Below are 69,307 nucleotides of genomic sequence, written 5' to 3' on the forward strand. Positions count from 1 at the left end.
TCAAACAGCAGCAGTAATATCCTGTAATTTAATGTTTTCGTGCTTCAAGCCAGAAAAAACGTTAAAAGTAGAAATCAGCGCTAAACGGTCATCGGCGTCAAATCCCGCTCTGAGGTTCCCGCTCTGAGGTTCCCGCTCTGAGGTTCCCGGTGGTTTTCAGCTGTTAACGTCTTGTTGTCGTTTCCCCGCAGAGTCAGCTGGGGGCGCTGCTGAGCATCCTGAAGGAGCACATCGCTCACATGGAGAAAGACCAGCTCAGCTTCCACCAATCAGAGCTCACCACCTTCTTCCTCACCGCACTCGACTTCCGCTCCGAGCATTGCCAGGTCCGCTCAGCTGGTGATTGAGTAGATGTACTTAGATTACTTTACCTTTCTCACGCGTCTCTTTTGTCTTCAGGGCGATCTGGAGAAGACGGCGCAGGTCGAGGGCTGCGTGATCGACTGCCTGATCGCCATGGTGATGAAGCTGTCAGAGGTCACATTCAGGCCGCTCTTCTTCAAGGTAACGCCGCCGTGCCTAGGATTCAGCCGCCGCCCCAGTTTCCCGCCGTGTGGCGATAACTGTGTGTCTGTGCGTCTGTCTCGCAGCTCTTCGACTGGAGCAAATCGGAGCGTAAAGATCGTCTGCTGACTTTCTACCGGCTGTCCGACCGCATCGCCGACCGCCTCAAAGGACTCTTCGTGCTGTTCGCAGGAAACCTGGTGAAACCATTCGCAGACCTGCTGACACAAACCAACAGCACAGGTCTGACCTCATCCACAACTTTTCTCTTTTTATTGATTTTCAACTGTAAATTGTTACATTTATCTAAATGTTAATATTTAAAGCAGCTGTTTCCCAGCTGTCCAAGCTTGACGGTGCTTTTGCTTCTTGCAGAGTCGCTGCTCTTCGACTCCGAGGACGATGGCGAGGAGAAGAGCTGCCTGCTGCTGCAGTACGTCCTCGACTGCCTCCACAAGACCTTCCTGTACGACTCGCAGCGTTTCCTGAGCCGCGAGCGAGGCGACGCCCTGCTGAGCCCGCTCGTAGACCAGGTGAGGTGCAGACACTTCAGAGGGTGTAATATTTCTCCAAAACTGCATGACTCCACCCGCTGGGCGTGGTTTCATTGGTGACATTGAACTTGAATGGTTTCTGTGTTTGTGTCCAGCTGGAGAATCGAGTCGGTGGCGAGCAGCGATACCAGCAGCGCGTCACCCAGCACCTGGTGCCCTGCGTCGGGCAGTTTGCTGTGGCGATGGGCGACGACTCGCAGTGGAAGACCCTCAACTATCAGATCCTCCTGAAGACCAGGCACTCTGACACCAAGGTAAGGCCACCTGCACAGCTGACCGGCTCCCCTGAGCCCCGAGCGACGCCTGGAAGGCGCAGAGAAGTCGGTCAAGCTTCACTCTGACGCTGTCTGATCTCAGCCAGGCAGAGTTAATTAATGGTAATACAAAGAGTTTTAAATTAGACTCTGTGTTGGTGTTAGTTATTGACTCAGCAGCTTCCTCCTCCTCCTCCACAGGTGCGTTTCTCCTCTCTGCTGATGCTCATGGAGGTGGCGTCCAAACTGAAGGAGAACTACATGGTGCTGCTGCCGGAGACCATCCCCTTCCTGGCTGAGCTCATGGAGGGTGAGGCGCACACACAGACACCGCTCATATTAACTGTTGGCTCTAAGATGTAATGTAGCTGTCGGCCACAAGAGGGCAGCACATCTCTGACAAGAGAAAACCTCTAGATCCAGATGTTTCAGAATAAAAGCATGACAGATGAAACGTATTTTCACCATCATGGAGAAATATCAGTAAAGGTTCAGATAAAATACGACATCAGAGATGATAAGATGCAAACAGAATGCAGTAAAATATCACATTCGTGTTTCAGTGGAGCTTCGCTCCACCTGTGAGGCCAGGTAACGGCGTAGGCTCAAACCTGCCGTTTGTTTTGCAGACGAGTGTGAAGAGGTGGAGCTGCAGGTCCAGAAGGTGATCCAGGAGATGGAGAACATCCTGGGAGAGCCGCTGCAGAGCTACTTCTAACACGCACGCTGGTGTGAAGCTTCAGCACAAACATAAATATTCTGATGTTTTTGATGTAAGAAGTAATAAACATTTGTGTCAAATCTGCTTTTTATTTACTCTGAACCTGTTTAAAGAAGGTGACATGAGTCACGCGTGGACACTGATCGCAAATCATTCCTGCTGGGCAGCGGCATCTATGGAAGCCTGCTGATGCCAACTGAATGAAACAGCTGACAGCCGTCATCAGTAACACCACTTTAAGGTTACCATGGTGATGATGTTTCAACAGGTGTCCACCTGCTTTAAAAATCACGAGTGTCCCAGATGTTTGTCCACAGCTCTGTGGTTTCCAGGTGTTACAGATGTGTCGGTGAAGCGAGGTAAAAAGAAACGCAGCGTTTCTGCTCAAACTCCTGGGTCAAGTTTAAAGGCCGGCTTGAGGACACTCATCTCACTCAGACGATTCTGGATCATAAAGGTTGGATCTGCTGGTTTTGGGGAGACCGCACTGGAAGGAAAGAGTTTTCCTGTGAACACTGTGGCTCTCTGACCATTTAACCCTGTCATGCATGAATTGTGACAAACTCAATCAGGATTCTTAAGTGTTTTTATTCATCTTTTCCTGCCTGTAGTTGAATAAAAACACTTAAGAATCCTGATGTTATTTATTTTTATTCATCTTCAGGAAGGAAAAGATGAATAAAAATACTTAAGAGTTAAATAACAGTAATTACAATGAAACACAACATACAGCTGTAGTAACAATAAACGTCCAGTGGGTGGCAGACTGTGGAGTGACCCATCAGTGTCCAATGCAGTGGTTTATGTGCAGGTATACCATCAACTCTGACACAAATGCAAGCAAACACCAGAACCTCTCGCCATAAGAACAGTTTCTTCCCCTCTGCTGTTGGACACATGAACAATAACCGTATGACTGTTCCCACCACTAACACATGACCCTACGCTGTGTCACTGCATCATTCCATGTTTGCACTGATCACCACCTGCACTCATGTATATATCATGTATATATCTATCTACTTAGCACTTTTAATTCTTATTCTCATTTTAATTTTCATGTCTATTTAAGCTTAATTTATAACAGTATTTATAACAGTATGTTTGCACTGAAGTACCGCAGCAATTTCCTAATGTTGTAAACCTGCTCAACATTTGGCAATAAAACCTTTCTGATTCTGAAACAGCAGCTGTGACTGTAGGGACCACTATGGTGAAAGGGTCAAATGGATCGGGGCGATCGTGGCTCAAGAGTTAGCAGCTCGTCTTGTAACCGGAAGGTTGCCGGTTCGAGCCCCGGCTCGGACAGTCTTGGTCCTTGTGTCCTTGGGCAAGACATTTCACCTTCCACCTACTGGTGTTGGCCAGAGGGGCCGATGATGCGATATGGCAGCCTCGCCTCTGTCAGTCTGCCCCAGCGCAGCTGTGGCTACACCTGTAGCTGCCTCCACCAGTGTGTGAATGAATAGTGGTATTGTAATTTTTCATTTTTAATTAAAACCCAGCCAGGATGCACGCCCCTCCCCTCCCTGCTTCCACTGGAGGTTTCTTCCTGTTCAAAGGGACTTTGTCCTTCCCACTGTCACCCAGTGTTTGCTCATAGTGGTCATCTGACCGTTGAGGTTTTCGCTGTATTATTAGGTGTCTTTATCTTACAGTAAAAAGCACCTTTAGGTGAATTCTGAAGGTGCTAGAATAACAGATAACCAGCTGGTAAAAGAAAACACACGTATAACAGCGTGGTGTGGTTGAGTTTATAACATCAGGTCAGACTCTCCGTGACTTTAACATCCGCTGTTAACGCAGTTCTACAAAGTTTCTTCCTGGAACTGCAGATGTAGGACGAGTGCCGGAAATAGTTTTGTACTTCGGAGAATCCTGACTCACACCAACGACGTTAAGTTCTTAGAGAACAAAGACACTGTTTGCAGTTCTTCAAAACACAGTGTGTTTTCAGGTGAGTTCACCTGCATCCAGCGCTGAGCCCACGTGTTTGTACGACACTTCAAAGGTCATCAGTTTGACTTTCATGTTTTGTTTTTTTACCTTTTTAGCTTCTGACTGCATCTGAAAACTGAATTTTTAAATCATAATTTAAAAAATTATTTTTGAATCCTAATGTTTTCGGTGTGTGTTATCAAAGGTTTACACAATCAGTCGTCACTTTAACTGACTCGTTTAAGTGTTTTACTCAGTTTGGGACAGATTTTCAGATAAACTCCATCATTCATGTTAGATTGGTAAAAAGGATCTGCAGAGTGAGCTGTGAGCTTTCTCTTTGTGAGGCCACAGGAAAGTACAGCTATGAATCAACCATCATAGCCAGCTAGCTGTAAGTTAACTAGCGAGTTTGCTAATGTAACACAGTGGATATGCTAACATTAAAACCAACCACTGAAGGATTTGTACATCTTTAATACTTTCTGGGTATTACAGAGCGTTATTGTAGTTAACTGAACTGAAAGTGGGCTGAACAAATATTCTAGTTAACACAAACACTAAATTTCATGTGCCTGTTATAAACTTATTACCACTGATTAGATTGGCATTGTGACCCATACAGCTCACTGACATATTGCTGATGTATATCTGCTGTAGTGCGAGGCACCATGTAGCAGAGACGTGTGGTTACTCATCAATAAGATGTCGTTTTGCTGTCACAGTTCTGACTACCTGTAACCTTCCTCATAGACGCAGCGAATCCCACTCAGAGGGGGATTCGTTTATGCTACCCAGGTAGAGTCGCACAAAGAGAGAAAGCTTCAGTGAAGCGGAGGCTGGCGACGTTGTCCCAACCTCTTGCAGAGTGAGCAAACTACATTAACACCAGCAAATCCCTCTCTGAGCAGGTCGCGCAGAGTTGGAAAGTCAAAGATAAGCTGCGTAAAAACGACTTTATACCAATGAGCAAACATGGTTCCACTACGTTGGTGCTACCTTCAGCCACACAGCACATATATTTCAGTGATACGTCGCTGCACCATGCTGGATGAAGCACAATTTACTGACTACATTCCTCTGAAACGCTGGAGTCGAGGGACGGAGCGTGCTGTCTGGATTTATGGCTTTATTATAAAGTTAACCTGAAACTGGGCTGAAACATATTTTAGGTAACTGTAAACTTAATATCGCTGCCACACATCACTCACTAATATCACCCACCGCACTCAAACAATAACTGAAACTAAAAAGAACAAAACCTTTTCAAAACATAAAAACAATAAAACTGGAAACTAAAATTTCTAAATAAAATAAAAATCATAAACTTCAGCGTCTTGTTTGTTGTTGGCATGAATGAGCCTCCGTACATCAGCCCACTGTCTGACCTTCATCTCTTCAAAGTGTTTAAACAAGCTTCATGACGTCACGGCTCCACGCGGTGCCTCCCCCTGACGTCACGTGGAGTCTTTAGGAGACTCGCGCCGGTCAGTGGCTCAGAGACGGTGTGCGCGCGCGTGTATCAGCATGAGGAGCGCGAGGACGCTGCGGCAGGTCCAGGTGGCCGTGACGGTGCAGCGGAGCCTTCATCACCAGCATCCTCCTGCGCGCTCCGCGGGGATCGTCGGAGCTCCTTTCTCCAAGGGACAGGTGAGAGCGCGAGGACAGGCTCCGCGTGCACTCGTGCGCGTGTAATCCTCCAGCTTCTCCTTCTCTGTCCGCTGCAGTCCCGAGGAGGCGTGGAGGACGGACCGGAGCGGATCCGAGCCGCGGGCCTGCAGAGGCGGCTGCAGCAGCTGGGTGGGTCCGGTGACGTCACCGGGAGACTCCAACAGACGTTTATTTTTGTGCTTTCATACAGAATCACCTTCATGCAGCAGCAAATGTAATGACAGCAGGTAAAACTGACCGGAAGTTACCGTTTGAATGATGAACCGCCCTGTGAGCATCACCGTGGTTCCCACTGTGCCTCACAGCAACAAGGGCCCGAGTTCGACTCCGCCGTGGAGTACGTCCACAGACATGCTGTGAGTGGGGACAGATCAGCTCCCACTCACAGCTGTGTCTCCGCCTCTCAGCCTGTGGTAGCTGAGATGGACTCCACAGGTGTTCTCACCTGTTCACACATCAGGAAGCTCCTCCTGCAGCTGTGACACATTTCTGTTAAAAATCATCCGAGCACCAGAGTGGCAGTTTGCCTCTGCAGCATCTGGACAGATGTTTAAGAAAGGCTGACGTTAGGTGGAGCGCAGCCGGCCCAGTTAGTTATCCGTGTTGGTCGTCATTCCCAGTTAAGGAAACATTGTTTTTGTTGAATTAACAACTCAGAAACTTCCTGAGTTTCTCCGTTTCGTCAGTTAATGTTCATCCAGAGCCGAGTAATCAGTGATGAGAAAATCCACAAACGTTTGATTAATACATGAGCCTGAGCGGACCGCGGGCTGCACCAGGGACAGAAAACCCCACAAAGCCAGGTGGGGGCACAGAGCTGTGCGGCCCGGTATTTTAACCCCGTCCATCAAAGAGGCAGAATGAAGCTTTAAAATGTTTCTGCTGATTATTGAGAGCAGTCACTGATTTCCTCCTACACAGAGGGTCAGATCATCCTCCCGTGGCCAAAACATTAAACACGGCCCATAATTAAAGTACAACAGCTCAAAAAATCAAAATGACACAAGATCCCGAACAAACAGAGACGATAAAAATAAAATAAAGAAGCTCAGATAGTCAAAATAAAATAGAATAAAAGTAGAAAATAAATCTTGTATCTTGTCTTTATGGTGGGTTTAATCAACTACAAAGTTTACAGTTAGATTCAAACAGCTGTGCAGCTCAGTAACAGCGACAGTGTCTGATTTTTAATATTCAGAAACCATCGAATCGTCAAACAAACTGGAGGCGGAGCACGCCGGCGTTTCCACTTTCAACAATTCATCTGAATGAATCTGTGACGTCGGTAAAACATTAACCTTCAGCACAGTTTGAATCCAGAAAAGGTGTTCAGAGCTGACCTTCAAATAAAGTGTTTAAAGTCTGATTCACGTAACGCTCCGTTTAAAAAACTCCGTAAAAATCAGAGTTTGGTGGTTTTTCCTTCAGCTGATTGTGAGTACGCAGGTAACACAGTTTCACTGACACAGTGAGTTCAGGAAGTGTAACGTCCTCAGAGGAGGTCACTGTGCACACGCTCAGTTTCATTACTGGAACAGCGCTGACCTTTATCCACGAACAGCAAACAGTAAGTGTTTACAGGTCCACATGGGTCAGTGAACGCCTCATTACACCGCTGCCTTCTTCCCTGAACGTCTCGCTGTTAATGTTCACACAGAGAGCATGCTGGGAAACGCCTCCGCTGGTAATGTTGAACAGTCAGTACGAGGAAACCTGCAATGATTGTGTGTGTGTGTGTGCAGGCTGTGCAGTGAAGGATTATGGGAACCTGACGTTCGAGGACATGTCCCGGGACGAGCCCATGGGCTTGCTGAAGAGCGTGAGGGCAGTGGGTGCCGCCAACCAGAAGCTGTCACAGGCGGTGCGAGCGGCGAAGGAGGATGGGCACACGGCGGTGGTGCTGGGCGGAGACCACAGGTCAGTCCACACAGGAACAGGAAGTCAGGACGTAGGTTCCAGGTGTCGGCTCTCCATCGACTCGCTTCCTGTTTGTGTTTTCCGTCCTCAGCCTGGCGATCGGTTCCATCCACGGGCACTCTGCGGCGGTTGGGGAGCTGAGCGTCGTGTGGGTGGATGCTCACGCCGACATCAACACGCCGCTGACCACGTACACGGGGAACATCCACGGGCAGCCGGTGTCCTACCTGCTCCACGAGTTGCGCTCAAAGGTGATCTTAGCAACAGAGATCAGCATCACGCCGTCACACAGAATCACTAACCCCTCCCCTTCCTCACCAGGTTCCCGTCTTACCGAACTTCTCCTGGCTGAAGCCGTGTGTGTCCGCCGCCGATGTGGTCTTCATCGGGCTGAGAGACGTGGATCCAGCAGAGCAGTGAGTGCACCTGAGTCCATGCAGAGACTCACCTATTTCTTACGCCCCTCTGACCAATCAGCTCGTCCCGAAGCATTTTGGAGATGATTGAAATGAAATCTCAATAAAAAATTTAAAGAAGCAAAAAGCTCTGAAAGGTCAGCGACCTCGCTCTGGTCTGAGGGTCACCAGAAGTTCATTACCTGCGTGTACCTGCCGGCAGGCTCTAATCCTGAGGTTTTCTCCTCCTCAGCTACATCCTGAAGATGCTGGGGGTGAAGACCTTCTCCATGAGTGAGGTGGATCAGCTCGGCGTGGCCCGCGTCATGGAGGAAACGTGTGATTACCTGTCCGCCAGGTGATGCCTGCATGAAGCCACCAAGGTGTGATAGTCTGAGCGAATGTTAAAGATGCTTTGTGTCCTTGAACAGAGGGAAGAAACCGATTCACCTCAGCTATGACATCGATGCCATCGACCCCTCTGTTGCCCCAGCAACCGGGACGCCTGTAGTTGGTGGACTCACCTACAGAGAGGGCGTCTACATCACAGAACACCTGTGTCAGACAGGTACGAGTCAGAAACTCAGGGGAAAACAAACCCTGCTCTTCACAGTAGAAACGTGTTTAGTGTAAGCAGCCACATTAGCTGCTTACAGTAAACACAACAGCTCTCACTTGGTGTTGGCTCTCGCTGCGGTAGAGTGTCACTTCCTGTTCCTGTTCCAACGCACACTGGTTTAGCCAATCTTTGGGGATTAGGGCTGACAGCTGTCCCGTTTTAGTGTCTCTTATTTGGCAGTTAAAAGGTTGGCAACCCTATCCTGGTGTGAACACGTGAACCGTGCTCCTGGGTCCAAACTACTCTGTGTTTATTAAGGCTGTTGTGTGTTTCACATGTTTTAACAGTTTGTATCTTGTTCTATTTAATCTGAACAAACCCCTAAAAAGTCAGTTATCGCTGTCGGCCTCTCTGGGTTTTTATTACCACCTTTCAGCAGCACATTTTAAAGCTCAGTCTTTAAACCCTTACGATGTAACTGCAGCCCAGCAGCAGTATATGAATGACTAACCTCGTATTGTGGATGGATGATCTCAGTTGTTCTCCTGACTGAAGTTTGGTCCTTTTACAGCATCCTGCCATGCGATTACATTTGTTCCCGACCACCGAGAACACTCACGTTAACTTTTATCGAGTGGAAAAAGTTAGCGTTCATCCTCCAGCTTCACTGTGTTTAAGCTAACATAGCTTTGTCGCTTCTCTCCTCAACAACAAAGAGCAACATAGTAAAAAAAACGGCACCATCACAATAAACTAGCTAGCAGTAGATATCAGTAGTTACTAAATAATAAACGATATTGTGCAGCACACAAGATAGACAGCGCACAATGTGCTTTGAGGCAGCAGCCAAGAAAGCTGTAGTCCGCGTCTGTGAATACCCGTGTGTACACCTGTGTGGATCAGCATGCTTGCATTCCAAAGGTTTCTCCATGTAACAATCTGCTAGAGGGTGTGGGGGGCCACAGCCCCGTCCTCCAGGGCATGAAGCAGGTATGGAGGAGCTCAAAACTCCAGACATCCAGAGGCCCCCAGAACACAAGAGACCAAGTGAAGGAAACGGTTTCCAGGGCCTAATCCGTGGATCGGCTTCCTCCGAGGCGTGGACGTCTATCAGCAGAGAATGTACCTTCACCTATCAGCAGAGAATGTCCCTTAGTCTGTAACACAGTCAAATATATTCTCAAGTAATATTCAAGCATGCCATTCAGCGTGTTAGTACGAGCAGCTCGGGAGCAGCTTGGGAGAACAAGAAAACAGAGACTGCTTCAGGTTGTCTTCCCAAAGTGACTCAACTTTATTCACAAGTACAACAGTTTATATAGAGGGTAAAATTCATGAGACAGCAGATTATCAGTTTAAACCAGTACAGACCAAGATAAGGCAGCGTCTTCCTGCCCTTGGGTGAAGAAGCATCCTTTGTGTAGTTTATTAGTTCAGCTACAATTGTGATTATCTCAGCGACATATTTTCAAGGCACAAAACGAAGAGTTCTTTCATTAGTGAAATCTGAAACAAACCATTTGGCCTTCAACAGGCGTCTAAAAGATTAAGAAACTAATGTAGCTGAGGGAGTGATCTCTGTGGTATTTCAACCTTGTACCAGCCTGTGATTCTCACACATCAATTCTTGGGTCAAAGAGAAAAATAACTAAAACAAAGGGGCCTTATTGAATGACAGAGTTTTCCTGCATAATGTCACTATAAAACAATATCCAGTAAATGCTACCATGGTACTAAAATACCTAACACCAAGGAAGACCAACAGAGGGGCAGCTGCGCCACTGTCCCAGAAAGAGCTGAGGAGAGTCCCAGATGAGGGCTCACTCAGCAGCCGCGGAGCAGAAGCCAGGGGGGGTTGCAGTGACGCGCCCGTGAGCTCCGCCGGCAGCCAGCCGTGCCTGAGTGACCGAGCCCCAGGCCGAGAGGCCGGGGGCACCCCACCTCCGAAGTGGCCCGAGCGAGCCCCAGGCTCCAGGCCCCGATAAGCAGCCATCAAGGAGTGAGCCGGTGTGTACCTGGACGCCCATCCCCGGACACAAAGAACAACCAACGCACCGATGTCTGAGGGAGTCCGCCACTGGCAGGGGAAGTGGTGGTAGGGGGAGATAGGCCTCCAAACCTTGGAGGGCCTGAGATGTCCCCAGAGAGGTGGCGTCTGATACCCAACCTGACATATAGACACAGACATACAGGCACACACAGATACAAACATCCATTCCCACCCTCATGCTCTCATATGCACTTACTCCACACTCAACCAACGTGGAGACAGACATAAAGAGATGCTGTACACACGATCACACTCCCCAAGCGTACTCTACAAACCGGGTCTAGGTACCCCCGCCCCTGGAGGGGGGAACTGCACCCAGACCCAGGTGGTGTTACCCTTTTCCCTGCGGTGGGGGGAGGCAGACCGCCCCGACTCCGCAGCAGCAGGGAGGCCCCACACTCCAGACCGCAGTCGGACAGCCAACTCCGTCTCAGTTCTGCTTTTTAAGTTATCATCATCCTCAGCTTGTGCCACGTTAAACCTTCCTCCAAACCCTCTAACATCCAGTAAATCATTGCCTTGAATTAAGCACTGTGAATTAAAATGCTGCTCTCTTTAACATTCATTCAGCCGACTGTTCTCACTGCGGACAGCTGGACATTATCCTCTTTGACATTTTGACACCAGAATAGTTTCCAAGCCATGTTTTAGCTCAGTGAGATGAGCAGCTGTTCTCAGAGCAGGAGGCGCGGGTTCAAATCCTGCTTATGGCAACATTTTCTTCAGTTAACACTTCAACTGTTTAAACTCTTTCCCACACAAATTTCAGCTTTTTCACCTCTTTTTAGCAAAACTTTCAGTTTTTCACTACTTTTCAGCACAAATTCCAGCTTCTTCAGCTGTTTTCAGCAAACTTCAGGTTCTTCACCTCTTTTCAGCAGATAATTCTGCTTTTCAGCTTATTTCAGCAGATTCCACTACACAGCATTCACACTGCATTTTCGCAGGAAATGCATCTTTTTCTAGTTCTTTATTCTTCTACCTTATTCTAGTTGCTCCGACCTTTGCTGGTTTCCCTCAGTTTCAGCTGATTTTAACCATTCAAACTTTAAACTGTTCTGCTCCTTCTGCTAATGTCTGCTATATCTTTTGGTGATGATAACTTTTATACTTTTTGAGAAATTAAGCCTTTTATGCCATTTTTTGGCCCATTTTACTGAATAGGACCACATTATCAGTGTGATCACCAGTGCTTGCAACATTTTCTTCAGTTAACACTTCGATTGGCCAAGAAATATCTCAAGACTGGTTTTTCTAAGGTTTTATGGACTGATGAAATGAGAGTGAGTCTTGATGGGCCAGATGGATGGGCCCGTGGCTGGATTGGTAAAGGGCAGAGAGCTCCAGTCCGACTCAGACGCCAGCAAGGTGGAGGTGGAGTACTGGTTTGGGCTGGTATCATCAAAGATGAGCTTGTGGGGCCTTTTCGGGTTGAGGATGGAGTCAAGCTCAATTCCCAGTCCTACTGCCAGTTTCTGGAAGACACCTTCTTCAAGCAGTGGTACAGGAAGAAGTCTGCATCCTTCAAGAAAAACATGATTTTCATGCAGGACAATGCTCCATCACACGCGTCCAAGTACTCCACAGCGTGGCTGGCAAGAAAGGGTATAAAAGAAGAAAAACTAATGACATGGCCTCCTTGTTCACCTGATCTGAACCCCATTGAGAACCTGTGGTCCATCATCAAATGTGAGATTTACAAGGAGGGAAAACAGTACACCTCTCTGAACAGTGTCTGGGAGGCTGTGGTTGCTGCTGCACGCAATGTTGATGGTGAACAGATCAAAACACTGACAGAATCCATGGATGGTAGGCTTTTGAGTGTCCTTGCAAAGAAAGGTGGCTATATTGGTCGCTGATTTGTTTTTGTTTTGTTTTTGAATGTCAGAAATGTATATTTGTGAATGTGGAGATGTTATATTGGTTTCACTGGTAAAAATAAATAATTGAAATGGGTATATATTTGTTTTCTGTTAAGTTGCCTAATAATTATGCACAGTAATAGTCACCTGCACACACAGATATCCCCCTAAAATAGCTAAAACTAAAAACAAACTAAAAACTACTTCCAAAAACATTCAGCTTTGATATTAATGAGTTTTTTGGGTTCATTGAGAACATGGTTGTTGTTCAATAATAACATTATTCCTCAGAAATACAACTTGCCTAATAATTCTGCACTCCCTGTACAGACGCAGCCTTTGGGGAGTGACTGCAGCACCCCACCAGCCGAAGAACTCACGTTAAAGTCTTTATGCGCCTATAAAACGATCAGAGGAACTGTGCGGTCACATGATGCTGAAGCTTCCTGTCAGTGACGCTGCCTCATTTTCAAACTGAATTAACTCCAAAATCCACAACATGAACACCAGCTCATTACCCCCACGTGCCACACTCGCCCTCACATAACCAGGAAGTTACCACAAATGTGCTCTTTGTCTCTCTGCAGGTCTGCTGTCGGCGGTGGACCTGGTGGAGGTGAACCCTCTGAGGGGCCAGACTGAGGAGGATGTCCGCTCCACCGTCAGCACCGCCATCGATCTGCTGCTCGGCTGCTTCGGACGCGTTCGCGAGGGAAATCACCTGCCAGATTACCGCCTCCCCGAGCCTTAACACGGGCCTCTCTGACCGTGCCGCACGACACCAGCACAAAGGGCCAATCGGAGTTCTCCCTGCAAAACTACAATCCCACAATTCCTGCTGTTTTCTGCCTTGAACCAAAGACGTTGTCTTCCTGTGGGTGGGGTAGTCCATCGCTGATCAGCTGATCGATCGTTTTGTTTTTGATTATTAAATTTATACGTTTGAAGAGTGTTTGTTTCTTTTTTTAAACACGATAAATGGTCGCCATCTTTAAAACGCAGCAGCACGCTGCTGAGGCAACGCTGCCGCCAGAGAATAACGACAGACGCCATTTTCTTACTTCTCCTGGGTTGCAGCAGCATTTTATTCTGATAAGAAACGTGTCTTACATCAGGTCACTGCACAGGACATCATCCAACACACAACAGACACACACAAACAGGAGTGAGGGTTGTCACGGAAACGGCGTGGAGCAGAAATTAGTAACTGCGCTCAGAAATAAGCTAACAGGGTTAAGAGGAGGCGGCGTGCTTTGCTTATCTGGAGTTTGACCTGCAGCATCTGAACGACCTTACGGTTAAACCTCCTCGAACGCTCACGCTATTGGTGGAAACGGAGGTGTAACCATGACGACGGGTGGACAGCGCAGAAAAATCCACTTGGACTGAATTTGTGAATCAAAGAGCCTCAGATGTTCTGCTTTTCAGAATAAAAGCATGGCAGCTGAAGCGTGGAAGAGTTTCCAAAATAAAACCCACTTTGTCACGGCTGAGGTGACATGAATCAGATCAGGAGCAGGAACTCGGCGACACGTTTCAGACTTCAAAAAGAAACAGGAAACAGAAAAAAGAAGGTGCAAACATTTTAAAACTTTTAAACGAGGAATTTTTAAAACGCAGATGAAAAACAGTGAAGAGGCGTTCACACGAATCCTGTCAGAAATCAATAAATACGCAGCTCAGTTTCAGCTATGATTGTCTCACAGAACCACACGATCGATCGTCGTTCAGATTCGATCGGTTCTTGCTTCTGGTTGATTCCCGTGATGACGAGAGTAATCTGATTCCTCGCCGTCTTTGTAACAGTCGTGAAGGTCAGGGAGTGACACGGGTGACGGAGCGTTTCTCGGTCTGTAGCGTCTGACTCGACTCATGTTAGCGACCTCGGGCCAAACTCCATTCAAAATTTGTCACATTTAGCGCTCCTTCGTTCCACTCGCTGGTTTAATGGGCAGAACCGTCGATGGAACAGAATTAAATCAATCAGATTTTCTGCTTTTAAGTCAAAGCTCACGAGATTTCAAACATTCTGGATCCAAAAACCCCCAAAAAACTTTATTCGTCTTTAAACGAACCTCTCGTGCAGCGTTCTTTGTTCTCGAGAAGTTTTAGCTCTCAGGCTGAACACCTGGACAGGTACGGACGTCTGAACGTCAGCGTGATTCTCGTTAAAGGAGAAATGAGTCAAACACACACACACACACACACACACACACACACACACACACACACACACACACGCTGTAGAGAAAAATAAGCGTGTTGGATCACATGTGCAGTCACACTCTGCGCCTGCAGGCAGGAAGCAGAGGAGGAAGACGGCTGAGCTGGAGGAGGAAGGTCGGTCGTCAGTCGGTCTCGTCGAGGCTGCAGCGCCGCCTGAACTCCTGCCCTCGCTCGTGGATCCATTTGTTCGATACTGCAGGAAGAAAGAGTTTCATCAGAGCCTCGACAAACGCCACGAGTCTGAGCAGCGTGAAGGTTTCTCCGTCTTTCTCATCAAATCTGAAGCTTTTCATGAAGCTCAGTCAAGTTCGTTTCATCTGAAACATCAAACACCAAAAATCCTTCAGCAGTCACGTGAGCTGCTGCAAACACACCCAGAAAACATCCAATATTCATCAATCAACACAAACATTTAAAAATAAATCAACTCCAACATAACAACGAAGCTTTTAATGACCCAAAACAGTTTTATATAACTGACGGGAGTTTGGATTTGTTCTTTTATTTTACTTATTTTTAGAAAATAATTTTTAAAAGAAATTTTTTTATGTCAATCATCACCAGGCGTGAAAATCTGAAAGTATTTTTACTTGATGATGATTTTGTGTGTATTTATTGTTTTACTGTGCACGTGTGTGAATATGGCGCGATGACCTCACCCCACTTGTTTCCCAGCAGCACGGGGCAGGCGGCGTGTCGGGTCCGATAGTCTCCTTCTCCGCTTGGATACAGGTTGTACCAGAACACCGCCGTCCCCTGGAGAAACACGGTCACATGACGCGTCACATGACACTGCGTCAGATTACTGAGAAGCAGCGCCCTCGTCTGCCCGCCTGTTTCTCAGTTTGGTTTATTAAACAGACTTGTTTCTGTGATGATGATGATGATGAAGAAAGTGAGTAGTTGAACCTTTTTGGGTTTCACAGCAGCTCCGATGTCAGTGAAGACGGTGGCGCCCCCTGCCTGCACGTCGGTCATCTGCAGCGGGAAGGAGGAAAGCGTGAGCGGCAGCAACACACACGCACATGCACACACACACACACACACAGCAGCACTGACGTAAAGCAGCCACGTGGCGATCCGGTTGCCCGTGCCCAGCTCCTCGAATGCGTCCGGTTCGTCTTTCTGAAACAGGAAGTGCACGGCGGTCAGAGTAATGAAAATTCATTCACTCATTTCAAAAAACTGAACTTTGTTAAAAGTTACAAATAAATAAATCTACAATACAAATACACAGATTGGATCTATTTAGTTGATTTTAATGAAATGTGTCCAACATGGATCCATATCTGTTATTGATCGTTTTCCGTCTTTCAGCAGAAATAAAATGCTGACAGAAACAGATTCTCATGTATCTGGTTTTATTTACCCGTCCGAAGTCGAAGTGCGGCTCGTACTGTCCCCCCAGGCCGTAGTTAGCCACCTGCATCAAACACAGCGCTTAAAACATCAGAGGCGCCAGACGGTTAGCGGCGTTTGAACTCAGGTGAGGCGTTACCTGCAGGTCCTCGGCCGTCTTCACGTTCAGCCCCGTGACGTCCTCGATCAGCTGGTTGATTTTGTCCACCACGGGATGCTCGTACGCTCCGAGCCAGGCGCTGAGAGGACAGAGAAGACACAGAGTCACCGCCGAGGTCACGAAAACAGCACAAACCGGCGCACGGCGAGGAGACGGCAACGAGGAGGGCGGGGAAACAACAGACAGTTTCTAAAGCAGCTCCTCTATGAAAAAAACGACATTTACAGAGCTTCACCGCTGACGTTTGTGTCATTACAGCCAGCTGAACGTTAGAAAAGCATGAAGGAGGAGACTCCGCCCCCGAGACGGTGGTGACCACAGGCTGTAAATAAAGATGGACGCCCCAAAAACATTTATATCGTGACTTCAATAAAAGCTGAAGCGAAGTCACAAATTTACTGCGGAGGAAAAAAACTCGCACGCTCACTGATGGATCCAGGAGTTCACACGCGGCTTTACAAGTCGGCTTGTGATTGGTCGCTTGTGACAAAGCCGTCCGGAGCGCTGCACGTGCGGCGTCCATCGTTACGAACAGCCTGCGCTCCGCCCGGGCCTGAAGCGAGTGACGTCCTGCTCTTACCTCTTGGAGACTCGGTAATGGGCCGTGGTCAGTTTGCCTGTGTGAGGGTCATGCACCGTGGCACGTCTGAGCTACTCCCAATTATAGGTTAATGCAGAGAGACAGAGAGAGGACAGAGAGAGGGCGGTCACTATCCACACGCTGCAGTCAGGGAGGCAGCACGAGCTTCAAACGCCACATAAGGCCACTTCATTAGGTACACGTGAAGCCCTGATCTGCTTTGGCGAGTTAAAGAGCGCCGAGTCCAACCCAGAGCCAACAAGGTACCTAATGAAGAGGACATGGAGTGCACGTGGTCAACCTTCAGGATGTTTGACAAGCTGCTTTAGCTCCTCCCTCCTTCAGACAACTTTCCTCTGATTGGCTGCCCCTCACAAACAGAAGGTTATGGGATCGATATTCTGCCATAATTGAAACTGAAAATAATCTCAGTTGATGTTTCACTTATGAAGTCACTACACCAGCATCATACACAAAACACGCAGTAACATTGCAGTACCTGCAGTAGTTTTACAGTAACTACTGTAGAGAGTATTTCCGTGAAGCTGACGCACTGACAGGTCAACAGACTGTCTGACTTCAGAACTTTATTTTGAAACGTTTGCAGACTCTTGTTATTTTACGTAACAATGTGCAGGTAACAGTGAGAAGCACAGGTATGAGACAAGAATCCTCCTGCTGCCTCCACGAAAACGTTAAAGCGACATCGAGAGTCTTAAATGTTTGACTTCCTGTCCCCGAACGAGCAAAGAAAACAAGCAGAGGCTCGAATCCCAGCGAGAGCAGAGCCTGAAAGAAGACGCTCAAAGTAGCTGTTCCTGCAGCGTTACAGGACCTTCTGATATCTCCTCTGATGTGGCCTTTTACACCTGCCCAGGTGGGACTGATTGAGCTGATGACAGTTACAGCTGTCTCTCTGTGCTGCAGCGCCCCCTGGTGGGAGGACAGCGGTAAAACAGCTGCTCATGAACATCTGCTTTATTATTATTAACCATTTCTCAGCAGCAACAATGTGAAACTACAAGTTTATGGAGATGTTTCAGAGCTTACAGCCCATCATGGACGTTTAAACGTTTCTTTCAAGCTGACTGTGTGAAAACTGGATTTTATAAAACTGAAGTCTTTTATGTTTCAGACTGTTGGGGGGCGTCAGCTGTGATGATCGGAGGCTGGAAGTCTGTAATAATAATGCCGATTCTTCTGTGACGTTTAAATGAGAATTCCACTTTGGAGGAAGGAACATTTTAATTATTCGTTTGTTTGAAGCGACTCGTTGCCTTTTCTGCTCTCACCGGGACGGCCGCCATCACAGAGGGGGGAGGACAGGGTGGTGTTGGGGGCAGAGAGGTGAGGTCCACCCCGCGGACGCCGCCTCCTGCCCCAGCAGCTCTTACCTCTTACTGATGCGGTAGTGGGCCGTCTCCAGCACGCCGGTGACGGGGTTAGAGATGGTGGCTCGACGGAGCTGTGGAGCCAATCGGCCGACAGTTACAGGCAGACACAGAGCGACGCCCGGAGCACCGACTAACGCCGACCGACACCGACGGAGGAGCCGCACCACACAGCCGCACAACCTCGTGATCCTCTCCACCCACCGCCCGCCCGTCACCTTTCTTCCTCGGTCACTGACGAGGCTCAAACTACAGTTTTGTTTTTGATGTGTTTGAAAAACAAACGAAATTTTTTACTTTAAATAATTTTTTTGTTTTCATGCAAATATTTTTTTCTGGCTTTAAATTAATTGTTTCAGTTTTAGACGTTTGATCCTGATTTTGTGGGCGTGTATCAAGAGGTAGGGGCGGGGCATAGATTAATGATTGACAGCACCCGTGTCACGGGGTTACAAGTTAAAAATGAGCAGTTGCCGCTCGCTGACAGGACGCCGCCGGCCAACAGGAAGCAGTTTGTGATGATGGATGTTTGAACGCTGCACTGAGGTGTGAACGGGGATTCGTTCTAATTTCAATATAATATATTTCATTTCTCTACAGAGCTCATCGCGGCTTAACGACCTAGCAGCCAATCAGATAACAGCATTCACTGTTGCCGAGGTAAATTTTGTGCATCCACACGATTGACCTGAGTTTCTGGGTGTTTGAGCTGAAAGTGCTCGCGCTGCTCTTCTTTGCTGTAAACCGTGAACCGAACATCAACACGACCGATCGGCAGTCGAGCAGCGAGCCGACGTAACCGCGAGCAGACGTAACCGCGAGCCGACGTAACCGCGAGCAGACGTAACCGCGAGCCGACGTAACCGCGAGCCGACAGTCAGCCACAAAAACGAAAACTGACAGTTTAGAGTCGCGGCGACACATCAGGCAGCAGTCATGTTCTCATCATGACTCTTGTCCAGTTTTTAACATCCCGACTGCTCTCGATTAGTTTTCCGACACTTCTGCGAGTTTCTTCTTCGAGGTCATTTCCTCTCCATCCTTTGATAAGCTCCACCTATTGGACTCTGTTGGGTCAGGTTGGCGGGGGAAGTAATAATAAACATGTTTTCATAAAAATTTTAATATACAGCGACTTAACGGGGAGCAATATTTCTGAATACTGATATTTAGCCCCGCCCCTTGCGTTGGTAAAGCACTAATGGCGTCCGACCTGGGATAAGCTCTGCAGCAGCGCGTGAGATAAAGATGCTCGGACTCACCCTGGGCTTGGCCAGCTCTTTCACCTTCTCCATGTCTTTCTCTGACACGATGTTGTGGTAGCGCACGATGTGCGGGCTGTCCCACTCGTCCTCCTGCTGCACCGGGCCAATCACGTACCGCGGGTGCCGGTTGTTGTCATAGTAGCGGCAGAAGAGGCGGCTCTGCCTGCGGGGAGTCTGACAGGAAGCAGAGGTTGAAGTGACGGCGATAAACGACTCTCAGAGGTGCGCTTGTTTCGCTCGCCTCACCAGCTTGATGCCTTGGCCGCGACACAGCTGCTCGTACTTCTTCCTCTCAGGCAGGTAGTCGTCTTTGCTCTCCCTCCTCTGCCTCACCTTGCTTTCCTCCTCCTTCTCCTCCACCTTCTCCACCTTCTTCTGTTTGGCCAGCTGGTACTCAAAGTATTTCAGGTTCCCGTTGGCTCGCTGGTGTGTCGGATCTAACAGGCAGAAAAACAACTTCAGGTGAGTGAGATCAACAAATCTGCACACAAGCGCTGAAGATGTGAGAAGAAGCCTTGGACTCTCTGGAAACGCAGCGTTGCTCCTTTTTCTAACTCTTTAAAACAACAGCAGCACGTTTGCTGACTGAACTGCCCGTCTGCAGGTACTAACCCAGGTCCAGCAGCCTCCTGGTGAACTCCAGCGCTCTCTCCAGCTCCCCCTGCTGGTACACGGAGTAGCTCAGGTAGTCAAGGACGGTGACGGCGTCCACGGCGCGGGACGTCTCGCCCTGGTCCAGCTGCCTCAGGGCCTGAGCCATCCACAGCTCGGTGTGGTAGTAATCCGCCTCCGAGTACACCACCTTCCCGAGGTCGTAGCAGTCATCCACGGTCAGAGTGCTCCAGGCGGAGGAGGTGGAGGACGATCCTGAGGAGACGAGAGAGAGCAGGAGCATTTACAACTCATGTTCCTGTTATTAAAGCGCGAGCTGGAAGGTTGAATCGTGTAAATGACTTTCAGACACACGACCGAGAGCTCAGAAACATTTGTGGTCCTTTTCCTCCTGAGCGCCGTCTTCTCTAAACTCGGACTGAAGAGCCCGCTCTGCCCTGTAAAGCAGAGCAGGTCCCGGTTCACAGACCTGGGAGCTCTCCGGTGGAGATGGCGTTGGTGTCCAGCTGGTAGGTGTCCTGCAGTCTCATCAGAGCTTTGGCCGCGCCGGTCTGGTCGTCGTCGTTGGGGAAGTACTGCCTCTGGATGGTGAGGTTGGAGATGAACACTGAAACACCACAGAAGAAGAAGAAGGAGGACAATGAAAACAAGGAAAAAAGATTCTGTGTCCTAACGTCCAACAGCTGATTTCTGCGTCGCACCATCAGACACGTCGGTGAGCACCAGGCTCTCCAGCTCCCCCCACTCCGTGTTCAGCCTCTTCATCAGCTTGAAGGCGTTCACCGGGTGACCCAGGAAGCCTTCGGGGTCCTGAGTGGCAGCTGCCGAGAGGACGTCCAGTTTGTCTGCCCACCTGAACACACACACGGCACAGGTAAGAGTGTGTCGCAGATCATGACAGCAATGTAAACTTAGTTAGCTGCCCCCCCCCAACAAACTTGAGATTCTGTTCCAGGATAACAGGAGGCGGAGCGTTTAACGGCGAGCAGCGACACTCACTTTTTGATCTGCTCCAGTTTGCTCTCCTCCGCTCGGATGTAGTCCTTCAGGGAGGTGACCAGGTCCTTCTCCGTGAACAGCAGGTCCGTCATGTGACCTGTGACAAAGAACAAATTAGCGCTCACACACGCGCTCAGCAGGACTCCACGCTACGATACAGAGCGGCCAAACTCACCGATGGAGGTGAAGAAGTCGTGAGCTGAGCAAGAAGTGAAGACGAGGAAGTGGATTAACCACCACCCACAGAGCGCCATCGTACCTGCACACACGGGCAGAAACCAGGCGTCAGTGCTGACATCACACCAACGCCAGACGTTGAAGCGTTACAGGTACTGATACTGAAGTCAGAGCGCTCAGCACACTCACAACAACCACAAGCACACAAAAACATCAAGACACGCCCACACGCACGCTCTGTCTCCCGTCACAGGTTGAAGCAGTGACGTGTCTGAAGCTGAAACGTGGCGTCGGTGCTGCTGAGGGGGAAGCCGTCATCCTGGGCCTGTGAGTGACACTGAAGCGGAGCCAGGAGAGGACAAAGAAGAGTTCTGACCTCGTGCTGAAGAGCATGAAACACACCAGAGCTGTGACCACACACACACACACTCTCTGGCCCAGTGACAGGAAGTCCCAAACCAGACAGCCAAGAAACCAGACACCACTTCCTGTGACTGGACACTTCTGCTTAAAGAGCTCCATCTGCCCTTCTGCGCCTCTCAACAGGTCAAAGTTCACCTGGAGGGCACTGCAGCTGGGGCCAAAGATCACCAGAAAGTCTCTGGAAGGTGAGGGTGAGACCCTGAACGAGGCAGAAGCAGCTTTGCATGATTCACTCACAGTCAGCCTTCTTTGACTGAGTCTCAGCTCACTGAACACCTGACACACCTGCAGCGGTGCAGCTTTGTGACGTCACACAGGTCCCAGAGTGTGGAAGGCTGTGGTAAACGGAGTGTTTGGAGCAGCTCTGAGACAGTACGTGACCGGCCACTTTTATGACCACACAAACCCACCAAAGCCCCCTTTACTGTGACTCACCTGTGCTGGGCTCACCTGTGCGCAGTCTCGTTGGCAGACAGACTGTCTCTGTTCAGGTCAGAGTAAAGAGTCGGAACCGTAGAAGTTTCTGGATAACCGGAACCGTCACCTCTGTCAGCTTCCGGTGAGGACCGAGGGTTTCTGCTCTCACCGAGTTTGTGCCCGAGAACAGCTTCAGCTTCAGCGCAGACTCGTCTCAGCGATCCTCACAGCCAGGCTGGCAACACAAACCTCCTCCTCTTCCTCTGACGACGTCACCGCGGCTCTGCCCCGCCCCCTGCTGGACCGGAGGCGCCCTGCGTCAGATTTTCATCTGCAAATTACTGCGTGATGACGTCAGAGCCACCAGCGCGTTCATCTGCATTTACTAATACTAATATAACGCCTAAAGAATTCTCAATAGTGTTCGATGCCATCCCATCTGGTCTGTCCATGTTACACAGATGCTCCCACAGTGCTCCACTACAGGTCACTCCCCCGGATGTGTTACATTCTTCTCTTGGCAATGTTTGCTTTTCCTCTCATAAGTCTATAAATACCAAAATAAGATCTCTCTTTCAGGATGCAATGGTCTCTGTTCCATCAGCCATATTTTATTCGGCCAATTTTGTAACAGATATTGAATGGAAAAAAGTTTGGACTTTACCACAAAGGTTTTTCTTAACAAACAAAATTAAAGAGATTTCCTTTAAGTTGATTCATAAGTTTTACCCTACCAAACAATATTTGTCCAAATTTATGGCTGAAATTTATGAAGCGCCTTGAGGCGACTTTTGTTGTGATTTGGCGCTATATAAATAAAATTGAATTGAATTGAATTGAAATAAATGTAAATTGTACCTTCTGTCAAGAGCAACCTGAAACAGTTTCTCATCTGTTTTGGTCATGTGAGTAAATTTACATGTAAATTCTGGAAGGATTTAAACAAGTTTATTACTGACTCTGTTCTCCCTAATCTTCAACTATACTATAAGGATGTTATCTTTGGCTATTATACTTTTAAAGACAAGGACAATGATGCTTTCTTCTTTATAAATTTGGTTTTATTTTTGGCAAAATTTCATATACACAAAAGCAAAGTCCTCGGCAGAAAGCCTGAACTTGTACAATATATAAGGACAATCTCCTCATCAAAAAACACGAAGGCTCTCAAGACTGTTAGCAGTTTCAGTCGGTTACAGATGTTAACTTGATTTTGGCTCTTGCAAACTTTGTTTATTTATGTTCCCCTTAATTTATTTTATTTTTTGTACTCACTTTTGTCTCACTGTCCTTGTCCCTCTTTCTGTTCTTCATTGTACTACCACAATGTTATCTTTTATGTGATCCCTGTTTTACTTGACAACACGTACAAATATCGCACACAAAAAGTTTGTGTGTCTGAAGAAGAATGATGTGCAAAAGCACAGCTTCAAGGTGCTTCTATGTACAGGTGAGGAAACATTTAACCTCAGCGCTGAGGTGGAAATGTGGCGCAGGAAGTGTCAAAGGTCACGGTTTCAGTTCATCTTATGAACATGAATCAGAGGCTGTGTCCCAATTCACGGTCTGCACGCTTGAAGTACGCGCACTACGCGCACTACGCGTACTACGTACGGTGCGTCCTATAAGTACGAGAAGTGCGGAAGTGAGAGGCTTGTGAAATGGGACGGTATACGCTTCGTCGCGCTGTTCAGGTTGCCTAGCAACCATGATACTAACCGCGAGACACGTTACATACAGCTTTGTTTGACAGAAATGAAGGAGAAAAATGTTTTGTTGGTCATTCATTTTTGTCATGACATCACTTTGATTAGTTGAGTATCTGAGGCTGAGACCACAGGACTGTAAACATGATTGTTGGGCTTCATGTCTGTGCTGAACAGTCATTTAAGAAGAATTATTATTATTATTCATTTAAGAGTAGTTAGTAAATAACAATTAGCTGATGTTGTTTATGAGACTAAAGTCATCTCACTGTGGTAATGTAAATATAATATGGCCAATATTATAGTATTGTCAGATTGATTGAGATATATATATATATATATATATATATATATATATATATATATATATATATATATATATATATATAAATAAATAAAACACCCAGCACGGTTTATCCTTCAAGCTCGGGTCCTCTACCAGAGGCCTGGGAGCTTGAGGGTCCTGCGCAGTATCTTAGCTGTTCCCAGGACTGCGCTCTTCTGGACAGAGATCTCCGATGTTGTTCCCGGGATCTGCTGGAGCCACTCGTCTAGCTTGGGAGTCACCGCACCTAGTGCTCCGATTACCACGGGGACCACCGTTACCTTCACCCTCCACATCCTCTCGAGCTCTTCTCTGAGCCCTTGGTATTTCTCCAGCTTCTCGTGTTCCTTCTTCCTGATATTGCTGTCATTCAGAACCGCTACATCGATCACTACGGCCGTCTTCTTCTGTTTGTCTACCACCACTATGTCCGGTTGGTTAGCCACCACCATTTTGTCCGTCTGTATCTGGAAGTCCCACAGGATCTTAGCTCGGTCATTCTCCACCACCCTTGGGGGCATCTCCCATTTTGACCTCGGGACTTCCAGGTTATACTCGGCACAGATGTTCCTGTACACTATGCCGGCCACTTGGTTATGGCGTTCCATGTATGCCTTGCCTGCTAGCATCTTGCACCCTGCTGTTATGTGCTGGATTGTCTCTGGGGCATCTTTACACAGCCTGCACCTGGGGTCTTGCCTGGTGTGATAGACCCCAGCCTCTATGGATCTTGTGCTCAGAGCTTGTTCTTGTGCTGCCATGATTAGTGCCTCTGTGCTGTCTTTCAGTCCAGCTTTGTCCAGCCACTGGTAGGATTTCTGGATATCAGCCACCTCCTCTATCTGCCGGTGGTACATACCGTGCAGGGGCCTGTCCTTCCATGATGGTTCCTCGTCTCCCTCCTCTTTCTTGGGTTTCTGCTGCCTGAGGTATTCACTGAGCACTCGGTCAGTTGGGGCCATCTTCCCAATGTATTCTTGGATGTTCGTTGTCTCATCCTGGACTGTGGTGCTGACACTCACCAGTCCCCGGCCCCCTTCCTTCCGCTTAGCGTACAGCCTCAGGGTGCTGGACTTGGGGTGAAACCCTCCATGCATGGTAAGGAGCTTTCTTGTCTTTATGTCAGTGGCTTCTATCTCCTCCTTTGGCCAGCCTATTACCCCAGCAGGGTACCTGATCACGGGCAGGGCGTACGTGTTGATGGCCCGGATCTTGTTCTTACCATTCAGCTGACTCCTCAGGACTTGCCTGACCCTCTGCAGGTACTTGGTGGTTGCAGCCTTTCTAGCGGCCTCTTCATGGTTCCCATTTGCCTGCAGGATCCCCAGGTACTTGTAACTGTCCTCTATGTCTGCAATGTTGCCTTCTGGTAGTTCAATCCCCTCAGTTCTGACTACCTTCCCTCTCTTTGTTACCATCCGACTACACTTCTCCAGTCCGAACGACATTCCAATGTCATTGCTGTATAGCCTGGTAGTGTGGATCAGTGAATCGATGTCTCGTTCACTCTTGGCATACAGCTTGATGTCATCCATGTACAGGAGGTGGCTGACAACTGCTCCGTTCCGTAGTCGGTATCCGTAGCCAGTCTTGTTAATGATCTCACTGAGGGGGTTCAGGCCTATGCAGAACAGCAGTGGGGACAGAGCATCTCCTTGGTAGATCCCGCACTTGATGGTGACTTGTGCTATGGGCTTGGAGTTGGCCTCTAGTGTTGTACGCCACATCCCCATTGAGTTCCTGATGAAGGCTCTTAGGGTCCCATTGATCTTGTACAATTCTAGGCATTCCAGTATCCAGCTGTGGGGCATTGAGTCATAGGCCTTCTTGTAATCAATCCAGGCAGTGCACAGGTTGGTCAGTCTGGTCTTGCAGTCTCGGCTGATTGTTCTGTCTACCAGTAGCTGGTGTTTTGCGCTTCTGGTATTCTTGCGAATTCCTTTCTGTGTCCCGCAGAAAGGAATGGGTCATGTATTGACCCATGTGCCTGTTCATCTTAGCCGATATGATGCCTGACAGGAGCTTCCATGTAGTACTGAGGCAGGTTATTGGTCGGTAGTAGGAGGGGACCGGTCCCTTCTTGGGGTCCTTGGGGATCAGGACCGTCCGACCTTCAGTTAGCCATTCCGGGTGTCTCTCGTTAACTAGCAGCTGGTTCATTTGTGCTGCCAGACGCTCGTGGAGTGCAGTCAGCTTCTTCAGCCAGTAGGCATGAACCATGTCGGGCCCTGGTGCTGTCCAACGCTTCATACTGGAGACCCTTTCTTGGATATCTGCCACTGTGATGGTTACTGGACCCTGTTCAGGGAGGTCGCTGTGGTCAGCCCTCAGATCCTCTAGCCACTGAGCATTGCCGTTATGGGTTGCGTTCAGTACTTTTGACAGTTCACTCTTCGGCCGCTCCATCTTATTAAGGAACTTCCACATACATAAATGTCAATTTCAAAACTCAACCCCATCATTTAATTTGTTTTTGATTGAAATTGAATATTACTTAAACTCTCTTAAATTAACTTCCAATAAAAAAGGTTTATCATTGATTGAAATTCATTCAGAAATGTTTAACGAATGAGCTGTCACAACTTTCAAGTACAAAGTTATGAAGTCTGTCACATTCCCCCCTTTTGTTTCTTTTTTCCTTTATTTATTTATCCTTCTTATTTCATTGTGCTGTATATTGTTACTCTTATTTGCCTTGTATGTCTACTGTACAAACTGAACTGGAATGACTGTTCGCTTTATAATTTCAATAAAGTTTGGGAAAAAAAAAAACCCTCTTCGGCCGCTCCCTTCTGCCGTATTTTGCGGCAAAATTATCCACACCCACCGCCGCGCTATGAATTGTGGGATATATGGGACCACAAAGCGTGCACCGGACCACGCTTTATATTTGGGGAAATCGACGGCGCATTTGAAGTATGCATTTGAAGTACACTTCGAATTGGGACAGCCGTCGTCGCGTGGCGGTGACGTAACCGCACTTAAAATGCGTACTTCAAGCGTGCAGACCCTGAATTGGGACACAGCCAGAGGCTCCGAAGAATTCCAAGAATAAAGTCCCAGAGTGGAAAACTGTCACACCTGCAGATCAAATCACATAACGAAGAAGAGTCCGGGCAAAAAACCACATCTGAACGATTCAAGAAGGAAATCTGAATCTTACAAATCTGACTGGAAGTTTTTTTTTTTAATTATAAAATCTGTAAATAAAAAAAAAAAAAAAGTCTCTTTCAAAAGTAAAAAAAGTACCAAAGTAACAAAAACCAGAAGAAAGCCAGAAGAATAAATCAGCGTCTGCAGCTCTGATTGGCTGCTGAGAACGCGCGTTTTCTGAGCATCGAGCAGCTTTACGTCACACTTTCAGACTTGGGGCTGACGTGCTCCGAGGATTTTTCCTGACACTGTCGTTTTCCAACCATGTGATGTCACCTCACCTATGACTGGACACCTGCAGCTCACAGGTGGCAAAGCAAACGTCACCAACAGGAAGTCTGAAGCTCGGTTCAGGTCCTGGTGAGGAATTCTTCATTTCTAACCGCCATCTTCAAATGTTCGAGCAGGCGGTGCCTTAACTGTCGTTAGGAGATTTTACAGCTGTTTCTGCAACTCTGAGTCGACGGGCTGAGGGGCGGCGCCCGGATCAGTTTGGGCTTTTTCAGCAGCGCCCCCCCAGTCCTCTTGGTGGCGCCGTAGTGGGCGCTGGCGGTGACGGAATAGGAGCGTCCGTGCATCATGCGAGCGTTGAGGCCGTTGGCCATAGAGAAGGACTTCAGGTGAGACTTCAGAGCCAGTGGGAGGGGCAACTTGTCGACCAGGTGGACCGGCGTGCAGGAAACGATGGAGCGACAGCAGAGGTCCTGCAGACTGAGCACTGACACACACAGAGAACCAATCAGATTACAGCGCTCACAGAGAAGAACCAATCAAAACAGGGAATCATTATAAATTTATTGTATTTCATGAAAAAACACTTTATCAATAAAGTTATAAAACTTTAGGAAACAAATTGAAATATTGAATATGGAATCATGTATTTGTACAATAACATATGTTTGGATACATTTCCTAATATTTTAGGACTAAAGTCATAAAAATTTAGGAATAAAGTTGTAAAATATTCCAAGAACATTAATTTAGCAATAAATGAATAAGATTATGAAAAACATATTTCAGCAACAAAGTGAAAATGTTGTATTAATAAAGTGACAAATAAAAATAAAGTTGGAATATTTCAGGAATAAAAAGTGTTTTTTCAGGAAAGAGTGAAAGCAGAACGATGTTTTTGTGAATGACGTCTGATTTTATCCTCAGTGAGGCGGAGCCTCCAGCAGAGGGCAGCGCAGAGCTGAACGTCCCATTTTAAAGCTGCATCACAGACCTGCAGGGGGCGGAGCTAATGGCACACCTTTACTGGGCCTCCACAGGCGCTCCATGCCGTGTCTCATCAGCACGATTCGGGCGAGCTCCGTGAACGACTCGGTGATATTGAAGTTGCATAGCGGGCTGACCTCGAAAAAGGTGACGCCCAGTTTCTCGGCGTACACCTGCGCCTGCTCCGTGGTCACTTGACGCTTGTAGGCCAGGTGCAGACGGTTGCCAACGAGGATCTTAGGAACTCCTGGGGCATGCTGGGTAAACGGGGAACAGAAAGGAAAGGGGGATGTGGGTCTTTAAGCACACTCAGTGTTACAGGTGTGTCAGGTGGGGGGAGGCAGCTTAAAGTTAAGGGAAACGTTTGAAGTACAGCAACCTAAAGAGGCACTGCCTCAGCAGGCGTGGGCGCCGTTTTGACTCAGTCAGAGTTTGTGACATCACCGGTCAGCTGTTAGATAACAGGAGAGCGATGGAGAGAGAGCTGACTGCACACACACACGATCGATGGCTCACCTCGTCGATCTCTTTGATCCACCTGTCGATGCCGTCAAACGACCAGCGGTTGGTGATGTCATACACCAGGATGACCCCCTGAAAACAAACAAACTCACACTCTCATCAGCGTGTTTACAGCCTCTACAGATAATCTCACCGTCATTACATCACCTGTTTAAATGAACGCTTAAAGGCTGCATCGCTGGGGGCGTGGCCTCTTTGACTGACAGGTGTGAGCGCCCTGCTCTCGGGCCAGCGGGCCGTTACCTGCTCGCCGTGACTGAAACTACAGATTCAAGATCAACTTTTAGCCTTGCCGTGGCAACAGTGACACCGTTTCCATGGTTACATGTCCTCTAATAGCCCTGATGAGCGACTACAACAGAACAGCTTCATTCAGGGAAACGTGTTTTCTCACACTTCCTGCCACCGCCTGCTGCCAGAGTCACATGGCTCCATGTCCAATCAGGGAGCAGCACTCACAGCTGGTCAGCATCAGCATCTTCAGCCTCGAAACCCCCAAAGCGTGTCTAACACGGTGCTTCAGAGCACGTTTGAAACTAAAAACCAGTTTAAAACTAAAAATGTTATTTGTTCGGAAAATAAGATGAACTCATGTTGATCATTCTGATGATAGAACCGTTACTGCTTTACAGCAGCCCAGGGGTTCGTTTACATTCAGTGAAGGTCAAAGGTCATTAGGAGAATGGAGAACTCACCCCCAGGTTCAGTGAGCGCCCCCCTGTGTTTGTCTGCAGCAGTGCACTCGGTGCTCACCTGTGCTCCTCTGGAATAGGATCGGAATATGGTGCAGAACCGGCCCTGCCCCGACGTGTCCCTGAAACAACACAGACCAGGAGAGGTTAAAGGTCACCGTGGCGACGCTCACGCCTCCAAACAAACATTACTCAGAGTCTTAACTAATGACTGTGAAGCTGAAGGTCAGACTGGGATGAGCTCTCCCGTTGTCCAGCCTTAATGGGAAAGAAAAAACAAACTCCCAGCTTTACTTTGGAGAGCCGTCTCACGGGGCCGACTTCAGCTGCCTGAACGTGAAAAAGGTCCAAACACAGGAAGCCGAGCACAGAGCCAGTGGTGTGGACTTTGGTCTCGACCCTCTCAGACCGGTGACAGTGTGCGTCCTGGTTTTAAGGGTTCTGTCATGAAGTCGTGGACAGATTAGGATTGAAGTGTTCCCGAGGCTCTGGAGGAAGTGTGCACAGACATGGTGGGCTGGGTTCTCCCCTCACTCTTATTGTGAAAGGTCAGTGCTTCCTTCAGTTCAGGTAGAGTCGTGGTTTCTTTCTGTTGTTGTGTTTGACTGGATTCAGAGACTCGAAGCTGCCCAGTGTCTCAAACTCCTGTTAAAAACCTGCTTTTTTAAGCACACAGTCGTATTTACTGCTGATTTCAGCTGAGGCTGTTTTAATTGTGCACCTGCTTCACATTTTCCTACAAGATTTAAGACATGAAAGGTGGCTCAAGACTTTTGCACAGCAGCGTCCTGACTGTGGTGATGAACATGTGCACAGATGCTTGTCTCCGCCTCCTCCTGCAAGCGTAGCGCGCTCTGCGGGTTTGTTGTTCCTGTCCACAGTAAGAAACGCGAGTGTGTCTGAGCACCACAGCAGGGGTTTGCTTGGCTCATGAGCACGCGGGCGGGGAAAAGATGGCCGCCAGTTATCAAAGTCAGAGCGGCAGATCCAGACAGGATCATCACACACACACACACAGCGTCGCGTCCTCTTAAACATCAAAGCGGCAGACTGAACATGTGACGGCGCCTCGGCTGAAACACGTTTCTACAAACACGAGCGAGTTTGTGCAGAGCAGCAAACCGTCATCACAGAAACAAACTGAGTAGATTTACTCGAGTACAGCTCCGCTGATTTCATCCAATGACATCTTTTATGCCAAAGTAAAAGCATCAGTGCTGCAGATGCTCTTATGATGGCATCATCATCCTGGACTGGTCCTTCAAAATAAAAGTCCTGGTCACTTCCAGGTTAGTTTGTGTGACGTGTCCAGCAGGGCGGGTCACACGCATCTTGTGTGGTTACGCTTTTACGGTGTTCGCCCTCTGACATCCTGTCAGCTGCAGCATCAAAGGAGGTTTTGAATCAGACCTGCTGTCAGTGTCACATTAAGGCTTTTAATCATCATAAGTTATTTTCTTTCCACTTTTATCCACCACACACCGCTCAGGCTGTGCTGTCAGCTGCATTCCTCTCAGTTTCTTTGGACATAAAACTGAAACGTCAAACTAAAACTGAAGGAATATTTTCACTGAGTGAAGCGAGCCTTTAACACCCGTCAGGCTGAAGCTGGATGAAGCTCAGTACCTGAAAAAGCTTTTTATTGGGTAAACGGGCCTCACATGCCTCCTGTATATTTTGGTTGTCCTCTGCTTTCTTTCCACACAGACTGATAACATGAGATGTAGGCAGCCGTGTGAACGACGGCGTGTTCGTACCAGAGCTGCAGCTTCACTCTTCTCCCGTCCAGGAGGATGGTGGTCGTCTTGTAGTCGATTCCTGAAAAACAGCAGAAGGAAAGATTCAGATCAAACCAACGAGCAGCAGTTTTAGATCCAACGTGCCAAACATCTCAAACATGCATCACAAACAGTGGCGGTCCGAGCCTGTTTGGCGCCCTGGGCCCAGCAAATGGGCATCAGAAAACCGATCAGTGCCTATGCCATCCCCAATATGCGCTGGCATGACGTCGCAGCAGCATGAGTACGAGCAATTTTTTTTTTTTTTCCGCAGATGCCCGTGATGCCGCCCCGGGCAACCGCCTGTGTTGCCTGTATCAAAAACCTCTACTGATCACAAATAACATCAAATCAGAAAAGAATGACTTTGACTGTGATGAATGAATTTGTGAGGGCCAGCCAATCAGAACAAACAAAGGCACAGTATTAGAAGGAATCGTCAATCATGCAAAGCACTGCAGCAGGTCTGAGCAGATACAGCGGTTCATGAGGAGTTCACGTCCATGGCTTTATGTTGCTAAACCACGTTGTTCAGTTTAGGCTGTAAAAACAGTTTGCTCTGAATAAGGACTTGCTCAGCTTTAGTTAGTAACTACATTTAATTAAAGGGTTATTCGTGAAACCCTCATATATTCATGAACACTTTCACCAGAGCCCTGCAGCTGCCCAAATCCAGGTGTGATGCTGGGTATTCAGAGCGTCCTGTGCAGGTGTGTGGTTTCTCTCCAGCTTGTTACTGGTTAGCCGCTAATATCAGGCGACTCTCACAGGGGACAAAAGCAGAAAGCAGCTCGTCTCTTCTGTAACTGTAATTATTATTAGCTTCCTGAAAATAACCACAGCGCACTTTGACGCGTCGACACACGCGGCACACGCTCACCGTCACGTATGTCACGGGAAAGCTGCTGGGTGCAGGAAGCAGGGCTGGACTGGGACAAAAAAATCGGACCGGCCCACCAGGTATTATAGGAAAAACCATAAAGCCTTTGAATGAAAACACTGTTGTGACAGTGATGTACAGTCTTGTTGGTATATGCATGATTCCTATACATTTTACATCATACTAAAAACTTTGGTTGTAAGATTCAGATAATTATTTATTAAAAGCGAAACATTTTAAATGAGAATAAGAAAGTATGTCTTTGTGCCCCCCTCTCCCTGTTAATGCCCTACCTGCCCCCGTGGCAAAGCTTTGCTAGACCCGCCCCTGCACAGTTACCAGCTGTCAGATACTTAGAAAAGGATCCTGGTGTTATTTGTCTCTCAGAAACAGTTCATAACTTCCCTTCAATTCAGCTGATACTAGAAATTAATATTAAATAAATTCTAACAACAGCTGATCAAGCTTAAACGTGCTGCTGTTGTTTAGCGCGACATCCGCTGGTTTCTTCTTTCTGGCGCAAAGTGGACGATAAACAAACAAGAGAGCCGATCAGCTGATCACTGATCAGTTTCATGATTGAAGTAGCAACAGGAGAGAGAGGGGGGAGAATGAGAGAAGAAGAGGCACGGTTGGCAGTTACTAACTAACCTTATGAATAAAATAAAGTTCACTATCAGTAACATCATAGCACCACCCAGCTGTATAGAAACTCCGTCATGCTAGCTAGTAGCAGTACGAGTTATTGTAACTGACTGTAAAAAGTCAGCACAACGAAAATAAACTAAACTTGGTTCATATCTGACCCAGATAGACTGCAGCTCATAACTTCTTACCTGGAGTTCAGTTCACCGCCTCGGGTCTCTGCTCCTCCTGCCTCCCCTTCCCCTCATCCACCTGCTGGCCTCTGTGGAAGCTCCGCCACAGCCACCAGCAAACAACTGAGTTGTTTTTACACATCTGCCAGCATCTGGCCAATCCACCACCTCTCATTGTTTATACCGTTACAAAAATCAAAATCAAAAATCACCATGGCCCACAGGCAAATGCCTGTATGCCTGATGGCCAGTCCAGCTATGGCAGGAAATAGGAGATTCCGGGGGATGATGCTGCCCTAAGCCCAGTACTACTATGATAGAGTGCTGATGCTAGTGGGACGGCCTTCTGTGGTCCTCCATCAATGACCTAAGATGGTTCCAGTGTCACTTTGACACAGTTTACAGTATATGTGCTTAACTATTAATGACACAAACGACTGGTGTGATATGACTCCATCTCTCTGACCCAACACTGACAACAGGATTAACTTTGACCATTTTTGCCTCTTTTGTGGGGCAGCAGCTTCACCTACACCCACATGTAGACCACAACTGCTTCCTCGTAGTGACAGCTACACGCACAAAGATGTGGAGCGAGCTCTTGGAGCAGCTTCAGCAGAGGCTGATTGCACGGCGTCTACCAGCACTGAAACGAAACTGCTCTGACTAAAACAAAATGAGCTTTACATTTCACGTGTACTTGTTAAGATTTGAATCTTAAGTCATTTTTTTATTCATTTACTAGTTTTGACTAGTAAAAGCATAAAAGCAAAAACAGACAATACTAAATTATGAATACTGATTCCTGTGTCCATGCAGGTTGAATCCCAGCCAATCCCTGCACAGAAATGTCCAAAGATGAGTTAATAATTCTAAGAATTCAACTGCTCAACGAACAGAAAGAGGGCTCCCTGATAACTGACTATAAATTAATAATGTGCTATTAGCAAAGAACAAACAGTGAAAGCCAGCTCCTCGTATCGAACACGTATATGAAAATATCTGCGGGAGAATATCCTGAGAGAACAAGACGTGATATAACGTAGGAGTTATTCTGGGAAACGTAAGCCCCACCGACACACGCTGTGTCCAAGTTATTGCACACACACACTCTGGTGTGCATGATGCATGAAGGGAAAGTGGAGTTACATAACAGGCTAAAACAGAAAGGTCTGCTGACAGATGTCTAAACAGCAGAGCGCTGGGAAACGTAGCTGCTGCAGGGTGACAATAAGAGCTCCATGATTCAGTTTAAACACCAGCAGGCCCGAGTGCACGAAACAAGATTCCTTTATTCAAATCTGCACAAATTGATTCATCTTTGTTCTTTCAGTGTGACACAATAACTCCTAAGTACAGGAGGCGTTACTGAGACTTGTCTACAAGAGTGTGAGTCAACTGATTTCACAAAGTTCTGTGTTTTTATTGTATAAACAAATAAATAAGAAGAATAAAACAAACATTGAAATCAAACAAAGCAAACTAACAGTAAACAGTTTCCAACAATAACAAATAAACTGGATTAGAAATAAAATTAAATTTAAAAATATAAAACTGCAAAACTCTGATTAGCGGTTGTTTGTAGCTTAGCCACACTACAGTTAAAACAGCCTTGTAGTGCACAAAAATAATAAGCAGCTTCTTATCTTACATTAGCTTCATGTCCTGCTCTCAGATATTAGCCACGCTAACACTACGATACGTTAGCTGACGTTAGTCGAGAAAATCATCTTTTTATGTTGCTCTAGCTTCATTTACTGCTGTTAGCCTATTTAAGGTTTACCTTGTCTAAGCTAATGTCACATTAGCACGCTATCTGATAGCTTTGTGTCCCATTAACTAAGAATTGATAACTTAGCCACATTAGCATTGTGTTAGCTTCACAGTAGGGGTGGGTTTTGATGATCGATTCATCGATTAAAATCGATCCTGGCTTGGATAACGTGATATCGATTCATTAAAATCCTGAATCGATTTTTTAATATAAATTTATTTTGCCTGAAACGCCAGAATCTCAGGTTAAACCTCACAAAATTTCAACAATCACCAAACAGCTAAAACAGTAAATGAGAGCAGGAACACGGCTTCTGCACAAAGACGTGAACACAAAGCGCCGACGCATCAGAATCAGTGAGATGTGACTTTCTCACCGACGGCACGGACACGGTCGGGGCTGAAAGCGACAGCTCGCTGATTCTGATGTGTCGGCGGGTCGAGCTTTGTGTTCACGCCCTTCTTGTGCTGATTCTAAAGCTGCAGGTTTTATCTCTCTCCAAACAATATTGACCGAACCAGCAGCAAAAGAAGATCCAAACTACGCTTCACACAAACATGAATTCACTCTGACTTTTGCTGCTTTGCTTCCACCAGGATAAAATCACACTTCATGCACAGCTCTCTCTCTCTCTCTCTCTCTCTCTCTCTGTTTTCTTCATTATTCGCTTGCTTGTTACACACAAGTCTACTGTTGTTTACAGCCTGTCAGCCGCTGTTTTTTTCCTTTTACTTACTTCCGAAAAGAAAACCTAATTTCTGCCGTTCAATACTGAACAAATGTAAACTTTTTAAAATTATACAAAATGCAAAACGCCGTGTCTCTAATAAAACCTCTGTAACGTTACGTTCATATGTTGATTAATGGTTTTCTTTTGTTTTTGATGTACTGCAGAATATTTTTATAAAATCCAGAACAGGAAAATCAACTTCATGTTTTTCTGTTTTATCCTCAGTTACTTTGACACAAAGGCCTCGCTGTGATGCTCACACCTTTGATAAAGTCTCAAAAGTGTCAGCTTCCTTTTTATAGATACAAAAATATGTAAATGTACTGATCTGAATTATAATATTGCTGACTGTCTGAGGCAAAATTTCCCAGATTTAAATCGAATCGAATCGAATCGATTCGGGACTTTGTGAATTGGAATCGAATCGATTCTAGAAATTAGTGACGATATCCAGCCCTACTTCACAGCCTGATGTTGGCCCTTCTTGTGTTAGCTCTGTGTTATAATTGAGTCTGAATAATAAAACAGGCAGTATTATGGTACAGATTACCCCTCTTTAAGTTTTCTTGTAACACCTGGGCGAGCAGCCACACGGATCATTTTATCAGACTGTTAGTAACTCTGTTTGGGAACTGAGGGGAGATTTGGACTCACAGATGGTTAATGATGTCAGAGGTTCTGCCGTGCTGCTGCGTTTTGTTTCAAACAGAAATATGACCACTTACATCTTTGTGTGCCATCTGTAAAGAAGTCCTCACAATCAGTTCAAACCCAAACAAACACATCACCTCTAACAGTATTCTTCATGCATAGTGAAGGTCGGCCTATCTGTAAGAGCCGGTTCACACTGGAGGAATGAGTCAGCCTCTCCTGGCAGCACCAGCAGCATCATTATACCCCCACCGAGCAGCTCGCAGCAGCACCACCACAACCACACAAACACTCTCACAGTGCACATTTGGAGTAGATGGGAGAGTGGAGTGTTTTTGTGGAGTTACACAACACTCAGAAGGATGTTATAAAAGAGCCGATCGTGGCGTTCAGACCGTAAACAAGCGCTTGGCCCGTCTTCGCGTGTCTCATTTGGGAGTAATTATCAACGGCTCATAAAAGCACAGAGAATAAACTAGCAAGCTGTTTGTGTGCATTTTTCCGAGCTCGCGTCAATGCTAATCAAGGCTTCCCCATGTGGTCTGGCTCAGCTTTGCACTGCAGCCAGCTCTTCTCTGGACTCGGCAGGAGAGCAAAGCCCCCTCCTGGACCTGAGAGCCAGAAATCGTCCCACAGTTTCACCACAGCTATGTCTGTGTGCCGTCATGCCTCCCGTTAGAGGAGATGACCCAGAAACAGCAGAAGCCTGCGGTTTTCCATCAGCCTGAAACCGTCCTCACACCAAGGAAAACCCAGAAACGGCACGACTCGAGGCCTCTGCTGATGTCGCTGCTACTGATTAATCCACCCAACGGTCGTCACGTCTGAGAGACCAAAGACAAAAAATTACTAAACAAAAACTGATTTCTGTTCATCAGCAGTGTCACAGCTGAGGTTCATCAAACATTCAGATCAACATGTCCAACGTAGTTCCTCCAGAAAACCACAGACCTCTAGTTTTCCTGTTACTGTATCAATGAACACTTTATCCTACAGTTTCCACAGTTTCTCAGAACCCAGGATGTGTGTTCAAAACCAGTTTACTGCATGAAAGGACAAGGGCCCAACGGTATGGTGCAAACTGCGCCCAGTACAGAGGCAGCTGCATTATAGTGCTAACATCTGCACAGGTAGCATGCTAACACTTAGCTAGCCAAGAACCCAGACTGATGGTAAAGCTGGGTGTATGCAGACCCCGGCCCAGCAGCCAGAGCCTGAACATCAACGGGTAACAAACTGATGAGCAGTCAGCCTGCAGCCTGTTCCTACCAGTTCAGAATCACCGTGGTGACCACTCCAAAGTGTCTTTGTGCTGGTTTCCATCTTTGCTTTTTGTTCATCCCTGAACAATAAAAGAAAGAGCGTACCTGTGTCCTCATGAGGACTGTGTTTCAGGACAATTTACGGAGTAATGAGAAAGCAATGGAAAAAAACCTTTCTTCAGCGTAATTAAGTAACGCAGCACATCACTTTTAAGCAAAGTAATGAGTAATGTGTAATGGATTACTTTTTTGAGTAATGATTTTGCTCCATATTGTAATTCTTTGCTTCAGAATAGTTCAGAATAATCCTTCATCTCATACGGAGACAGCTGGCTGCCCCTCACAACAGAAGGTTTAAATAGCAAGTGGGCGGGGCTTCTGTGCCTGAGATTGACCATATAAGGATATAACCTCCCTATGACATCATACAAAGCCAACACCATAAAAAACTGGTGTAAACTGAGTGTTTAGATCTGAGCTTTGGTCTCATAGTGATTAATGAACATAGGCTGAGCTGATTATTGTCACTGGGACAGCAGATAGATGTCATTTCACTGTTAGGAGACACAAATATTACTGATGGCGTAGCTGTGTGGAATATTTTAAAAACAGGATAATTGGATAAAACTTACTACAGATTTTTATACATTTTCTATTTTTTGAATTTACTTCTTTCACTTCTGAATTAGACATGAGAGTACAGCCTTCCTTCCTCCAGGATGATTCAGAGACCATGTGGGTGTTTTTCTGCATCCACAAAGCATGGCACTGGCCTGTCATCTGTGACCTTTGACCTCCTCACTGCAGGCTGTGGCTGGTGATGTCAGCAGACCTTTTTATGTGCAGGGGAGATTTTTTGGCGTGTGAGGACTCATCTCCTGAGCCAGCAGACTGTTCTCTGCTGGTAAATCGTTTTCTGTCCAAGTATAAAACATGAAAACACGTCTGCTGTAAACAGGTGAGTAACATCACCTGCTGCTGCTGCACGTCACGTCTGACCACGGTGGAGCTCAGATCATCTATGAAACTGTCCTAAAAGCTCAGTTTGGACTTTTCTGCAGAGAGATGACAGCCGTGTGCAGGATGTTACATATTTAAATATGAAATCAGTTTTTATGACAGCAGGTTGAGCATGTGGTCATGTGACTCGTGAGCACAGTGTGTTACATCGTGTGTCAGCGCGTGAACTTGGAGAGCTTCAACTCCTGTCACCCTCCTGCAGGCCGAGCATGAGTCATGAGCAGCTGCCTGCCAGCGCCACACACAGACACACACAGACGTACACACACACACACACACACACACACACACGCACACAGACACACACACACACACACACACACACAGACGTACACACACACACACACACACACAGACACACACAGACACACACACACACACACACACACACACAGACGTACACACACACAGACGTACACACACACAGACACACAGACACACACACACACACACACACACACACACACAGACACACACACACACACACACACACACAGACACACACACACACACACACGCACACAGACACACACAGACACACACACACACACACACACACACACACACAGACGTACACACACACACACACACACACAGACACACACACACACACACACACACACAGACGTACACACACACACAGACGTACACACACACACACACACACACACACACACGGCTTCAATATTACAAACTAAAACGGTGTGTGGAGCTTCTAATGCTTCCCAGAACAAAGCAACACTTCACTGCAGTTCCTCTGACGTCCACAGGGGGCAGGCTCTAAAACCAGCCAATCACCACTGTTGAGTGACATCACAGTGATTATGTCCAGTTTTTATACGCAGTGGATCCAAACCATCAGTTAGTTGGATGGTGTCTGCTCACCAGAGAACAATGCATATCTTAACAACTATGGCTCTTATTTTGAAAGAGTAAAACTTGTGAACCAGTTAAAATGCTTTCAATAATAAAATACACTCAGCTGTTTATTAAAGTAAACGTGAATACGTTTATTTATTTTTAAGAATAAACTTGTGAACTTATTTCACAAAAACAGCTTTTTCTTGTAAACTTTAATCACTAACTTTCATTTTTCAACTCAGAATAAAATCTTTTCATAAGGACTAATAATAACTAATAATAACATAATTCTTTTCTTTTCATAAAGCTTTGATGTCAGAGAGGCTGCTGTGGACTGGAGCTCTGATGGAGGCGCTTAAAGTTTGAGTGAACATGAAGTCAGACTCCTGATGGAGGACTCGGTGTCAGCAGCCTCCACAGAGATCACCGGACAGCTGACCCTACTCCCCCCACTCACCCATGTTGTAGCCGTACGGGGACTCGGTGGCTCCGTCCTGCAGGCTGGCCAGGATCTCGCCCTTCCCCACGTCGCTGTCGCCCACCAGCAGGAACTTGAGCAGAAAGTCGTAGGCGCGCGCCGGGCTGCTTCTGTGGCTCATGCTCGCGGCGGGTGACGGCTGTGGTGTCCCATCCTGAGATGAGAGCAGGCTTACACCTCTTCCCCCCGCACTCAGACTGGAGCGTGTTCAGGAGCTGCTCGGAGCGCGTCCAGCTGTGCCATCGGCGCGCTTTTACGCACGACAGTAAAAATCCTCTGCAGGTTCAGGTCCAGGTCTGCTCCCGGACTGAGGAGCAACTCATGGATCTCTGGCCTCCCCCCTCCCTGCTCCAGCTGAGGAGGTGAGGGAGGGTGTTTATCTCGGTTCGATTGGGTAATCGTTCGAGTTGCTAGGGCAACCTTGAGTCAGGATTGGACGTTGGAGACGTCCATCAGCGAGCGGGACAAGCTGTGCGTTTGGCTCACTAAGTGACGTCAAGCTGAACAGAAATAGAAAAGGCAACAATTTCCTGTTTGGATTGAGAAAATAAAAGCATGACAGCGGCTGGGCGGAAGAGATGCTTTACACAGGAGCAGTCTAGAGATGAGCCTTCGGACAGACAGCAGTCCGGGTTTCATGAGGCTGATGTTCAGATCAACAAGTGCAGCACTCGGAGCAGACTGAGGTTACATTTGCAGGAGATATTTCATGATGTCCATCTGCGTCTCTCTGAGTTTTGTGAAGCAGTGACTGTTGGAAATGTCTTAATGCAGTCGAAGGAAGAAGTTTTCCTCCATCAGCTCACACTCGAGTAACCAATCACTGACTGAAAGCGTGACAATGTTATTTATACAGCACCAACTCACAACAGCAGTCACCTCAACAACATGTTTTTGGCTGTTTTGGCCGTGCCCACCCTGACAAAGATGAATGACATATTTGGTTGCTGTAAAACCACAAACTCTGTGGCAGGGTTGGTCCTTCCCGGGAGTAGGGAGTGGGGGAGTTATCTTTTTTTGTGTTGTGCTCTGGTTTCCCAGAGGCCGAGGCACAATAACAGCAACAGCAGATATAAATTCCTAACTTCCTGACAAATAGACCACAGTCTGTCAGACTCGGCCCCCACCGGTCCAGCACCATCACACTCAGCACCGGGTCTCCACAAGGATGTGTTTTGAGTCCCCTCCTGTTTACGCTCTACACATCCGACTGCTCCCCTACCCATCTCTCAAACACCATCATAAAGTTCGCGGATGACACCACAGTGGTTGGACTCATCTCAAGGGGGGATGAGTCGGACTACAGAGATGAGGTCAACAGACTGACTGAGTGGTGTTCAGTTAACAACCTCCAACTGAACACCACGAAAACTAAAGAACTTATCTTGGACTTCAGGAAGGGCAGAGCAGACCCGGCCTCACTCTACATCCACGGGAACTGTGTGGAGAGGGTACGCTCCATGAGGTTTCTGGGCGTGCAGATATCTGACGACCTCTCCTGGACTGCAAATACCACGGCGGTGGTTAAAAAGGCCCAGCAGCGTCTCCACTTTCTGAGAGTGCTCAGGAGGAACAACCTGGAGGAGAGGCTGCTGGTGACATTTTACAGAGCCACCATAGAGAGCATCCTAACGTACGGCATAACAACATGGTATGCAGGGTGCTCAGCTGCGGACAGGAAAGTACTGCAGAGGGTCATCAACACAGCCCAGAAGATCACTGGCTGCTCTCTGCCCAGCCTGGAGGTCACTGCAAACTCTCGGTACCTCAGCAGAGCTGGCAATATCATCAAGGACCACTCTCACCCCAGCAACCAACTGTTTGAACTATTACCGTCAGGCCGACGGTACAGGTCACATAAAACCAGGACAAACAGATTCAGGGATAGCTTCTTTCCCAGAGCTATCACCGTAGTAAATAAGCACAAAAACAATTGAACCTATTCCATACCGTCACTGTCATTATATTATGCTGCTATTCATACTGTCATTATATTAATGCTGCTATCCTGTATATATTGTACATACTATTGTTTGAGTACTTACGATTGTTTTTTTGTCCTTTTATATTTATATTTATTATTGAAACTTGCACCAAGGGAGCGGCACTCCAATTTCGTTGTACTCTGTACAATGACAATAAAGGCTATTCTATTCTATTCTATTCTATTCTATTCTATTCTATTCTATTCTATTCTAAATTAGTGACAAATGTAAATATGAAAACATCCTTTCAACCTGTCAGGACTGTTTGAGGTCAGACTTTAAAGCTTCGAATTTATCTTTTCTCCTTTATGATTTTTAAATAAAGTTTCGGTATCCAACAAACAGGAAGCAGCACACAGTGTTCAACTCAGGATTCAGCTTTAGTGATGACATCCAGCAGGTGTCAGTGTCACACCAAACTGCCGTTTGTTGCATCACTTTGATATTCATATACAGTAAATTTCACGCATACAGTATTTTAGGTTTGTCACGTTAACAGCTGTTGATGGGAACACGTGATATATAGTTCTATATTGTGTATTTTGTTGTACAGTTATTTTATTTTCAACTTTAATTTATATATTTATCTTTATCTTATTCTTTCCAGTTAAATTTACCCTTCATTCTAATTTGTGTTGTACAGTTATTTCATTTTTAACCTTAATTTATATTTTATTCCTTCCTAGTTAAATTTACCCTTTTTAATTTTTCATATTTATTTCCTATCTTATTCATAGCCTTTTCCTTTTTTGTTTTCTTTAGGTCACGAGTAGTTGTCCAAGCATTTCACTACATATCATACTGTGTATGACTGTGTACGTGACAAATAAAATTTGAATTTGAATTTGATTTGAATTTGAAAAATTATAATAAATGCTTTACTGGAACAATTCAACCATCACTACATTTTTAGCCATTCTTTCAAGAGATTAACTGATCCTCGAGAATATTTTTAAAAAGAAAATGATTCTAGCGTTACGTAGCTCACTGATACTCAAAGTCCCCCTAATTAACAGAAGCTATAATAATGGAAGATAATTATTAATTATTAAGTGTGACGCATCAGAGTAAACTTAAGATTTCTCTTATTTTGTCAATAACAGTTGAATGAGATTATACTTATATACTCTACACAAGCCTTTAATAGTGGTTTCATGTCATATACATCATGTAGCTGTGATTTTTTTGAAAAAAGGAAAAAAAGTTCACAAGCAATCAAGAAGTACTGTATTTTTCGGATTATAAGGCGCATTAAGCGAAACAAAACAGTCAGATAAGTCAAACTTTACTCAGCTCATTCTTCTTGCTTCCTCCACTTCAAGTTCAAGTTCAAATTTTATTCGCCACATGCAGTGGCAGGTTGCTGGTTGGAATGAACCCGTCCCCCGACCTTACACACACAACACAGACATCACATGGGGATACAAGTCAGAGAATGGATGCATTACAGAAAAACCACTGAAATCTACACTACAATGGGAAAGTACAAGAGGAAAAAAAGAGACCTTTACTCATGCTGGGCTACAGGAGGACAGCATGAGAACAGGAAACAAAAAAACTCCTCTGCACAGAAAGCACATAAATGTCCACAGCACAACATTATAGAGCACGTGACCAGCAACAGGGTTGGGTAGGGGAAAGGAGTAATCCCAGGCAACACAGCAGCCATCCTGCCACTGTGCCGACTCTCCAGCGCGAGCCGAGACCTGCTTCGTGAAAAACATTGATTCATTGATTCCCTAACCCCTCCGTAACATTGATTCATTAATGTTGAATTCTCTGGCAGCTGCTCTATTCCCATGTTGTTGCAGTATATTAATGACTAACCTCGTATTGTGGATGGATTATCTCAGTTGTTCTCCTGACTGAAGTTTGGTCCGTTTACAGCATCCTGCCATGCGATTGCATTTGTCTCTAACCATCAGGAACCCTCAGGTGAACTTTTATCGAGTGGGAGAAAGTTAGCATTCATCCTCCAGCTTCACTGTGTTTATGTTATGCTAACATAGCTGTGTTGCTAGCAATCACCTAGCACATGATTATGTACCAGCTAGCCCAACTTCAGTAACCCTACAAACGCCACTGCTGTCAAATTTCCTTCATTTGTTCAACTCAAAGGGAAATTCATTTTTACATTTTTCGTGGTGCATACTGCTGAAGGACTCAGGGATGGAGGTGTCTGAATCTATGTGGAGTAAGTGTTTGTCTAAAATCCACTCTGGCTCCATAAACAGTAGACACCAATTAATTCAATTTAAAATCTGACTGCACAAGATTCATCCCTCTGTCTCCCTAATGTGTGACAGGTTGGCAGACGTTGTTTCATGCTTTTTGGTCTTGTCCCTCATCCATAGGCTTTTGGTGTAATATATTTCACTGGTATTCCAGCGCATATATGAAGCCCTACAGCCTGCTCAGAGCTGCTCCCGGCTACAGTGCAGCAGCCGTTGGAGTTAGGTCTGATTGGTGCCGAGACTAATCCTGAGGGAATGGAGTCCCCCACTCCTCCTTCCTTTCAGTTGAAGGTAACAGACATGATGTCCATAATACAAATGGAAGAGATCAGCAAAGACTGTAAAGACTCTCTTTTGAATGTCTGGAACACTTTGTGGAGGCCAGACTGGGCTAAACTGGGCTAAACTGGGCCCAGATTTGTAAACTCTATTCCAGCTTTTGGTGTTCTGTCTTGTGCTGTTTTGCATTATGCATGTTTGTCTGAATTAACTGTTTTTTCTGCAACACATCTGAGCCTGCTTGTTTTTGGGTTTGTTTTTGCTTTATATTTTGAAAATCCAAAACAAATTAAAAAAAAAAGGAGACTCAGAGCCACAACCTGTTCGTCCTTTAGCTTTGGTAGATTTAGATAGTTGAAAAATTCGTCATTTTCTGCATCGGATGGATTAATCTGTGACATGAAGCTTCGTTAAAGTCTTCAAAGACTTCTTTGTTGTGGCTCATGAGTAATGCTTTCAGTTCAACCCTTTATAGAGTAAATAGTTCTTTTTTTCTTTTAGTTCTCCAAACGCAGGCTTTGCACTAGAAAATGTTTTCTTAATTCTTTAATTTAGTTCGAGTTTTCTCAGGTTGTTAACTGCATGTTCTTGTGGTGAATAAATAACTTCACTTCGTGCAGGCATCAGTTTAAAATCCTTGAGTGTAATTTCATCAACCTCTCTGTTCCTGCAGTTTCTCTGAAGGTTCTCCAACCTGCTGGGTGGAGTGTTTAACTCACACTGCTGCTGCAGTTTGGCTTTTAGTTAAATGTTAGATGATAAAATAATTCATCTGTTGTTGATCCCAGGCTGTATTTGCATAATTTAACAACCTGAGAATCAGGACCAGACGATTTTTACCGGGTCCTAAAATATATCAAAGCTTAGACGTGTCAGAGCATCTTCTTTGAACGTACATAAAGTGAAATCAACTCTGTCGTTCTGCAGTTAAATGTAAGTGTAAGTTCAGTCTGTGCCGACACGAAGCAGTAAAAAGACCTCTGAGCAGGTCACGTCTTTTCCTCTGCTGCCCCCTGGTGTTCAAACTGTCCATGACTGTCCAACTCTGAAAAAATAAAAACTGTGAAATACATTTTTTATTTGATTCGACTGACAGGAAACATCCTGCGAGAACACTCAGCTGTGAAACTCTCAGGCATCTTTAAATAACAAAAGTAAAAACAGGACAACATGTTAGAATACACAGAAGAGTAAAAGTGAACCCGTACTGCATATATTCAGCACGACGCTCTCTTTAATTTGACTTTATTTCCAACCGCATTTATTAAATATTTATATCGTTACAGGCACAGGTTTAAACGTGTACCTGTACATGTGCACATGCACTTCCACACAGCGCATGGTGTGTTTTTCCTCCAGGCTTTAAAAGTAAAACTTTAAATGTTTGAACCTCAAAGAAAATGAAACATTAATAAGTTTAAATCAGACATCGATATTTATCTGATGTTCCCTAAATGTTCCCTAAATGTTCGAGAACTGATGAAGAGCTGAAAGGAAACTTTGGAACAACAGGAGGTGGGACAGAAACCAGGAAAACAAAAAGAAATAAATGAATAAATATCATCAGAATAATAATGATTAGTGGTGCATCTGTTAATGAACACATGAAGGGAAGTTTCATGTGTTTGTTTCAGGTTTAAAGTTTTTTCCATAAATTTAATTTTCTTTGATCTCTTCTGGTTTTTCTTTTTTATAACTTTTCATATTTTTCATACTTTTTTACACTTGTAAATCTTTTTATTTCTTTTTGTTTATTATCATGTACAATTTGTTTTTCTCCAACATCTGTGATTCTTGCTTTTGAAAGAAATGTTTTCTTGTACATTTTCATGTTGTAACTTCCTGGAAATGCTCCGACCCTCCGGCGCACAGAGCTCCTCCGTCGGGACGTTTGATGATCAGTGTCGACTTTTAATGTGACGTCAGACAGAGTGAAGAGTCTCGATTATCCGAACAGTTTTTTCCTTCGTTTCCTTGGAGAAAGGCGGAGCCCTCGCTCAGCTGTAGCTGTATCCGGGCAGAGGAAGCATCTGACCCTCTTTGGCCTCGAAGAAGGTGTAGGACAGCGTGATGGTGTCCACTCGGGCCATCCGCGGGTCGTTGTCGAACTCGGGGTCGATGTAGAAGAAGACGGGCATGTCCACCTCCTCGTGAGGGTTCAGGCGCTGCTCCTCGAAGCAGAAACACTGCAGACACACGAGCAGAGATCACGTGTTACACGTGTGATAGCAACCAGCTCAGATCACCCGCCAACGCCACGGCTTTACGTGCCGAGAGGACTCGGAGCGTCTCCGTGTAGGGCTCTCTCCCACAGTCCAAACACATCCATGAAGGTGTGAATCTAGAGTATGTGTGTGTTAGTCCTGCGACACACAGGCCACCTGTCCAGGTGTGCCCCGCCTCTCAACCTCCTGCTCACCTGTCCAGTGTGGCGAGTGTTGTGCCATTGATTGATCATGTGACTGATTATTGATTACCTGGATCTTGTTGAAGTACTGTCCGGCGTCAAAGGGCACCACGTTGTAGGTGGAGATGCCGATGATCGGTTTGTCTGTGGGGTTCTTGGCTCTGTAGAACGCCAGCGCCGTCTCCCCGGGAACCACCTGGGGACAGAGCGTGTGCGTGAGGAAGAGGAGGAGGAGGAAGTGATGAAGGATGGAGACGGAGCGCAAAGTCTTACGAAGATCTCCGTCTGCTGCGGCCTGAAGTTCCACTGCATGCTGGCGTGAGTGTCGGCGTTGAACGTCACCTTGATGACGCGCTCCTTCACCGGCGTCATTGTCGCCACCTGCTCCATGTCGTGTCCGGCCACCGCCGTGCCGCCGAGCCCTGATGCCTGGCGACAGAAGCTGAGCGTTCAAACGAGCTCTCAGCAGCTGTGTGTGTGTGTGTGTGTGTGTGTGTGTGTGTGTGTGTGCTCACCTGGCAGTAGAGTCGATACAGCGGCACTGCGGCGTATGCCAGGCCGATCATTCCCACGCCGGCTGCGGCGATGTAAGTCAGCGCAGTCTTGTTCCTGTTCCTCCACTCCTCCTCCTGACTCTGGGTCTTCCTGCTCCGCCCCCGACTGTGGAGGCGCTGCGGACGCCACCGCCACAGGAAGTTCTTAGCCTGAGAGCGCAGCCCCCTTGGAGCGCCACAGCGAAGCGTCAGGACGCATCGCGTTAATACCACCGAGGCCTGAGGAAGGCAGAGGGGCGGCCGCAGCAGCAGAGGCAGCAACATGGCTGCAGTCAGTCACACCTGAGACTCACCTGCACGACAATCAGAGTTAGTGTGGAATAAACAGGAAGACGTGTTCTCCACATGTTTAACTCGTCAGGTGAAAACAACAATGAACCAAACTCCATTCAAAAACGACACGATTTTATGCCACCATGCCAAACTGCACCGACTATTCAGAGTTCACAGAATCCTTTGAATGTTGGTGACTTTATGTTGACACGTCACAGTCTGTAAACTGAGCTTTTATTTTATATTCACCTGCACTCTACTTCAAAAATGTGCACATTTAGAAACTTTGCCTGGTAACAAAAGTTCTTAATGTGCTAAAAGTTTATCAAACAGCTTTTTCACATTTTTAAAAGTCACTCTTTAATTCCGCACATTGCACACTGTGTTAGTGTTAGCAGTACACTACACCAAACTACATTTACAAAAGGTTCATTTTTAAGACACTTGTCTTACAAACAAGGTTTGTAGCTGATTTAACCACAAAGAGCAGAAACGTTATCGGGGATCATCAGCTTCACAGATCTGCACTCAATAAATCTGATTTTAAATAAAGCGATCTGACAACACACACACACACACACACACACACACACCTGCAGCGGCTGACTGCACACGTCACGCGGATCACTCACCTGTTGTTAAACTCTAACTATGGACTAACTACAGAAGCTCAGTGGGAGCTTCATGGTTGACTTACCTGTGGAGTTTCTTCGGCATTCACCTCTGCTCAGTTACCAAACATGATTCCGGAAACACTTCGGTGTAACACACAATGTGGTCCGCTCCGCCCCATAGCAACAAGCGAAGCGTTCCGCCGGCAGAGTTCCGCAGGGTAACGGATCACGTGACTGAATTTATCCGCTGAGAAATGTTGTTTAACACAAACTTCACTGTAAAAATACCAGAATAACAGGAGTCGTTTGTAGTTAATTGGTTTTCATTAAAAGCACCTAAAATATATATAAGTTAATAAATAAATAAATAAATACTTTTAAAGAACCAAAGAGAAAATTTGACAGAAATAAAATAGATTTTACATTTAAAATGTGATTTTAAGGAAAACAGCCAAAATATGCAAATTAGGAACATCTTCAGCTTGGCCTCCAACAATCTCTAAACTATCTCTTTCACTCTTGCTCCTTCTGTCTGAAATCACCGCTGATATTTAAAGCCTGACAGACCTGCACTAGCGCTGTACTCATTTCCATTTCCCAGCGCGACAGTCCAGAGACCACACTGAGGTCTCAGTATAATATTTCCCTTCCTGTTGATCGACTCTCTGGCTTAAATAAATAACTTAATTTAATAATTTAATATTTAACTTAATTTAACCTAAGTTAAATTTAAGTTAAATCCTGTTAAATCCTCTCTTAGACGTAGGCTGCTGGGGGATTCCCATGATGCACTGGGTGTTTCTTCTTCACTCACTATGTGTTAACAGACCTCTCTGCATTGAATCATATCTGTTATTAACCTCTGTCTCTCTTCCACAGCATGTCCTTATCCTGTCTTCCTTCTCTCTCCCCAACCAATCACAGCAGATGGCCCCGCCCCTCCCTGAGCCTGGTTCTGTCGGAGGTTTCTTCCTGTTAAAAAGGAGTTTTTCCTTCCCACTGTCGCCAAAGCTCTATGAATGTTGAGTTGTTCTCTGTATGTATTTTTTTAGGGTCTACCTTACAATATGAAGCGACTGTTGTTGTGATTTGAGCTGTATAAATAAAATTTAATTGAATTTAATATTATTAAAAAAATTGTAAAAGTAGTCTTTTGTAGGGATGGGTACCGGTGTCCGGTGCCATGATGGCACCGGTTCTGACATAAACGGTAGTAACCAGACCGAAAAGCAGCGCACATTTCGGTGCTTTATTTCGGTGCTTTTTTTTCCTGAGCTGTGATACACTTCTAGCCAATCATTTTACGTTTCCCAGGATAGTAGGCGGGGCCAGGTACGTACGTTCAGTTAGAGCAGAGCTACAGATTAAAAATGTCCAAGGCGAAGCGGTCAAAAGTCTGGCTGTACTTCACAGCAAAATATGCAAACTCAGCAGCAACAAGTGCTTTAAGCTGATACTGTGATACTGTCAAAGGAGGTCACACCTCCAATCTGATGAAACACCTGGCGACACATAGCGTTTTTTTTTTTAAAGCCGAGAAATGCGCCGTATTTGATAGCTTGCTGCGAGACCTCACACTGTACACGTTGGGTGGGTTGCCAGTTATCGGACCCGGAGCAACATCCCCCAAAAACCCGAAGAATAGAGTCCTGGCCCCTAGCCCTGCCAGTGTAGCAGAAATGATGAGGATGATGATGCAGCAGCAGCCGTTCTTCTCTGCGTGAGTAGCTTCATGTTGTTCGTGTGTAATTTACGTTGAGTAGGCTAACCACGTTATTACATTAATGCATGTAAGGTGAACTAGCAAACATCATCATAGCTACATGCTGCTGTCTTCTTGTTTGATGGCAGATGCTCCCTTCACCCTGGCCAAAAAGGCTAAAATGACCAAAGAAAAAGTGGGAAACAGCTGAACATGAGAGGTTTTTATGGAACGCCAGGACTGCCATAATGAATTAATTAAATACACCATTAAATAATTAATTAAATGTGGCAATAATTAATTAAAATTGGAATTAATTAATTAAATAAATAGTTATGACACATGTAATTAATTAATTATTGACACATTTAATTAATTATTTATGTATTTCACATTTAATTAATTATTGACACATTTAATTAATTAATTATTGACACATTTAATTAATTATTTATGTATTTCACATTTTAATTAATTATTGACACATTTAATTAATTATTGACACATTTAATTAATTATTTAATGATATATTTATTTATTTCATTTTGGCAGTCCTGACGCCTGGCTCTCATCATGAAATAATTTTATCTGTCAGCCTCACCCATCAAACTCAGGGGGCGGGGTTAACGCTGCCCATGCAGCTTCTCTAACATTTGATTGGTTGCCGTGCAAAGTAAGTCAAAACAGGTCGATCCTAGAAAATCGATTGCTTGTGTAGACTTGGGGCAGCCAGTTATCCCAGAATGCAGATCAAATCACAAGCAGCAATGGTGGTGGTGTAGTTTTAAAATACCCCGTTTTTCTGTCACCAGCTACACTTTTAACAGTGTTTTAGCCGCGAATGTCGCGACGTATGTCTGGTCAGGTTGTCAACATAGAACATGTTTGCAAAAGTGCTCAGATGTTTTCAGAGATTTCACTAGCTCTGCTAACAGTTAGCATGCAGAGCGCACCCAGGGGGTTACGTTAACCGGTTTGTTTACATATTCCACTCTCCGTGTTCCACATGTTGCATTCGCAGATTCTCATTTTCACCGAACGATCGTCTCTTTCCGCCTGGTCTTGTGTCTCTGTGCTTCTGTAACATAAAGAACGAGCTGACATTTTTCTCACGAAACCAGCGATCAGCTCAACAGACCCTCAGTTTACCTGCATGCATCCTCCTCCTCACCTGTCAGCTGTTTAACACCTGCTGCTAATTCAAGAAACACGCCTACGTTACCTGGTGATAGTCACAGTTTAACTGGGCAGCCGGTGCTCGATATAAAGCAATGTCAGCGCATTTTTCTGCACAAGATAAGTAAATATAGTATTTTCCCCGAGCGCAGAGCTGCTGGAGCTTGTTTCCTTACAGAGCACTTTATAGGCGAACCAGCTTTATCAGCGGCTGATGTCCAATCACCGGCACACAGCTTTCAAACCTCAGCTGAGTTTTAGCTCTCAGTGGTTAAACGCTGGACTTCATTCACTCAGGTTCTGTCTGTCGGGTCACGTTTACTTCGCTGTTTTATTTCCAACTGAGCAAATCGGTTTGGCTGAGGTTAAAGTTACGTTTCATAACTGCATAGTTTCACAGACGTTTAATGGTTCACTGGCACATGTGTTAGACTGAACTATCATCTAAATATCATCTGTTTTTTAATAGTTATTCAACTGTATTCTAAGCACCAGCTGTCTGTTAGAATGTGATTTTTCTCTCTCTGTTGGCAGAGGTATAAAAATGCGCAGGAAAATCTGACGTGCATGGCAAACTTCACCGACGATATTTAGGGAGGAATAAACACACATCAAACATAAATGAACCATTTGTCTGTCTCCATAATTGAGAGCATTTTCTCTTCTTATGTCAACACTCTCTCTCTCTCTCTTTTTTTTTTTTCTTTTTTTTTGCTTTTTCGGTCATGTTATGTTTACCTGTCAAAGGCTTGTTACAAACTATGAAACACATTGTGCAGACTTCTGGATGTTAGAAGAAAACGAATACTGCTCATGAATGAGACTAAAGGCAGGAAGGTGTCCTTTAAAACTAAACATGTTAATAGGACCTCCCTGTTTATATCATAGTTTATGATATAGCACGTGTATTTCAGTAATAGCCTGCTGAGGCCACTATACGTGCTGGCCTCATATCAAATGTGAAGGCAGACTGAGTCTATGTTTGACGTTTTTTATATCTAATCTTCCTTTTCAAACATTTAAACAGCAGCGAGTCTGCAGCTGAGGGAACACAAACTCAGGTTTGCTCGTTTCTTGGATTCATTTGGTGATTTATTAAATGTATAACTGTTATTCTAATCTGCTGCCGAGTCTCTTACACTTTTCTTTATGCTGTATATTTTCACGTCTCTGGAATAGTTGGCAGTTAGATAGTCAGCTGGGAAACTTTGTGTTAACTCATGGAGCTGAGGATATCGTGGATATGCTGACCTCGCTGCGTGGTGTACAGAGCGAGGTCAGCATGATTAATATTCACAATAAAAATATTAGCCGAACATCATGAAGTCTGTATGTGTTTCATAGTGTCGAACAACCTTTGTACAGTTAAAGCCAGCAGTTACTACATGACGGAAACACCAACGTTATCTCTTTTATGCGTTTATACACAGGTCACGCTGATTACTGAACAAGAACCCAAAGATCAGATGTTAAACAGATTTATTTGCTCTCTCTCCTCCTTAAACATGTTTTTAATGTTAGTTATAATTCAGAATTGGCGACTGAAACACGTAGGACACATAAGAACATCAGGAAATAAAACATCGATAAATATAACCTCAGTAAAAGAAGTCAGCGGGGGTTACTACAGCTGTGTACCGGGGCCTGCGCTTTGTCAGTGGGATTGCTTGCGAGGCGAGCGGGTCTATCCCACGCTTTGCCGTGAGACTGGGCAGACATCTCCGAAATCATTGAAGCACTTTTGCAAAGAGGCTGTATCTTGACAAACCGACCAGACACATGAAGATTAAACCACTACATTCTCGGCTAAAAAATATTAAAACGGTATTTGGTGACACACACAAAGGGTTTTTCAAAGCTCAGTTCTGTTAGCTTCCACATGCCGGTTGTTGTGTGCTAGAAACAATGGCCACCAGGCCAAAGCAATGGTTTTGACTCGATCAGCGTTAACCCCGCCCCCTGAGTTTGATGGGTGAGGCTGACAGATAAAATTATTTCATGACGAGAGCCAGGCGTCAGGACTGCCAAAATGAAATAAATAAATATATCATTAAATAATTAATTAAATGTGTCAATAATTAATTAAATGTGTCAATAATTAATTAAAATGTGAAATACATAAATAATTAATTAAATGTGTCAATAATTAATTAAAATGTGAAATACATAAATAATTAATTAAATGTGTCAATAATTAATTAATTACATGTGTCATAACTATTTATTTAATTAATTAATTCCAATTTTAATTAATTATTGCCACATTTAATTAATTATTTAATGGTGTATTTAATTAATTCATTATGGCAGTCCTGGCGTTCCATAGCTTTTTGGACAAAGTTTGTGTTTTCTTTTCCATTGTTTAAGCACTGCTTCCAGCCAAGAGTGATACCATATATGCCCCATAGCTGCAGAAAAGGCTAACATTGTTATCTTTTTACAAAAACAAAACAAAACAGCTGAACATGGGAGGTTTTTGGACAAAGTTTGTGTTCTCCATTCTTTAAGCACCGGTTCGAGCACCGTTTAAGCACCGGCACCGTTTCAAAAGTACTGATTTGGCACCGGTATCGGATAAAACCTAAACGATACCCATCCCTAGTCTTTTGCATTGCAAGTTTTTTATTAGTGTGTGCTCAAATGGCACAGTCGGACCTGTCCAGGGTGTACAGGTGAAGTGGAATGTCTTGCTCCGCCTCTGCCTGTACATGTTTGCATTTCCTGCTTCTCCCATTAGGATCAGCTGGTTTGTAACCGCTAACTAGTGTAGCAGGAGTGGATCCTGAATTTACACATTAATGACGGCGTCAGGGGATCAGGAGAAACTCAGCTGTTTTCTCTGAGCTGAAATGATGCTTGAAGTTTAAAATGTTAGAAAGTCATTCTTGAAACCTCTGAGTTTTTCTCTCCTTTCAGCCTGCTGCAGGTTACACCAGGTTAAAAGCACATGTTCATCTACATTTCTGTATTTTTATTATGTAAAAAAATGTAAATATACTTTTATGTTCATATGTATTTGTATTTTCTAATTAGAGTTCTTAAATATATACAACAATAATATAAATTATTACAGTATATTATAGAGCTGGGCGTTAGAACGATAATGATATGTATTGCGATATTACTTTTTCTCGATAGAAAAATTAAACTATCGCGATAGACCTCGCCGCTCTTGTCCTCTTAAAAAAAAAAGAAGAAGAAGAAAAAAAAAAGAACAGCCAATCCAAATTAAGTAGCGCAGAGCCGAACCAATCACAGCCGCAGCGTCACGTGACTTGTTACGTACAGCACAAGTGCCAAGCCGCACATGTGTATTTGTTTGGGAAGCAGCCAGCCACCGTACCGCCCGGGTAATGGAGGAAATGAGTGTGCTGACTAGTGATGGTAAATTTGATTCTTTTTACTGAATCGAGTGTTAATGAGTCACTCACCAAAGTGAATCGGATTTTTTGAGTCATTTGATTCACTGAGTCAGTTGACCAGAGAGTGCAAAAATTTTACATTTTCACTCAAACTTAGTTTGTTTCCCTTTTCATGTAAATCCCACTGCTAAGACGAATGATTAAAAAAAACAACAACTATTTTATAGAGAAAAAAGAGCAAAAACATTTCTAAAATTAAGCAATTTCCTATCAAAATTGCTTAATAAACATTTATTTTGTTTATTTGTATTTCATTAGTATTTTCCTTAAGTGTGTCAAATATATATTTTCTCATCTAAATGTCCACTGCGCTGTGAGCCAGGGGGCAGTAATGCACCTTAACATTGGTTGCCAACCAAGAAGATAATTCCCTCCACACTCACCACCAAGCTGGAGCATCTGGGACTCAGCTCATCTATGTGTCAGTGGATCTCCAACTTCCTAACTGGCAGACCACAGGCAGTAAGGATGGGCGGACATGTCTCAGCCTCCACCACTCTCAGCACTGGAGCCCCCCAGGGGTGTGTTCTGAGCCCCCTGCTGTACTCTTTGTACACATATGACTGTGTGGCCACTACCAGCTCCACCACCATCATCAAGTTTGCTGACGACACCGTCGTGGTGGGCCTGATCTCTGATAACAACGAGACGGCCTACCTGAAGGAGATTAGGAATCTGGAGAACTGGTGCCAGAGGAACAACCTCCTTCTAAACGTCAGTAAGACAAAGGAGCTGATAGTGGACTTCAGCACTAAGCAGGAGAGGAACTACCAGACCCCCGTCATCAACGAGTGCCCAGTGGAGAGAGTGGACAGCTTCAAATACCTCGGAGTTCACATCACGCAGGACCTGTCATGGTCCTGTCACATCAACACTGTGGTGAAAAAGGCCCGACAGCGTCTCTACCACCTCAGACGCTTGAGAGACTTCCAACTGCCCTCCAAGGTGCTCAGGAACTTTTACTCGTGCACCATAGAGAGCATCCTGACGGGAAACATCTTAACCTGGTTCGGGAACAGCACCATGCAGGACAGATGAGCTCTACAGAGGGTTGTGCGGTCAGCTGAGCGCACCATCCGCTCCGAGCTCCCTGACCTGCACTCAATCTACAGCAGGCGGTGCTGGACCAAGGCCAGGAAGATGGTGAAGGACCTCAGCCATCCCAGCAACAGACTGTTCTCTCTGCTGAGGTCAGGAAAGCGATTCCGCTCCCTGAAGACCAACACAGAGAGACTGAGGAGGAGCTTCTTCCCGCAGGCGATACGGTCTCTCAATCACACCACCACACAGTACTGACCCACACATATGGTTCTTACACACACACTGGACTTTCTGGACTTTGGTTTTGCACAACACTGGTCACTATATTCTTCATTTCCAGTTAATACTTGTACAGCTGCTGTTATTGTGTATATATTTATTTATATTTAGATTTCTTCATACATTCTTATATAGTTCTATATTGTGTATTGTGTATTTTGTTGTACAGTTATTTTATTTTCAACTTTAATTTATATATTTTATCTTATTCTTCCCAGTTAAATTTACCCTTCATTCTAATTTGTGTTGTACAGTTATTTCATTTTTAACCTTAATTTATATTTTATTCCTTCCTAGTTAAATTTACCCTTTTTAATTTTTCATATTTATTTCCTATCTTATTCATAGCCTTTTCCTTTTTTGTTCTCTTTAGGTCACGAGCAGTTGTCCAAGCATTTCACTACATATCGTACTGTGTATGACTGTGTACGTGACAAATAAAAATTGAATTTGAATTTGAAATTTGAATTTGAAGAAGAAGAAGCTATGAGCCAGGAGGGAGGGGGGGGGGTGAGTGAGTGATTCGTTCGCTCGCTCTATGATTCAGCACAGGAGGGAGGGGGTGAGTAGCTCAAATGTGTTGTTAGCATGTTAGCAGCGCGATGCTACTCTGAACCGAGGAGCTATTTTCTTGATGTGAGCTTCTACTCAGGGTTTTTTCTTCCAGTTCAGAGCGGAAATGCTTTTGTTACGAAACTGGCTGTTGTTTTATCCCCACAATTTTAATTATAAGCTAGATATATTTCTACTAGGGATGGGTATCGTTTAGGTTTTATCCGATACCGGTGCCAAATCGGTACTTTTGAAACGGTGCCGGTGCTTAAACCGGTGCTCAAACCGGTGCTTAAAGAATGGAGAACACAAAATTGGTCCAAAAACCTCTCATGTTCAGCTGTTTTTTGTAAAAAGATAACAATGTTAGCCTTTTCTGCAGCTATGGGGCATATATGGTATCACTCTTGGCTGGAAGCAGTGCTTAAAGAATGGAAAAAACACAAACTTTGTCCTAAACCTCTCATGTTTAAGTGTTTTCCACTTTTTCTTTGGTCATTTTAGCCTTTTTGTCCAGGGTGAAGGGAGTATCTGCCATCAAACAAGAAGACAGCCGCATGTAGCTATGATGATGTTTGCTAGTTCACCTTACATGCATTAATGTAATAACGTGGTTAGCCTACTCAACGTAAATTACACACGAACAACATTAAGCTCCTCACGCAGAGAAGAACGGCTGCTGCTGCATCATCATCCTCATCATTTCTGCTACACTGGCAGGGCTAGGGGCCAGGACTCTATTCTTCGGGTTTTTGGGGGATGTTGCATAACAGGCAACCCACCCGCAGTAGATGCGCTCGGTGTGAGGTCTTGCAACAAGCTATCAAATACGGCGCATTTCTGGGCTTTTAAGAAAACGCTATGCGTCGCCAGGTGTTTCATCAGATTCGAGGTGTTACCTCCTTTGACAGTATCACAGTATCAGCTTAAAGCACTTGTTGCTGCTGAGTTTGCATCTTTTGCTGTGAAGTACAGCCAGACTTTGACCGCTTCGCCTTGGACATTTTTAATCTGTAGCTCTGCTCTAACAGAACGTACGTACCTGGCCCCGCCTACTATCCTCGGAAACGTAAAATGATTGGCTAGAAGTGTATCACAGCTCAGGAAAAAAAAGCACCGAAATAAAGCACCGAAATGTGCGCTGCTTTTCGGTCTGGTTACTACCGTTTATGTCAGGTACCCATCCCTAATTTCTACTAATGGAATTATTTTGCTAACAGCAACAGGGATGAGTCAGTGAGTCAGTTGGGCTTGTGAATCATGATTCACGAGTCAGTAAAGTGATTCTCGAGTATTGAACGATTCGTTCACGAATCGAACATCACTAGTGCCGACTAGAAGAATCAACCGAGCGTGACCGAAGAGAAAACAGATGATGGTTCCAATGCCGGAGAGATTGTCGAACGGAAAAGCCATAGAAGTTCCGTAGTGTGAAGGTATTTCGGCTATTTCAAGTCTGACAAAAAACAGAGTAGCGCGCACTGTAAATTGTGCCGAAAGCAAGTCTGGAAATACAATAAACTGGTGCATGCGCTACGTCCACACGTACCTGGGTATTTTTGAAAACGCAGATTTTTCTATGCGTTTGTGCCTTTCGTCCACATGTAAACGGCGTTTTTGGTCACTGAAAACAAAGATTTTTAAAAACTCAGTTTTTGCATTTATGTGTGGACTAGAAAAACGGAGAAAACGCAGCGTCAAAGGTGTGCGCATTTTTTGGCGTCACACTGTGCGCCACGTTATTGTTTCGGTGAAATGAATTTCTACAATACTGTTACTGTTAATTCTACTCTCTGCAGTGTTTAAATGCTTACATATACACACAGTTACTGTCCCCAGCTTTGTTTACTTTTTCCCACCGAGGCTTCTAGACTTCTGATTGGCCAACATTTCTGCACGGTTAGGAATCTAGCGCCACCTGCTGCTTTGGCATGTTCATAGCAGCGTTTTCCTTCATTTCTGCCTTTATGTGTGGACGGGATTATTTTTTAAAACGAAAACGGAAAATCTCCGTTTTCAAAAATACCCGTGTACGTGTGGACGTAGCCTCAGTCTCTGACTGGAAGCGCTGATTCGTCATTCGGCTTTTGTCAGACTAAAGTAACTGTTAAAACTGTTTGAAAAGCTCAGCTATACAAGATAAGATAAGATAACCTTTATTAGTCCCACACGTGGGAAATTTGTTTTGTCACAGCAGGAAGTGGACAGAGCAAAAGTTATGACGCAAAAATTAGAATACAATAAGAATAAATACAGTACACAGCTGTACAGAATAGAATAAAATAATATACTATATACAGTAGAATAAAATAAAATAAATATACAATAAGATAAAAATAGAATACAAATACAAATACTATATACAACTGAGTAAAAATACAACGATGACAGAAAGGATTATTGCACTTAGTGTTATTGCACATGTATGGATGTGTGTGCTTGATCAGTTAAAGTCTTTGTTGTGGAGTCTGACAGCAGTGGGGAGGAAAGACCTGCGAAATCTCTCCGTCCCACACCGTGGGTGCCGCAGTCTCCCACTGAAGGAGCTGCTCAGTGCTGTCACAGTCTGCATGGGGTGGGAGATGTTGTCCATCAGGGATGACAGCTTAGCCGCCATTCTCCTGTCACTCACCACCTCCACTGGGTCCAGAGGGCATCCTAGAACAGAGCTGGCCCTTCGGATCACCCTGTTCAGTCTCTTCCTGTCCCCAGCAGAGATGCTGCCGCCCCAGCAGACCACGCCATAAAAGATAGCAGAAGCCACCACAGAGTCATAGAAGGTCTTCAGGAGTGGGCCCTCCACCCCAAACGACCTGAGTCTCCGCAGCAGGTACAGCCTGCTCTGCCCTTTCCTGTAGAGGGCGTCTGAGTTATGAGTCCAGTCCAGTCTGTTGTTCAGATGAACACCAAGGTACCTGTAGCTGTCCACAGCCTCAATGTCCATACCTTGGATGTTCAGTGGTTGCAGTGGAGAATGCTTGTGCCTGCGGAAGTCTACCACCAGCTCCTTGGTTTTACTGGCGTTGATCTGGAGGTAGTTCAGCTGGCACCAGTCCACAAAGTCTTGAGTCAGTCCTCTGTACTCCTTGTCGTCCCCATCAGTGATGAGGCAACAAGGAGAGATTGAGAATTTCCTTTTAGTTCTCAGTTTATTTGATATTGACAAAAGTTAGTCAGTTTTGTCTGTTCTTCTGTAAAACAAACTAAGATTTATTTTTAGAATTAATATTTTGTTTCTAAGTGGAATTGACAGTTTAGTCTGTTTCGTTTGTTCTATTTTGAAACTTAAACGCTTTAGCGGCTGCCTTTTGTGTAGTTTGCAATATTTGCCTTTATTTATCTGAAAAAGTCTCATGTTCCTTAAGTACATCTACCCTGTTGAACTTATTATGGGAAATAAATATTTAAATAAAAACAAGCTGCTGATTATTTCACATTTTACTTGTGAGCAACGGCACATTTAAATCTTACAAATATAGTTATTTGGCTGATATCGTGATAGATATCGTTATCGCCTGAAATGAAAAAAACATATAGTGATATGAAAAAATCTTATATCGCCCAGCTCTAGTATATTATAATTATAATGCTATCATTATTAGTAGTAGTAATCTGGAGGCCGATTCGATTCACCGGCTAGCCTGGCTCTGGTCGTTGACGCTGTGAGGGGAAGTACGGTGGCCGGCAAGAAGAAACGCGCTGGTAGTGCGGGGAGCTGCAGCCATGGAGGGGGTCACCGTCGGCCAGGTGTTTGACGCGGAGTGTATCCTCAGTAAGCGGCCCAGGAAGGTAAGCTCAGCGCCGGTGGCCCGGGTGTTGTGTGGTTCCGCTCGGCCCGGCCCGCTGTGACTGTTCTGTCTCCGCAGGGAAAGTTCGAGTACCTGGTGAAGTGGAGAGGATGGTCCTCCAAGTAAGTAGCTCGCTAGCTGCTAACGGCTAACGGTCATAACAAAGCCGGGCCGCGGCTCGGTTCGCGCCGCCACCGAGGCTCCTATCGCGGCACACGGGGGGAGAAGCACGGCCGGTACCGACCCATCGGCGCCCGGCGTCGATCCACGGCCTGCCGGCGGACACGTCCAGCTCCAGGGCCGCAGCAGCTGAGGCTCGGCCGGTCCTGCGCCACCGAGCAGCCTGATGTTGATTTGCTGACATGTTTTGTATTTGTGGATAACGCTGGCAGCTGTGCGTGGGCCTCCGTGATGGCTCCACACAGAAAACCCGCTCGTGTCCGTCCTGAATGTGAAATGTTTGTCGTGTTTTCAGGCACAACAGCTGGGAGCCCGAGGAGAACATTCTGGACCCCCGGCTGCTGGCAGCCTTTCACAAGAGGTCAGTTTGTCCCCAGACTGCAGGTAAACTCAGGTGTGCTCCACGTCCACCTGCGTGGAAGCTCACCTGAAGGGCCTGAGAGAGGAGCAGTCAGGGAGCTCCTCCCAGCCACTCATTAGTTAAACACCTTAATATTTGTAATGTTTTTAATCATAATTTAAATAAGCAGTTAAAAGTAACTTTGTTAAGAAAGGTTGTATAGTAACAAAATTTATTTAATATTATTTAATATTTATAAAAATTTAAACATGTCATATCAGAATTTATAAATTATATATTTCATTTTACTGATAGTTATAATTACTGAAATAAAAAGTCCTGCGATTATTAGTATCAAAAAGATTTAAAATAATATAAAAATGTGTTGTCTCTAATATACATATGAATTACATATTAAAATACATGTAATTATTCATTCATTATTAGTAAACGTTACTGTCACAGTAAGATAAATGTATAGATATATATTTTAAAAAGTTAATGATGGCGTCAATAAATAAATTATTAAAAGACTAAAAATATGTATATTACGTACTTTACATATTTATATAATGTAATTAATAGATTTAATTTATTATTAAAAATATAGAAATATGTTATTATATTCTGCAGCACGGTGGTTAGCACTGTTGCTGCACAGCAAGAAGGTCTCTGTGTGGAGTTTGCGTGTTCTCCCCGTGTTTGCGTGTTCTCCCCGTGTACTCTTGGCTTCCTCCCACAGTCCAAAGACACGCAGTTAGTGGGGACAGGTTAACTGATGAATCCAAATTGCCCATAGGTGTGAACGTGAGAGCGATTGGTTGTCTGTCCCTGTGTGTTGGCCCTGCGACAGACTGGCGACCTGTCATAGGGCGAGAGGCGGGGTCCACCCTGGACCCCGCCTCTCGCCCTATGACAGCTGGGATAGGCTCCAGCGCCCCTGAAAAGGATAAGTGGAAGCGAATGGATGGATGGATGTTATTATATGTTATGTATTTTAAATGTGTTACATATTATATGTTAATAGATTATTATTCTAGTATTCAAACAGAAATCTATGTAAATAATATATAAAAGAATTAATATGTATTAAACACTAATAGTAATAATAACAAATATTCAAATTACTTTTAAAAGAATGATGTATATTGAATGTATTTAATAATAAAATTGCAATTTAATAATTATATTATGTGGACATGTAATAAATATATATTCGATATGTAATTTCATATTGATGGGTGAGCAGGCGCCCAGGTTCGAGTCCAACCTGTGGCCCCTCCCTCTCTCTGACCGCTCTCGTCTCTCGTCACTTTCATTTAAGGAAAAATATAAATATATGTACATGTAACTATTTAATTTCATATTTATGATTTTAATGAATGGAAACAAGCAGCAGAATCAAAGACAAACTGACAGATCTTTGTCACATGTGACGCGCGTCAGTTCACGAATCATTTCACGCTTGTTTTTATGAAAGAACGACGTGTTGAATATTTGGACTTGCTGTCTGCGTGTTTAAATAACGTTTGTTTCGATCTGTTCCAGAGAACAGGAGCGCGAGCTTCTGTTTCAGAAGAAGGGAAAGAGGCCGAGAGGCCGACCTCGAAAGATTCAGGTGAAACACGCCGACCCCGCCTCCTGATTCTGTCTCATGACCTCTGACCCCTCTTGCTCATCCCGTTCTGTTTCTGTTCTGCAGCCAGCGCCCACCGTCACGAAGGACGACCGCTCCTCGTCCTCCTCTTCCTCTGGCCTGTCATCAACCGCCTCCTCGTCTTCCTCAGAGGATGAAGAGCACACAAAGAAGGTGAAGCCCGCCCCCCGCGTCCACCCCGTCCCTCAGAAGAGGCCTCAGATCCTGCTCGCCAAACCTGACACCCCCCGAAAGAAGAAGCGAGGGAGGAAGCCGCTGCACCCCGACCTGAGGGCTCTAAGGCAGGCAAAGAGCCGCCCTCCCCCGCCGCCTTCTCCACCCGGTCCACGCCACCACCAGCTGCCCAGAGACGAGCCGCGGGCCAGCGTGAAGAAGCCACTGCAGCCGGCCAGCTTCACCTACACCGGCCTGAGCCGGAGCGCCAGAGAGGAGGCCGGCTCCGCCTCCCAGACCTCTTCTGCCTCCTTCTCCCAGGCCTCCAAACCCGGTGGGCTCGGCTGCATTTGGACCAATCGTTCGCTCTCAACCTCCTCCCTGTCCTCCAGCTCCACCTCCCAAAACAAAGCCACGCCCACCGCACAGAATAAGAACTCTCTGTCAGAGCTGAAGCGCTCCGTCCCAGAGATCGGCAGAGGAGACGGCTTTAAGGTGACGCCTGTGAAGCAGGGCGGAGCCTCTGGGTCGCTGGGACTGCACAGCAGCTTTGGAGGAGGCGCAGTGGTGCAGCGCCCCCTGCTGGCTCAGAGGAGGCAGGATGGCAGCGGTGGTCAGAGCGGGGTGGCTCCACACAAGCATCTGAGCACGAGTTTGTCCAAACCGCCATCGTCAGCATCGCCGTCGCCCCGAGACAGAGCCAGCCAGGCGCTGAGCCTCCGCGCCCTTAACCTGCAGAGCGTCGGCAAACTGCCGCCCACGAGCGGCCTTCAAGGAAGCAACACTAGCGGGGTGGCGGTAGCTAGAGCGAACCCACGGAGTAGTGGCAGTGGGATGGTCATAAAAGGAGGAGCGAAAGATGCTCGCACTGGAGGCGGAGCTCCAGAGCAGGGCATGACGAAGGACAAACTGACGGGTGGTGGCGCTGCTCGAGGGAATAGTGGCGTGAGGCAGGACGGCCGTAAACACGTGCTCGGCTCTCAGAACAGGAACCTGAACGAGCTCAGCACCGGCGACTCCGACGAGACTAGCACCAGCGAGTCAGAGACGGAAGACCCTCTGTTTCCTAGCAACAGCAGACCCAGCCGCGGCAACAACGCCACCGACTCTGACACGGAGACGGACTGGAGGCCGGCGCGGAGCCTCCTGGAACACGTGTTCGTCACAGACGTCACAGCCAACTTCATCACGGTGACAGTGAAGGAGTCGCCAACCAGCGTGGGCTTCTTCAGCTCCCGGAACCACTGAGCCGGGCGTCTGCTCGCTTCCTAGAACAGCTCAGGGTTCCTACACCTCTCTGGAAATCCAACACGCAGTCATTCCCGGCGCCTCCAGGGCGACCCTTCGGTTCCAAGAAACAAAAACACGGTGGAGAGATCGGATCGAGCAGGAAGCTCCTGACAGTCGGCAGTAGGAACCCTGACGTTCAGACCCCGTTCACACCTGTGATCAGTCTGCCGACCTTTAACCTGCAAACAGGTCACCTTCACAGGGTCAGAGGTCAGGCGACTTTCATACCTTTTTAGACCTTCCTACCTTCCTGTTAGGACGGAAAATGCATTAAAAAAAGTCAATAAAACAAAATGTTCCCTTCCTCTGAGATGTAATACACTACGACTGCCAGGAGGGGGCGCTAATGTAGGGCTCAGATTAAGCTCATAAATATTGTGTCGTCGTCTGATTGACAAACACAGTTTTAAACTGAACTATGTGAAAATGTTACTTTTTTGTATCTAAAGTTGAGAATTTGTGCTTGTAACGATAATTACGATTATCTGTCTCATGACCTCTGACCCCTCTTGCTCATCCCGTTCTGTTTCTGTTCTGCAGCCAGTGCCCACCGTCACGAAATGGAAGGGTAAAATGTATTACCCTTCCAGGACCTGAAGCTCAGTCAAGCTCCACTCTGACAGCCAAACCATCTGTTCTCTGATTGGATTGTTAAATTTGTGATTCACGTGATATTGACCAATCAGCTGAAAGGAAGAAAATTGGGTCAAAATTTGTACTTGTAAGTTAAAAGTGACAGAGTGAGGGAGCAGAGAGGTTTACACTTCGGATCTGTAACCTTAACAAAAAAAATGTGTAACCTGTGTAAATATTTTTTAGACACACAAATTCTCATCTACAGATGCACAAACATAACGTTTCTTTAGATATTTTAGTTTACAAAGTTCTAAAACTACTACTCAGATTTACGAGCACAGTTTGACTCCACACTAATGAACCTAACAGCTGATTGCTGCCATCGTGGAGGGAAAAGTCTGTATGTTTGTTTGAACTGCAGGATCATCCTCGCAGTTTAAAGTTTCGTCTGTACTGAGCACGCTCAGGTCGAGCAAACAAACAGCTGCTCGTTGTCTGCATATAAACACTCCCGCCTCACCTCTGGTTTCTCTCTGTCTTAAACACAGAGAGCGTCAGGTGTTTGTCAGGAAGGTGTTCAGGTATGAAAGTAGGTCAGGTCCCACGCAGCTGAGACCAAACCAAAGTCAGGATGAGGCTTTGATGATGTCGTAAATGACACATTGATTTCATTGGCTGGAAGCCCCTCGAAGCTGGCGCAGGCTTCTGCACCCTCTGCTTCTGCTTAGAAAGGAAGTGACGTCCTTCTCGGCGCTTCCTGATCAGCGGGGATAACTCAAGCTTCCCCACAGACCAGCCAAAAAACCCTGGAAGACAGAATTATTGATCCGATTGTTTCTGAGCGACACGCCGCCCACATCCACAGCTGCTGTCACTGACTGTCACAGCCAGCGGCTCCGAGGCGTGGCTTCCGAGGTGTGAAGCCACGTGAAACCACGCCACTATGAGTTGGTTTGTTTCTCGTCCGAAAATCCTTTTTGTTCAGTCGCCCGATAAAAAGATGATGGAAACCGTCCGCTCGGTTTTTCTCACATCGCTGAAGCGTCTCGGGCCGCGTCACGGATGCATTTTGGTGCTACGCCGCTTACAGCACAGTCCGACTACTCTGGCGTCCTTCAGGAGGCTTTGTGTGCTCGCCTCCTCAGGTCTGATGGGTGTCTAAACGGGGTCTGGACTCACAGGTGGACAGCGCCTCTCCGGTGCCTCAGGTTCCCCACTCACAGCAGGACTGTTGGACCGCCGCTCGGCGGGATTAGCTCCAGGAGGACATTTGTGTTTGTTGGACGTACGTGGCTTCTTCCAGGGCAGCATGTTTAAAAAAAGAAGTTTCCTCCAGCCGTCGTCTTTCAGTTCTCTTTGGACCAAAGCTGTTACGAATGTGTGTCGTTCTCAGTGTGGTATCGACAGTGTTTCGTGCACTACGTGCAGTATAAGCTCATGAGACATCCCATAATCACTTCTATATATGTACATATATATATTTAGCAGTTTTGTACCATTTGAAACCATCGCCGTGTCTTTTGGAGGTGAAATATGTGTTAATTTATATTTGTAAATATGTCTTTCATGTGATATGTAATGATCTATGGGTGCTCATTTTGGCTTTTAGCGTCACGCACCTGTAGCCTGAAATAAACCGGAAGCACCTGAAACTTCACGGCTCGCTCGGTGTGTCTGTGCGCTGCCGTGTTTCACCACCAGGTGGCAGCGCTGCACAGAGAGCAAAGTGGATGCAGGTGCTCGCTGACGGTTGATGACCAGGAAAAGTTTTAAATGAATGCAGTTAACAGGAAGTTTGCAGGTCATACGTAGGTCATATGATGTCACACCAGTGACATCATCAGGTCACATGAACGGAGCGTCCAACTGAGACAAAGCACTGTTGATAAATCAGCTCCTGTAATAATGTGATAAACGCAGAATTGATTTTTCTTGTGTTAAAAATGACATTAATTAACCTGTAAATAAAATTACATATTAATAGACTGTTTTAAAAATATGTTTAAAATAAAAAGCAAATATTTTAAACATTTAAAATGAATAAATTATAATTAAAATGTTTTTCAAAACAATATTAAAAAGATCAAAATAAAACACCATGAATAAATATTAGAATTTAAAAAAACGCCTTAATTGTGATTTAATAATAATTAACAGGGAATGTGATGAATAATTAAAAAAGTCAATTACAAAGTAAAATACTGAAATTAAAAAAGTTAAAAATGATTTTTGTAAAATTGTATTTTAATAAGCAAACCAAGAGATTTCAGAAACTATAAATAATGAAATCAAATCTGTTGTCAGGTTGATGCCACAGCAGCCATAAATAAACGGTTTCTTCTTTATGTTTAACGGTGACTCTTTAAGGAGAAACGAGAGTGAAGCACATGATCGTCGTGGTTATCGTTCCATTAACATACAAACTGGACTGATAACTTCTCAGTTCTCACAGACGTGTCGGCTCAGACTGTAAAAACAGGAATTCAGTTTATTATTTCTAATAAGTAACATACGTTTTAGTGTTTCGCAGATTCTTGAAATAGTTGTTTTGATTTTATGACAATAAAAATGGTAAAATTTTAAATATAGACATAAATATAATACAGGTAGCAGGACCTCGTCAATGTTTCTTCATTTTTTCTGTTTTTTGTACTGAATTTGATAAAAAGGTGTTTTACAGGCGCAGCGCCTCCAACTGGAATCAGCTGAAAAGTCATAAACACGTCTTTAAAAAACCCGAGATGATATTTCTGAGATGAATTTTAAACGGTTTAAGCCAGGGGTCCCCAATCCCAGTCCACGAGGTCCCTGCAGGTTTTAGATGTGTCCTTGATCCATCACAGCTGATTTAAATGGATAAATGACCTCCTCAACATGTCCTGAAGTTCTCCAGAGACCTGATGATGAACTCATCATGTGATTCAGGTGTGTTGACCCAGGGTGAGATCTAAAACCTGCAGGACACCGGCCCTCGTGGACTGAGATTGGGGACCCCTGCTGTAGAGGAACTACAAACATATTCTTGACTACACTCGATGTAGAATAAAGTGCTGCAGGAAGCGTCTGCCTGCTGGGAAAAAGGAAAACAATTCAGGAAATTCCAGAAATGGAGGAAAAAATGTGTCGACTCTAAAACAGAGAGAGACTCTGCACGTTTGTGACATTTTATATAGAAATGAAAGTATATTTCTACAGCGTGAGTGTCTGTGTGCTGCTCATCGTCTGTCTCTGGTTACTAATGTTGTGCTTACAGATTTTACACACTGACACGTTTGTTGCACCACAGGCAGTCCAGCACGGCACGCGGACTGCGGTGTACGCGTCGGCTCCTGGCAGTCTCCTCTGAACATGGGGTTTATGACGTGTGGGCGGGGACGCCGGCGGAGGCCGGGCCAGCCGGGTGGGTGGCCACAGATGCCGACTGTCTCCTCGCACTGCAGTGAAACCCTTGAAACACGTGGGTGTGACATCCGACATCTCCCACTCATCCCACCTGCAGTCTGTTTTCCAGGCGCTCCGTCTCTGCTGCACAGACTCAGCGTGACTCCGAGTGAACTCATCATTTATGTAACTGTGCCACAAAACACGGCCTGAAATCATGAAAACGCGTCAGACATGGCAGATTTATTTCACTTCGTTTCATTGAGCTCATGTTTGGAGGACGATGGGCTGCAGACGTGTTCCTGTTGGAGGGTTTTCACGTTCAACTGATCATTTGAAACTTTGCGTTTTTGTGCCACTTTCGGACAGAAATGTTTCACGAACATTATTTTACTTAATATGTGATTCAGATCTTCACAGTGGTTTAGCTGTGGTCCGTAGAGCTCCTCACATGGTCCAAGACGAAGCACCACGTCTCAAAGCTACCGCGGTAAAGTGAGCCGTCATTTGTGAGCCGCGGTCAAGCCAGCCGCCTCCTATCCGCCGCATAAATTTCCTTGCGCTTTTACACCAGTCTTTAGGGTAGCGCCTTTTCGCTTTATTGTCAAAGGAGCTTGCAAAGAAAAGCGTCTGGACTTCTTTAAGTTGCTTGAAGACGTTTCACCTCTCATCCGAGAAGCTTCTTCAGTTCTAAGGTCAAATGGTGGCGAGTCCCAGATATAAACCTAGTGGGAGTGACCCCCACAGAGGGACAAAAGGACCCCCTGATGATCCTCTAATCGCCTGAGCCAAGGTGGGAAACTGGGTGTGGGTCCCAATCAGCCAGAGTTTCGGGTGAGTTCATTGTGAAACCTGGCCCCACCTTATCATGCGAATTCCTGAGGTCAGATGGCCCAGGATGTGAGTGGGCGTTAAGGCGTCTGGGAAGGATCTCAAAACTGGATTATAGATGGCAGAGAGTTTCGCTTTATATCCTGATTGAAAGCCTAGACCCGCGCACACGTGCGCGCGCACGAACTGTCACGCGCGCGCGCGCACACACAAATTACAATGGAACAGCCCAGTACAGCCATCGCAACAGTCTGGTTGCATATTCAAAAATTCATTAAAAATCATTCTTAAAAGTTGATGCCAAGCTTTCAGCACAATCCTCTTCTGGGACACCTACTTTACCTCTGGGCCAGGTTTTACCCAGATTTACTGTAATATTACTCAGAAATCACAGTAAACTCATATTCAGTGCAATACAGTCAATACACTACAATTATGTCTATTTCACAAATTCATTAAAAATCATCCTGAATAGTTGATGTCCAACTTTCAACACATTCCTTCTCTGGGACACCTACTGTACCTGTGTGCCATGTTTCGTCCAGATTTACTGTAAAATTCCTCAAAAATGAAAGGACATTTATATGCAATTCAATACAGTCAATACAATTATGTCAAATTCAAAAATTCATTACAAATCATCCTGAATAGTTAAGGTTCGATTTTCAACACATTCCTTCTCCGGGACACC

The 69,307-nt window shown here is 45.6% G+C and overlaps 6 protein-coding genes across 8 annotated transcripts in view; 3 read left to right on the plus strand and 3 right to left on the minus strand.

The window, feature by feature from the left end:
* heatr1 (HEAT repeat containing 1) overlaps nt 1–2,117 on the plus strand; it is a 16,833-nt gene extending 14,716 nt beyond the window's left edge. The window contains exons 40-46 of the mRNA XM_085467163.1: nt 192–326; nt 400–504; nt 591–747; nt 880–1,037; nt 1,154–1,312; nt 1,514–1,622; nt 1,942–2,117. Of these exons, the coding sequence (XP_085323289.1) occupies nt 192–326; nt 400–504; nt 591–747; nt 880–1,037; nt 1,154–1,312; nt 1,514–1,622; nt 1,942–2,030 (912 nt within the window). The 3' untranslated portion in view covers nt 2,031–2,117. The remainder of the gene's footprint in view (nt 1–191; nt 327–399; nt 505–590; nt 748–879; nt 1,038–1,153; nt 1,313–1,513; nt 1,623–1,941) is intronic.
* A 3,327-nt stretch (nt 2,118–5,444) lies between these two features.
* Nucleotides 5,445–13,372, plus strand: arg1 (arginase 1). The gene is made up of 8 exons (XM_085467167.1): nt 5,445–5,621; nt 5,699–5,771; nt 7,385–7,559; nt 7,651–7,810; nt 7,881–7,975; nt 8,208–8,312; nt 8,386–8,522; nt 13,013–13,372. The coding sequence occupies exons 1-8, from the start codon at nt 5,499–5,501 to the stop codon at nt 13,174–13,176; spliced, it is 1,032 nt and encodes a 343-aa protein (XP_085323293.1). The 5' UTR covers nt 5,445–5,498; the 3' UTR covers nt 13,177–13,372.
* Nucleotides 13,373–13,492: 120 nt separating this feature from the next.
* Nucleotides 13,493–23,630, minus strand: LOC146704098 (prolyl 4-hydroxylase subunit alpha-1-like). 3 transcript variants are annotated; one of them, XM_085467166.1, is made up of 15 exons: nt 22,068–23,630; nt 21,193–21,276; nt 21,018–21,114; nt 20,720–20,871; nt 20,488–20,625; nt 20,019–20,273; nt 19,653–19,843; nt 19,404–19,580; nt 16,751–16,821; nt 16,150–16,249; nt 16,021–16,074; nt 15,711–15,776; nt 15,561–15,629; nt 15,311–15,407; nt 13,493–14,844 (listed from the first exon to the last, which is right to left on the minus strand). In XM_085467166.1, exons 2-15 carry the CDS (start codon nt 21,269–21,271, stop codon nt 14,774–14,776), a joined length of 1,617 nt encoding a protein of 538 aa, XP_085323292.1. In that variant the 5' UTR covers nt 21,272–21,276; nt 22,068–23,630; the 3' UTR covers nt 13,493–14,773. The 3 variants fall into 3 exon arrangements, with proteins under 3 accessions (XP_085323292.1, XP_085323290.1, XP_085323291.1); XM_085467164.1 differs by having other exon boundaries at nt 22,053–23,630; XM_085467165.1 differs by lacking the exon at nt 16,751–16,821 and adding an exon at nt 18,145–18,215 and having other exon boundaries at nt 22,053–23,630.
* Nucleotides 23,631–27,274: 3,644 nt separating this feature from the next.
* On the minus strand, nt 27,275–40,268 carry rab40b (RAB40B, member RAS oncogene family). Its single transcript, XM_085467168.1, has 6 exons — nt 39,882–40,268; nt 31,408–31,468; nt 29,712–29,772; nt 28,953–29,030; nt 28,471–28,693; nt 27,275–27,936 (listed from the first exon to the last, which is right to left on the minus strand). The coding sequence occupies exons 1-6, from the start codon at nt 40,021–40,023 to the stop codon at nt 27,644–27,646; spliced, it is 858 nt and encodes a 285-aa protein (XP_085323294.1). The 5' UTR covers nt 40,024–40,268; the 3' UTR covers nt 27,275–27,643.
* Nucleotides 40,269–45,458: 5,190 nt separating this feature from the next.
* Nucleotides 45,459–49,705, minus strand: cox11 (cytochrome c oxidase assembly homolog 11 (yeast)). The gene is made up of 6 exons (XM_085467169.1): nt 49,589–49,705; nt 48,332–48,524; nt 47,323–47,654; nt 47,081–47,236; nt 46,878–47,003; nt 45,459–46,586 (listed from the first exon to the last, which is right to left on the minus strand). Exons 3-6 carry the CDS (start codon nt 47,623–47,625, stop codon nt 46,398–46,400), a joined length of 774 nt encoding a protein of 257 aa, XP_085323295.1. The 5' UTR covers nt 47,626–47,654; nt 48,332–48,524; nt 49,589–49,705; the 3' UTR covers nt 45,459–46,397.
* A 9,765-nt stretch (nt 49,706–59,470) lies between these two features.
* LOC146704101 (chromobox protein homolog 2-like) lies at nt 59,471–66,387 on the plus strand. Its single transcript, XM_085467170.1, has 5 exons — nt 59,471–60,209; nt 60,287–60,330; nt 60,684–60,749; nt 62,277–62,346; nt 62,431–66,387. Exons 1-5 carry the CDS (start codon nt 60,144–60,146, stop codon nt 63,784–63,786), a joined length of 1,602 nt encoding a protein of 533 aa, XP_085323296.1. The 5' UTR covers nt 59,471–60,143; the 3' UTR covers nt 63,787–66,387.
* The last annotated feature ends 2,920 nt before the right edge of the window (nt 66,388–69,307 follow it).

Source organism: Copadichromis virginalis, linkage group LG8 (genome assembly GCF_057382275.1).
Source record: "Copadichromis virginalis isolate Kocher_CV1m ecotype Utaka linkage group LG8, C_Virginalis_male_GT1.1, whole genome shotgun sequence".
Taxonomy (NCBI): Eukaryota; Metazoa; Chordata; class Actinopteri; order Cichliformes; family Cichlidae; genus Copadichromis; species Copadichromis virginalis.

What these genes read in the sequence shown, in the direction of transcription:
- arg1 (XM_085467167.1), top strand. Translation starts at nt 5,499, where the DNA reads ATGAGGAGCGCGAGGACGCTGCGGCAGGTCCAGGTGGCCGTGACGGTG. An exon ending in CTCCTTTCTCCAAGGGACAG is followed by an intron (nt 5,622 to 5,698) that starts GTGAGAGCGCGA and finishes TGTCCGCTGCAG; the next exon opens with TCCCGAGGAGGCGTGGAGGA. An exon ending in GACGTGGATCCAGCAGAGCA is followed by an intron (nt 7,976 to 8,207) that starts GTGAGTGCACCT and finishes TCTCCTCCTCAG; the next exon opens with CTACATCCTGAAGATGCTGG.
- LOC146704098 (XM_085467166.1), bottom strand. Translation starts at nt 21,271, where the DNA reads ATGGCGCTCTGTGGGTGGTGGTTAATCCACTTCCTCGTCTTCACTTCT. An exon ending in CATTACCGAGTCTCCAAGAG is followed by an intron (nt 16,250 to 16,750) that starts GTAAGAGCAGGA and finishes CTGTCCTCTCAG; the next exon opens with CGCCTGGCTCGGAGCGTACG. An exon ending in CGCACTTCGACTTCGGACGG is followed by an intron (nt 15,777 to 16,020) that starts GTAAATAAAACC and finishes TTCCTGTTTCAG; the next exon opens with AAAGACGAACCGGACGCATT.
- rab40b (XM_085467168.1), bottom strand. Translation starts at nt 40,023, where the DNA reads ATGAGCCACAGAAGCAGCCCGGCGCGCGCCTACGACTTTCTGCTCAAG. An exon ending in AGAGTGAAGCTGCAGCTCTG is followed by an intron (nt 29,773 to 31,407) that starts GTACGAACACGC and finishes GTGTTGTTTCAG; the next exon opens with GGACACGTCGGGGCAGGGCC. An exon ending in GGATCAAAGAGATCGACGAG is followed by an intron (nt 28,694 to 28,952) that starts GTGAGCCATCGA and finishes CCGTTTACCCAG; the next exon opens with CATGCCCCAGGAGTTCCTAA.
- cox11 (XM_085467169.1), bottom strand. Translation starts at nt 47,625, where the DNA reads ATGTTGCTGCCTCTGCTGCTGCGGCCGCCCCTCTGCCTTCCTCAGGCC. An exon ending in TGTATCGACTCTACTGCCAG is followed by an intron (nt 47,237 to 47,322) that starts GTGAGCACACAC and finishes TTCTGTCGCCAG; the next exon opens with GCATCAGGGCTCGGCGGCAC. An exon ending in AGTACTTCAACAAGATCCAG is followed by an intron (nt 46,587 to 46,877) that starts GTAATCAATAAT and finishes GTGTGTCTGCAG; the next exon opens with TGTTTCTGCTTCGAGGAGCA.
- LOC146704101 (XM_085467170.1), top strand. Translation starts at nt 60,144, where the DNA reads ATGGAGGGGGTCACCGTCGGCCAGGTGTTTGACGCGGAGTGTATCCTC. An exon ending in TCAGTAAGCGGCCCAGGAAG is followed by an intron (nt 60,210 to 60,286) that starts GTAAGCTCAGCG and finishes CTGTCTCCGCAG; the next exon opens with GGAAAGTTCGAGTACCTGGT. An exon ending in TGGAGAGGATGGTCCTCCAA is followed by an intron (nt 60,331 to 60,683) that starts GTAAGTAGCTCG and finishes TCGTGTTTTCAG; the next exon opens with GCACAACAGCTGGGAGCCCG.